Source organism: Camellia sinensis, chromosome 9 (assembly GCF_055761805.1).
Source record: "Camellia sinensis isolate YWXY chromosome 9, ASM5576180v1, whole genome shotgun sequence".
Taxonomy (NCBI): Eukaryota; Viridiplantae; Streptophyta; class Magnoliopsida; order Ericales; family Theaceae; genus Camellia; species Camellia sinensis.
The window spans coordinates 50,603,886-50,675,974 of NC_138969.1; the positions used below are offsets into that span (position 1 = coordinate 50,603,886).

General features: G+C 35.2%; 5 long non-coding RNA genes across 5 annotated transcripts; 3 read left to right on the forward strand and 2 right to left on the reverse strand.

The window, feature by feature from the left end:
• Positions 1-37,680: 37,680 nt before the first annotated feature.
• On the reverse strand, positions 37,681-39,632 carry LOC145799082 (uncharacterized). The gene is made up of 3 exons (XR_014341081.1): positions 39,183-39,632; positions 38,721-38,906; positions 37,681-38,164 (listed from the first exon to the last, which is right to left on the reverse strand). It is a non-coding gene; the product is annotated as an uncharacterized LOC145799082 (long non-coding RNA).
• An 817-nt stretch (positions 39,633-40,449) lies between these two features.
• Positions 40,450-43,194, reverse strand: LOC145799083 (uncharacterized). Its single transcript, XR_014341082.1, has 3 exons — positions 42,844-43,194; positions 41,936-41,974; positions 40,450-40,584 (listed from the first exon to the last, which is right to left on the reverse strand). It is a non-coding gene; the product is annotated as an uncharacterized LOC145799083 (long non-coding RNA).
• Positions 43,195-50,847: 7,653 nt separating this feature from the next.
• On the forward strand, positions 50,848-52,655 carry LOC114285406 (uncharacterized). Its single transcript, XR_003637237.2, has 4 exons — positions 50,848-51,226; positions 51,943-52,010; positions 52,109-52,255; positions 52,423-52,655. It is a non-coding gene; the product is annotated as an uncharacterized LOC114285406 (long non-coding RNA).
• Positions 52,656-57,273: 4,618 nt separating this feature from the next.
• Positions 57,274-59,431, forward strand: LOC114320577 (uncharacterized). The gene is made up of 4 exons (XR_014341083.1): positions 57,274-57,447; positions 57,529-58,024; positions 59,032-59,130; positions 59,274-59,431. It is a non-coding gene; the product is annotated as an uncharacterized LOC114320577 (long non-coding RNA).
• Positions 59,432-61,438: 2,007 nt separating this feature from the next.
• LOC114285399 (uncharacterized) lies at positions 61,439-62,143 on the forward strand. The gene is made up of 2 exons (XR_014341084.1): positions 61,439-61,606; positions 61,724-62,143. It is a non-coding gene; the product is annotated as an uncharacterized LOC114285399 (long non-coding RNA).
• Positions 62,144-72,089: the final 9,946 nt, after the last annotated feature.

Sequence of the window (72,089 nt, forward strand, 5' to 3'; positions counted from 1 at the left end):
ATAACCCTCGTCACTGTTTACCGAATAACCACTGATTACCGTTAAACTAAACTGATTATGACTGATAAGTGAACTGATTGAAATATTGAACTGACTGACTGAAATCTAGAACTGAATTGACTGAAGATATCTGTTTAATTGTAATTCTATCTGTTTGGTTATTTGATTATCTGTTCGTATTTTTATGGTTAAACTATTAATTGAAGGCCTTATCGGCGGCCGAACCGGAAATCGATTAGTGTTTTATGATCATCATAATTTATGTGATTTTATAGAATATTTATCTGAAAACTGATTAGGTATAATTAAATTAGATTAAATGGTACCAAATTACATGAATTGGACTTATTTACAATTAGACCAAAGTGGCCACTACTTTACACACTTTGAGCCTCATTACACATTGAATCAAAACATTTGCTCAGCTCATTCTCCTTGTTCTTGCCGACTAGAGAGGGAGAGATAAGAGAGAGAGAGAGTTAGTTTCACATCATTTGGCTTGGTTTTGCTTGGAAATTGAGGAGATTGGAAAGACTCTTGCATAATTGTGGTTCTAGATTTGCCTTTGAAGACTTAAGGTAGAAATTCATCTTCTCCTTGTTGTCCCTAAGTTGATTTTTGCATAATTTATGAGCCTCTAGTGATTTAAGTCTAGAATTGGTTCATTATTGTTGAATTGAAGCTTAATTGTTGCATGCATGGCACACTCTTGCATTTTTGAGCTTGTTCTTCATGAAATTGTACATGCATGCCCATATTTTTACAAGAGACCATGAACTTATCATGTTTTTGAAAGATTTGGCTCTCTCGAGCATGAAATTAAAGCTTTGAAGGTTTGAATTCATGCATGTTTGCATGTTCTCCATATTCATGAAATTGGTTTGAAATTGGGTTTGAATTAATCACCCTTGGGCTTTAATTTCTCAAATTGAGTTTTGAACCATGTTTAACTATGAGTTTATAAGAGTTTTCCAGAAAATGGGCCCAAGAGGATCGGTTTTGATGCATTTTAACTTGAGTTTGAGCTTGGAGGTACAATCTGGAATTTCCAGATTTTGCACTCCCGTTCGAGCGGGGAGAGTGACGCTCGAGCGTGGAATCTGAGCATCCAGTATCTCTGCACTATTTTACAGTCCGCTCGAGCGGAGAATTGGGCGCTCGAGCGGAGTCATGTGTCTCAAGCTCGAACGGGCGTCGAGCGTCCGTCGAGCGGAGATTTCACCCATTCAGTACTTTTACAGTACGCTCGAGCGGGGGATTTACCGAGCGGGGGATTTACCGCTCGAGCGTGTACCTTTGTTGCATGTCCGCTCGAGCAGGGAAACCTGAGCTCGAGCGAGACTTTGTTTTTCTGAAATCCTGAAACTGTTTTCTGATCACATCTTTGCATCCTCATCCCCATTCTAGGCATTCTTAGGCCTAGTTAAGACATCTTGTTGAGGATATAGATGTAGAACACACCGAGGCAAATTAGGGATTAAGTCATTATCCTTCCCAACTGTGTAGCTTAGCGTGTATTCAATCTGTTAACTGTGTAGGGTTGGCGACTGGGGACGCGCTCTAGCTTACTGTAGCCCAGAACTCTGTGAGTAACAACTGTGTAAAGATATGTTCAAAATGATTATTTTCTGAACAATTGAACTGTACTGCTTTTTGAACTGTTACCGTTAATTGAATGAATGTATGTCCTATATTCTGAACTGTATTGTGACATCCTTAGCAACTACTGTTTACTGTTACTGTTACAGAGATCTCTGTCGGTTCCCTCATTGGAACCACTACTGTTACTGACTGATGGCCATCATTTACTGCTTGGTCTTTTAAGACCTACTGTTTACTGTACTGTTATGCTAATGGATGTACCACATATGACTGTACTGGCTGAACGACTGAAATACTGATTTAATGAACTGTTTTCATTACTGCAAGGACATTCATTCTTAACCCCTTTACGCATTGTGTTATTCACTGGGTTTTAGCTCACTGCTCATATATATATGTAGGTGTACAGGCACTAGACCGCGGCTAGAAGCGTCGAGATAGACTCCAGTTTTGTCAAGCCAACCTATGTGCCTCACCGCGAGGTTCCGAACCTGCCATGCTTTGGTTTAGGGATCTTTTTATCTCCCCTTCTGTACTGTTTTGAGAACTGAATAGAACGTACTGTACTGTACTGTCAATAGGGATTGAGTCCCTATTCTGAATGATTGTAAATATTGTACATACTGTTTTGTTACTGACTGCTTATATATATATATAAAAAGTCTTTTTGCATACAGACTGTCACAGCTCATTGGGTACTGTTTACTTACTGTATTGGCTTCCGCCAGGTCCTGTACTCTGTTTTACTGTATTACTGTTAAGCAGGCCTTCGGTAATCTCGGATTACTGGCCGGTTACAGTGCTAAACCCATAGGGCCGGGTTTGCGTCGTGACAGAGACTTCCATTTTCAGCAATAAAATTTTCAGATTCAAACCCACTTATTCAAGTCTTTGTATCATCATCCTCGTTGTAATTCCATTTCACCTCATTTTTGTATCATTGGATTCATCTCGTGACCTAATTTTCATTTCATCCCTCATACGTCTTGTTCTATCTTTTTTTGCATGCCATCGGAGCTCTGAAAGTTGGTTAATTTTTTTTTTTTTCTTTTTTCTTCCTCTATCTTCATCACCATGGTTCTTTTTTCCTCTTTCTTTTCCATAATTATTCTTTCTCTTTTCCTTTTACTTCATGGCCCTTCCACTAAGCTCGTGGTGGCTACCGAACCTCCGACGGTGGCGGGTCCGTTATCGCCACCACCTCCCACCTTTCAGCTCATCCTCTAGCAGTCTCTTTCTCTCTCTCTCTCTCTCTCTCTCTCTCTCTCTCTTTCTGTCACGACCCATACCCGCCCCTATGGGTTTAGCACCGTAACCGGCCAGTAATCCGAGATTACCGAAAGTCTGCTTAACAGTGATACAGTAAAACAGAGTACAGGGGCCTGGCGAAAGCCAATACAGTAAATAAACAATGTCCAATGAGCTGTGACAATCTGTATGCCAAAAAGACTTTCATGCACAAATATACAGTCGGACAAAACAGTATGTACATATATACAATCACTCAATTCAGGGACCTAATCCCTATTAAACAGTACAGTACAGTAAACAAAACTGTTACAGAGACAGAAGGGGGAAAACTAAAACACCCCATAGCCTTAGCTCGACAGGCTCGGAACCTTGTAGTGAGGCACATAGGTTGGCTTGACAAAACTGGAGTTTACCCCGACGCTTCTAGCTACGGTCTGGTGCCTGTACACCTACATATATATATGAGCAGTGAGCTAAAGCCCATTGAATAACGTAATGCGTAAAGAGGTTAAGAATGAATGTCCTTTCAGTATTGAAAACAGTCAGTTGATTCAGTATATCAGTCATTCAGTCATATGTGGTACATCCATTAGCATAACAGTACAGTAAACAGTAGGTCTTAAAAGACCGAACAGTAAATGATGGCCATCAATCAGTAACAGTAGTGGTTCCAAAAAGGGAACCGACAGAGATCTCTGTAACAGTAACAGTAAACAGTAGTTGCTAAGGGTGCCACAATACAGTTCAAAATATAGAACATACATTCATTCAATTAACAGTATCAGTTCAGAAAGTAGTACAGTTCAATTGTTCAGAAGATAATCATTTTGAACATATCTTTACATAGTTATTACTCACAGAGTTCTGGGCTACAGTAAAGCTAGAGCGCGTCCCCAGTCGCCAACCCTACACAGTTTACAGATTGAACACACACTAAGCTACACAGTTGGGAAAGATAATAACTTAATCCCTAATTTGCCTCGGTGTGTTTTACATCTATATCCTCATTAAAATGTCTTAAACTAGGCCTAATAATGCCTAGGATGAGATGAGGATGCAAAGATGCACTTTAAAAGCATTTTCATAATTTTCAGGAAACAGGGGTCACGCTCGAGCGTATGTTAATCCGCTCGGGCGGACATGTAGACAAAGGTTTCCGCTCGAGCGTAGACTTACCCGCTCGAGCGTTCTGCAAAACAGTCAAAAGTGCTGGATAGGTGAAAATCACGCTCGATTGGGCACTCGACACCCGCTCGAGCATGAGACACAATGTTCCGCTCGAGCGTCAATTATTCCGCTCGAGCGGACTTCAAAACAGTGCAAAGTACTGGGAGCATGAATTACACGCTCGAGCCCCAGTCACCCCGCTCGAGCGTGAGTTCAAAATCTGGAATTCCCAGATTTGAACCTCAAGCTCAAATTCAAGTTTTAAAACATAAATTTCGATCCTCTTGGGCCAATTTTCCAGAAAACACCTCAAAACTCATAGTTTAACATGATTCAAAGCTCAATTTGTAAAATCAAAGCCCAAGGGAAGATTAATTAAACACAATTTCAAACCAATTTTCAAGAATATAAAAAACATGCAAACATGCATGAATTTAAACCATTTCAAAGCTCAATTTCATGCTCTAATGAGCCAATTGTTCCAAAAACAATATGAAATCATGGACTTAAACACAATATGAACATGCACATAACATTTTACCATGAAATTAACTCACAACTCACAATTCAAACATGCATGCATGAAATGAGCTCCAATTCAACATTATTGAACCAATTCAAGACTTACCTCTTTAATCTACCATGATCCATGCTAGAAAGGACTCAAATACACAATAAGGAGGATGAAATTCATACCTAAGTTCCTTAATTACAAGTCTAGAGGCTCAATATGCAAGAATCCTTCAATCTCTACAAGACTCTAAGCCAAAATGTGAAGAACTCAAGCTTTCTGTACCTCTCACTCTCTCAAGTCGGCAAGAACAAGAAAGATGGGCTGATGAAGTGTTGTAATGTTAACATTAGAGATCAACTAAGAGGCTCATGAAAGTCCACTAAGTGGCAAAATGACAATTAAGTCCAACTCCTGTAATTTAACTCATTTTAATCCAATTTAATCATACCAAATCACATTTTAGATAAATACACCATAAAATCATATAAATTCCAATGATCTCAAAACATCAATCAATTTCTGGTTTGGCCGCCGATAAGCCCTTCAAGTTGTAGTTTAAACACAAAAACATGAACAGATCAATTAACAATCAACAGATAGAAAATGCATTTAAACAGATACAGTCAATCAATCAGTTTCGGATTTCAGTCAGTCAGTTCAGTATTTCAATCAATTCAATTATCAGTCATAATCAGTCTTAGTTTAGCAGTAATCAGTGGTTAATCGGTAAACAGCGACGAGGGTTGTTACACTTTCTGAGAGAAAGAAAGAGAGAGAGAGAGAGAGAGAGATTGCTAGAGGATCTGAAGGTAGGAGATGGTAGCGATGATGGCACGGTGGCCACTATGAACTCGGTAGAAGAGCCATGGAGGAAGAGAAAAAGAGAGAATAATTGTGGAAAGGAATGAGGAAGGAAGAAGTATGGAGATGAAGATAGATGAAGAAAAAATAGAGGAAAAAACGAGAGAAAAATATTATTTTTTCCAACTTTCGAAACTCTGACAGCATGTAAAAAGAGGTAGAACAATATGTATAAGAGATGGAATGAAAATTAGGCCTTGTGATGGATCCAACGATAGAAAAATGAGAAACGGAATTACAACAAGAAAGATATAAAGACTTAAACATGTGGATTTGAATCTGAAAAATTTGCTGCTAAAAATCGAGTTTTCTGTTAGTTCATCAGATGAAAAGGGACGGAGGGAGTAAATTGTGACATTGAAGTAATATCAGAATTTTAATTGTTAACATTGAAATCTTGAGATTTAAATTGAAAAATATGCAAAATCCTAGGGTTTTTTTTTATAATTTGTACAAAAAAAAAAATTATACTTGCATATTCAAATTAATCTACACTCTTGACACGTTTCATCCTTGTGAAACAAGATCATCTCATCATTCAACAAAATTCAACCACTTATTTCCAAGTTTTAATAATATTGACAGTTATGTATCATATTCTATTATTAGCCTTGTGATACTATTATTAATTGATATATTGATTGACATTTTTTGATATTATTGATATATAACCATATCATCTATTTCAATACATATTTGATACCGTTGCTTAATGGCCGCTCCCCAAGGTTCCACGCGTTACAATCGCTTACCTAGCATGGCAACATCTAGTAGCCGTTATTTTATGGGAAAGTTCTGGACACCCAAAACAAACTAGCAGTGACGGAGCTAGGATTTCGATTTAGGAAGAGTAACATTAAGTTAAGATCATAGTGATGTATTACAATGCAAATAATTTTGAGGGTAAAATAACTAAAAATGAATATAGTTTTTGTAAATCAGAGATACAAAACATGCAGCGGAATAAAATGTTTAGATCATACCTGATTCGATCTAAAACCTCATGGATAAATCACGGGCTTCCAGAATCTAATCAATCAATCCCAGCAGTGGGGTGATATTACAATGGTGAATATCACCCACACAAACCACAGTGCAAAATGACTTGATCGTTGTTTCTTGGGAGAGAGTCAGTTTATGGGTTGAAAACAAAAACTACGTTGTTTCTTTCTTAGGTTACCCATAACCATATATCAGATATATATTATATTATATTATTTATCCATATCAGTTAAAACTGATAATATCTATATCCTGAGTGGTTATCCTAAATAGGTTTGAATTTAATTCAAAACCTATTTGGATAAGATCCAAATTATGTTCAAATGGTCATGCCACATGGGCGCCCATTACTAACATCTCCCACTCGCACATGAGTTGGCATGACATTGCCACATCTCTGTCTCAATCTCCCAAAAATAAATAATCTCATACTAGCCACTGCACCGTGCGACTGCTGAGAACACCTGCATGTGGGAGCTCTATACTAGAAACTCAAAATGAGCCAGCATAGAGACATCAACCCAAAAAGAACAGAAATAGTGTCTCATATACCCCAGACCCATCTAATTACACCGGTCCAAAAAACATCTCTAATCCCTCAAAAAAGAGCATGTTTGACCCTCTCAATTCTTGCAATATATTCACACTCAATTCGCCTCTCATACAGAGCGATGTGAGTTGCCGGCAGTGAATATACAACAGTGGTGTAATACTAGATGATCTTCCCTTTGCACTCATGCCATTTAGTTTAGGATTGACCCCTTTCCCAGTGATGTCCCTTAAGGCCGAATCATGCATGACCGCAGGCAACATACCAAAGTAGCAGAACATCAACCCCTCACCTTATGACATAGTCAAAAGTCACAAAAGGGTACATAAATGAAAGTCATATCAATAATGACACGTAAGACTCACATGGTGAGGAAGCAGGGATCCATTCTCTCACCTCATTACTCGGTCGCCAAGCACATATAGTATGAATACATGCTACGGTGGAGTAACTCTTCCATAAAGAGTGATGTCATACTCGATACACCGTACAGATATTAGTCTAGTCGCTTTCTAGCGCCTAACCCGAATTCTCTATTTGCTCGCCTTCTAGGCGCCAAATGAGATCTCGCATCTGGCTAATCATAACAGGCATAATATGGAAAGTGGGTACTAACATCCATGTTTGGTCCTTAACACGACCTCATCTTGGTTATAACCAAGGCGACATACATAGTGGATGATTTAAGCCTCTCTTGGCTCCAAAAAAAAAAAAATAAACCACCAGTCTCATCCTTGCTCGCTCCCAAGCGCCAAGGGCGATTGCTCGTGTGAGTGAGCCAATCTTGCCTGCTGACATCATCATCTGCTAATCATTATGACACAAACCATAATAGTGTCAACATCCCATCATCTCAAAATAAGTGATCGATTTAAAAAAAATTGACCACAGCTTGCGCAATTATAGATTCCAAACATAAGCCTTATCAGCACCTCTTGCGATAAGTATATACAACGGAATCCACCATGTGCGCCTCACATGAAATGATTTAAGATCACTACCTCTTGCGCAATAACCTCTCTAAAGATATTTCTTTTTGGTGACCAATTTGCGTTCATTCTTAATGCGCCCAACTAGCGCAGATGCGCCCAACTAGCGCATTGAATTTTACAATGAGCAAATTAATATGCTTCTAATAAAGCATTTTATCCACAGTCTAATGAGCAAGGTCAATGTCTAAACAACTCAGTTAACCATTTATCAAAGATAAAACTTATCATGCCGAATACGCCCACATAGCGTACTTTAGGCTCCCACAACAAAGAAAAAAACAAGGAATATAGGTCATCTGTTTCTCCCAAAGACAATCTGAGGATTCACTCAATAGCTAAGGCTATGGCTTTTACCGATAGGTAAGTCAATGGGTTTGCAATTTTGCATCTAGAATCGTTCTAGGATATTCCTTATGTAAGTCATCGAAGACAAACCGAGAATTTTCTTAAAACAATCCCTAAGGATCGTACATCCGAGCATATGAATTACATCACCCATGTCCATCATATCTAAAATGGAGGACTGCCCACCCTAGGTGGCGACAACCTTATAAATTCCTGGCTCATAATGACTAAGTAAGGAAAAACTTCTTTTGGACCATTGATCATGCCTCAGTGGTCTTCATCGATCATCGTTGCCCTATCATGGCTTGACGAAATCTAAGAACCACTGTTTGGATAACTGCTTTAGGCTGTAAAAGATTTATTGGAACTAGCAACCTTTTTGCGCTCCTAACTTTTCACCATAAAAGCAGAAGGTAAATCCCTACGGATCTACTTATCCAATTCTCTAATGAGAAATCGGGTCACAATGTCCACAAATCAATGTTCCGAACTTATGTCAATTATAGCCTAAGTCAAAATAACCTCACTCCCCAGGAGGAAGTCTTCTCATGGTCTACACTTTCCTCAATGGTGCGACCATTCGGTATCTAGCGAGCCTTATGCCTCAACAATGACTATCCAAATTACGCATAACTTTATAACAGTTTTGCGTCATAATGGAAAGTCAACCAATTATAAAAAATGGTTAATCCTCAAAGACTTTGTCTTAAACTGCGCAACATGGATCCACTTTTTAAAAACAGGGGACTAGAGCCTTTGGCATTATCCTAGGCTCTTTATCATCTTGCGGAGCAATCATGAATGTTTCCCTCTCAATCACCCAGTGATGACGTGGAAAATTTTCACATTTGCTACCACGCAACTAAGAATGTAGAGTATTCTGCTCTAATGGAGTAATCCATTAGTAGACACATCGCTCCCACTGTCCCTAGGATATTAGAAATTTCTTTCCATTCTCAACTAGGCTACATAGAGCGCTATGCTTGGAATTCTCCATCTTATAGAGTTCCAAAAACTCTATTCACGTCACCTTTACTAATAAAACTTTATGTGACTTAGTTACACTACCACAAAGCTGCTTACCTATATGCACATGACCCGGAGGGTTTGCGTGACCGCATACAATAATGCGCCACACGACCCTTTGTGTTTACAAGACAGCATACAATAATGCGCTATAGAACCCTAGGTCTTAACTTCACAATCTTCTGAGAAGTAGAATAAAGATAAGCTGCTTAATGGTTACAGATCGCCCATAGATGGCTCTCTGCTAACCCATTACTCAAAATGGAGTGTAAAATCTGATATGGAGGGCACTTAGTTAGGGATATAGGCAACAAACTAGTGCAATTCCCAATTGGGAAACATTTTGCGCCATTATCTACCTAACATTAACAATATTTAATTCCTTATCTCTACTACACCAGTGTGTTGTTGAGTACTAGGAATAATCAATTTCTAAGCATCCATCTCTCTTCACAGAGTTTTTCTGAAAAAATAACTCAAATAGATACTCGCCACCTTGGTCAAAACTAAAAGCACAAAAAACTCTTATCTAATTGATCTCGACCTCATATGTGCAATGTCAAAAATCATCTCAAAACTTTTGACTTATGGGAGATCAAATAGTCTTGACTCAGATGCGTATCGTAATCTATAAATGTGTCGAGATTGAGGCTTAGCTATCATACCCTCACACATATCTAGTCACAAAATATCATAGTGGACTAAATGCGCCAAAACAAATGACCTTCTGCGGCTTTCCTACTTACTTGTGCGCACCCATTGCGAACAAAGTTACACATTCGCATGAGAGCAGGATGTCATAAGTGAGTGGGCCCGAGAAGGCCTACTCAAACCATCGTGTCATCATCTCATTAATGTGATTAAGTATAATAAGCCACTGGTTCATGACCAATGTCATAAACTAATTCCAATCATCTTAATGTGTGAGTTCTCGAAGACAAGTTTTAAAGGTTTAAGCCCAACTAGGTAATGACTCACGACTAAGTCATATTCACTAGATCATAAAAAGGATGTCATGGAGATATCAACTACGCCTAAGTCGCAAATTTAACTAGTAAGTGCTAATCCCCTGCACCTTCAAGTCAATTTTATTCTCCATACACTTTAATATATCTAGTTGAAAGATGACGATACTCCTGTTGCCATCTCTATTTCTCGCTTCATAGTTACTTGCAATTAATTCTACTATCCATAAGAAGGAGAGAATAAGCTATCAACTATGATAGCTCCTGAAGTAACTTAAGCGCGAATTAGGCTAAAGAGTCTAATTCAACACAATGCTCTTACAAGCGATGCGTTAAATTCTTAGAGTCATAACAACCTTGTCAGCCTTAACCTTTTCATTACTATGCTGCAACGTTTGCGCTTAGTGGTAAATGTTATTCAAAACGTTAGCCTAGTAAAGGAATCACACAAAGAAGCATCTCATCCATGTTTCACACTCAAGTGTGGAAACAGTAAGTGTCCACACTTAGACAAGTTGGCAATGCTAATAGATTTTGCAGCCACTAAGCGCCAATCTTTTCACTCAGTGTTAATAGATTTTGCAGCTTCTAAGCGCTAATCTTTTAACTTCACGTGATATTTCAACGCACACTATTATAGTGCATGAAATTTCGCTCAATCCACTCCCAATAATTGGGTAGAGAGCAAAACACTGCTCGTACTGGCTACTCGTCTTACACTTAATGACTAATTTATTTAAGCTCGCATTTCTTGGATGACGTGACTCTTGAATGTTACTTCATCCAATGATGTAACATTATTTACAAGTCAAATTACAAAGTCAATCCGCGCAGCTCATTAGTCAAGATCATATACAGATCTATTGAGGGCTTACTAATTTCATAACTCCAAAACTCGCCAACCAAAACTATGTAGCGTGCCGCTAACTATAACGCACACATTAGTTTTTATTGTGCCAAACAAGGCAACAAAAACACGGCGACTTTGAGTCATGTTTCCTTACTTTGGCTCAATTAAGGTTTGACCTAAAGTCTCCAAGACTTTGTTCACATTTGAACATCTCTACTAAGTTTAGGTCAACCAAATTAACTTCCATAAGCTAAATCAATTTAGAGAGAAATTCGCATTGGGATTAATTTGATTAGCATAATATAATTTTGCCGCAAAAATCTAAATTAAATAGTGACAATATTACACAAGTCGCATGATCGAAAATCCGCTATGCTCGTAATCATCTCTTGCGCCACAGGTGACAATTATCCAAAATTTAATTTAATTTATGCGCAAAATATTAGTTTTCGGGAGTTAATCTACAAAGATTTCTCTCAACTGAATAACCTCCCACTGACTATGGCATATACAAAGCATGATAAATTCCATACAATAGCATCTTAATGTAAATCTACAAATAACTCATGCTATATTTATTTAATAATGGAATTCTAATAAATAAATAAATAAATAATCATGCTTTTGTAATTACAACATATTACAAATCCAAAAAAAAAAATATGTTGTATTCAATATTCAGATTATGCCATAATTAAAGTACATCATCCTGAAATTTTCTGAAATTTTAAATAACTAATAAACACACATAAAATTAGAAATAAAAAATCCAGAAACTGATAAACTGAAACAATATTACCAGTAGATAGTAAAACATTTCATAAGTCCACAATAAAAATTTCAACCCCAGAAAATTAATTATGCGATACTAGAATCATTTTAAAGCAAAAAAAATGCATTATTAACACAGGAAAAATATTAAATATTTTCGTAAAATTTTACAGAATATAGAAAAATTAATTCTGAGTCTAAGGGTACCAACCATGCTTAAAACAAAGCTATAAGGAATAAATTATGGCCAATTAACGCAATTCAGAATTAAAAACAAACAAACAGAGCCTTAGAGCCAAGCCAGGCGGGAAAAACGGCTCGGCTCGGCTCGGCGCCGCTCAGCGCAACTCGGCGCGAGTCGGCTCAACGAGCGGCTCAGCGCGGCTCGGAGCGCGGCTCAGCCCGCGGCTCGGTGCTCGGCTCCAGCACGCGGCGCGCGTGCGTGGCGCGGACGGCGCGCGTGCGTGGACAGCGCCGCCGACGCGCGCGTGATGGCGCGTGCAGGCGCGTCAGCAGAGTATTCGGTGCGTGGCGGCGCGTGGCTGCGCGTGGTGGCGCCGCTGGGAGGCGTCATACAGCGCGTGTATCACACGCGCCGCCTTCCCGGGTGTTTTCTGGTCCGATTTTTGTACTGCCGGACTCCTTTTTTCAAAATAAAACCGTTTATGGTCTTAAAAAAAACATTAATGAACATAAAAAAAATATTTATGCTCTTAATCTAATCAAAATAGATTTTTTTTTTCTTTTACAAACATTCATGTATATATTGTAAACATACACATGTAAAAATAAACACATGATTAAAGAAAACACGAAAATATCCATCAAAGGCTCTGATACCAATGTAAATCAGAGATACAAAACATGCAGCGGAATAAAATGTTTAGATCATACCTGATTCGATCTAAAACCTCATGGATAAATCACGTGCTTCCAGAATCTAATCAATCAATCCCAGCAGTGGGGTGATATTACAATGGTGAATATCACCCACACAAACCACAGTGCAAAATGACTTGATCGTTGTTTCTTGGGAGAGAGTCAGTTTATGGGTTGAAAACAAAAACTACGTTGTTTCTTTCTTAGGTTACCCATAACCATATATCAGATATATATCATATTATATTATTTATCCATATCAGTTAAAACTGATAATATCTATTTCCTGAGTGGTTATCCTAAATAGGTTTGAATTTAATTCAAAACCTATTTGGATAAGATCCAAATTATGTTCAAATGGTCATGCCACATGGGCGCCCATTACTAACAGTTTTATATTTAAAATTTTAAAGTTATGCTCAAGTTAGTTAATTTTTTTGCTTTATGTTTTTGATTTTTGATTGTTTATTTATTATTAATATGGTTTGCTATTTTAGTTTTGTGAACATGATGATCATTATAATTTAAAATGCGATCACGTGCTATTTGTGTGTATCAATTTCCGACCACACTGCCAACTTAGTACTCAATAGATTAAGCCCGAACGACCTGCAACAGAAAGAGAAGATTCTGGCGGTGGTTCGTCCACTTGGGAGTACTTCAACGATCAAGTCAGTACTCAATATCTCTAAAAAATAACCAATAGTGCTTAACTCACTAGACAGAATATCAAAAGCATACCTTAAACCTATGTGGGTGCCTCTCTTTTATAGCAAATTCAATCCTAGTCCCAATAGAAGCCTAGCTCTAATGGACTTAGGATTACTGTTAATCTTGGACTCCCAGTAGGATTAGGATAAACCCTCTAAGAGTCTTATCTTTACCCAAACTGAAGTCTTCTTCCATTTTAGGACTTTTGTCCCTTATCCGCTTATCTCAGATTCCGGTATTCTCGTAGATAACCTCGGCCTAGCTGAGATTACCTCGGCATCATGACCAGGACAAGTGGCACCTCGACTGGCACTTCGATGACACCTCGGCCACGTGTTGTCATTCAAAAATTGTGTCCCCACACTATTATTAAAAATGAGAATGACAAAATTACACCAAACTACACCCCCAAAAAAAAAAAAAAAAAAAAAAAAAAAAAAAAAAAAAGTGGAAGAGAAAGACATGAAAGAAAAGAGAGAAATAATATAGAATTTAAAAGAAAATATTTTAGCAAAATTAAATATTTAGAGTGACAAATTACAAGAATTTGTATTTTATTTTTGATTAATGAATCATGTTATAATGAAACTAATGAATTATAATCATAATGAAAATCAATACACCATATAACTAATATAAATAAATATTTTCAAAAATAAGAGAGCAAAATCATAAATAAATAATAAGGGAAATACGATTAATAACCAGATTGAGATATTTGATCCTCTAACCTCATAATGAAAAATGCAAGAATTTTGACTAATGGGTTAACATTATTGGTTTTGCAAAGATTTTGTCCAAAAAAAAAAAAAAAAAAACAATAACAACAAAAAATAAAAAAAGCAAAAGTAGAAAATGAAATATAAAAAATTGTGACATCATTTAAATTTTAAAAATTAATTACTTTTCAAATAAGAATAAAAATACAATTTTCAAAAATTGAGGGGACACATGACGCTCATCCCAATATGCCCCCGCCCCTGCAAGCCGAATCCGGATCCTCGGTAGCATTTTCCTATCGCCATTTCCTGTAGCCCCCCAAAACGACGTCGTTTTGGGGGGTTTTTTTTTTTTTTTTTCTTTTCTTTTTCTTCTTTCTCTTCCGTCAGCCATTCATGGCGTAGAAACCAGAGGGGGAGGAGAGGGGAGGGGAGGGGAAGAAGAGAGAGAGAGAAGCTTCTCGGGGTCACAGCCGGTAAAAACCAGAAGGGAGTGGAGGGGAGGGGAGGGGAAGAAGAGAGAGAGAGAGAGAGAGGAAAGGAGCTTCTCAGGGTCACGGCCAGCGAGGAGCTTCTCGGCGATGAGGAGGGTCACGGCCGGCGAGGCCGGCGAGGAGCTTCTCAGGGTCACGGCCAGCGAGGAGCTTCTCGGCGATGAGGAGGGTCACGGCCGGCGAGGCCGGCGAGGAGCTTCTCGCCATTTCTGTCACTCTCTCTCTCTGGTTTCAGTCTCTCTCTCTTCTCCCTTCCTCTCTCTCTTCTTCCCCTCGAGCTTCCATTTCTGTCCCTCTCTCTGTCTGCTTTCACTCTCTCTCTCTTCTCCCTTCCTCTCTCTCTTCTTCCCCTCCCCTCCCCTCCCCTCCCCTCCCCCTCTGGTTTGTACCCCCTCTGGTTTCTACCAAACACAGACGGAAGAGAAAGAAGAAAAAGAAAAGAAAAAAAAAAAAAAAAAACCCCCCAAAACGACGTCGTTTTGGGGGGCTACAGGAAATGGCGATAGGAAAATGCTACCGAGGATCCGGATTCCTGCAAGCCAGGATATTTCTTCTTCTCCTTTTCAATCATAATATTAGTTTATTTCCTTAAAAAAAAAAAAAAGAAAGAAAATATTAGTTTGTTGTAGTAGACGAAGCATTAATTTGGTAAGACCACGTGGTATGTAATAGAAAGAAAATAAAAGAATATATATGCATAGGATTGTATATATTAATAATGTAACATAGGGTTGGTTTGGGAGGTGGATTAGTTTTTTTTATTTTTTGATTTTTTTAGCTATTTTAGTTTGGACTAAAAAGTTTAGTTTGGAAAAGACTTTTTGACTTTTTAATTTTTTTGACTTTTTTTATTAAAAAAGAAGGTAATGATTATGAATTGAATGTGATAGTTTATCTTTTGTGACTAAAATAGTCTATTTTGTCTTTTATGACTAAAATAATAAAAAAAACCCCCAAATTCTTCTTCCCAAACGGTACCATAGCAAATGCCTTAGCATCCACAAATGATTAAACAATATATAGATATGCATGGGATTGCTTTTTATAGTAATTACACCACACATCATACACATAATTCGGATCTCGTATATGAAAATAGCTCTAAACTATGAGTGCAAGACTGATCACATAATATTCAACGTTTGTTGGAGCAATCCAACAGCTCACAACAAAAACTAATAATATATTTAGATTTAAAATATATATATATATATATATATATTGTATCGTATTGCCCTCAACAAAGCCCTCGATTTTGGACAAGTAATTGCCCTATCAAGTATAGCATGTGACGTGTACAAGCCCATAAAGGTCATGAATCACTATGAACAACCCAAACCCATCACTTGGAGTCCAATACATAACCCAGCTGGTGAGGTCCAGAACAGCTGGAATCCAACATGGCATAAAGAGCCAATGACATTCAGACACATGGCAGGTGAAGGACGAGCCACATCAACAGACAAAGATCTGCAAAGTTATTGCCACTGCACATCACCATTAATGCAGCCCATCACAACATTTATTACGACAACACCTCTCCGTCAGAACAGGACCCTCTTACCCTGAACAAGGTAAGCTACAACATAGACTTTCGGCGAGGATGGCAGGTCGGAAGGGACAACAAAATGGTTACCAAAGGATATAAGCAAACGTTGAAGACAAGAAGAAGGTTAAGCTTTCTATCTCTAATCTCTCTCTACACCCTACTTCTCCTTCTAACTTGCTCGTTGGAGGGTTCACTAGGGGACTACCCCGTTCCCCGTTGGACTTGTTTGCAAGTTATCTGGTGGACTTGATCATTTGGACGTGGGCCTGAGGAGCTTGGACTTGTCTGATCTATTCACTGGAACAAATTGTATCATCAGCATGTAAGCATTAATCCTTAATTTGGTACCTAACACTTTATGAGTAATTAGCTGCATAAATATATATATGAAGCTATGGAATTGGTTTGGCTAGTCTTTATTGTGCGACAAAAGTAGACTAGATCAGGCTGATCTTGTGGATCCATTTTAGAACACGTTAATGATTTAATTTGTTCATTTTAAATATTTTTTTTCTTTTTTATTGTTGTAAATTATCTATATTAAAAAAAAAGGCAAATTACAATTGTAGTTCTTATAATTTGTTTTTTTATGTCAATTTGATTTTTACATGTTGTATCAATTTAGTCCATTTGATAACACGTTTTAGAAATTGGACTGAACTTGAAAGGCAAAATATTTCATTCAGTCTCCCCAAACTATTTGAAAGGTGAAATTTAATTTGAAATAGTTCATTTCTTTTTTAATAGACTATTTTGTCTTTGATTTCTATCTCTTTTCTTAACAGATATTATTAATTAGATTAAATTGATACAATGTGAATAATCAAAGGTAAAAATGAAATAATTAAAACTATAATGGTTAAATTGATACAAGAGACAAATTATAGAGGGTGTCTCTATTTACACACCACATTTATTCTTAAACCGCACCACTACTCAATTCACACCTTTAATAATTTAAAAAAACATAATTTTTCTTAACACACACCACAACGTTCCATTTTTGTCCTTACTCCCCACCACTTAGTACACACCTCAAACTAAAAAAAAAAAAAAAAAAAAAAAAAAAAAAAAAAAACCAGAATACCTTAATCTTTCCAACTCTTTCTATGCGTCGTATCTCATCATTATCATCTTCATCACCTTGATCATGAAAAATGGAAGTTGTAATGGATCATTCAATGCCAAAGTGCCACAAACCTCTTGATAAACCCCAAATTGCAAAACAAACCCTAGGCCATAACGTTGCCAACAATCTCGAACAAGAAGAAAAAAGATAGGATCAGTGATTTGGCAGATTTGATTCTCTGCCAAATCCTCCAAAAACTCCTCACCAAATTCACCATCAGCACCGCCATTCTATCCTCCGGATGGAAATCCCTCATCTCCCAAATCCCTAATCTCAGCATCTCTTTCACCGGCCACAACTGCGAACACCATCTCGCACTGTCACCATTACTCCCAAAGAGCTCGTAACCTTCTTCCGAGACATGGCGATGATGCGTTTGATGGAGATCACCGCCGATTATGCTCTACAAAGCGAAGCTGATCCACGGTTTCTGCCACCTCTATGACGGCCAAGAAGTTGTGGTGATCGGAATGGAAGCGGCGATCACCAAGAAGGATTGCATCATCACCACCTCTTCGTTGGCCGGAGTTGGGAGCAACCGACGAAAGTGCAACACTGGTTAGGGTTGGTGTGTAATTAGAATTCTGTCCAAAATGGTAATTTAACTAATGAAGGTTGTGTATTCAACTAAGGTGTGTCTTTGGTCATTTTGGTCATTTTAGATAAGGTTATTATTGTAATAAAAAAATAACTAATTAATAGTGTGCCTTGAAACAAAATGGGGTGTGTAAATAGAGGCACCCAATTATAGAAGCTAAATTGATACAAGTGACAAATTACATGAACAATAAGTATAATTTACCATAAAACAAAGCACAAATCGAATTGATCTAATATTATAATCACATAATTTAATAATAAACATTTTAAAACAAATTGACAGTGTTTTCTAAAATCTTATGTCATCTATTTTTTTTTCATAGTTTGCTATATTTTGATAAATTATATGTGCCACGTGTGCTTGCATGACCTCGTGCATGGGAATATTAATATAAAGCGTATGGAATTAGGATATCTTTGTTTATAAATCAAGCATGCACTCCGCTCATTCTTTTTAAAGTAAACTATCAATAAGTCATAATAGTTGAATTTAATTTTCATCAAAATTTATTAAATAAGTTTTGATAAAATTGTCACTAATTTTTTTTTTGTGATAATTTTTTACACACGTCGTTAAAATTTGACAATTACTGACTTTTTTTTGTCATTTTTTTTATAAATTATTGCTAAAACTTACAATTAATGACATTTCTTATAACAAATTTTTCTCATAAGACCTATTGAATAATAAGTCCTTTTATTATGACCTATACGTAAGTATCCATTATTTCTAAGGTAAGTTCTAGAATAACAAATGTAAATAGAATAACACACTTTTTTCCTATAGAGTTTTGTTAACAAGTATTTTTTAGGTAAAAAAACATAAAAGTAATGAACAATACGAGATATTTTTACCAATTCTAAAATTATTTTTATTTTCAATTGTATAAATTTTTAACATTTAAACCTATTTGCAAAATAATTTCATCAAATATTGATACAAACAAATCTCCCTGAGCACTAATTAGTATTTGTCATTTGTTTTTAGGGTAAATTGTACTGACACCTCCTGATATTTGGTTCAATTACATTCCATCCCCTGACGTTCTGGAAATTACATTTGCACTCTTATGGTTAATAGTTTCATTTCACAAACTCCCTATATATATAAAAAACAACAACTCTTAGTAGAAAAACATAGAAAATTATATTAAAAAAAAAAGTAAAGCAAAGGAAAGGGGAGGGGGAGAAACAGAGGAAGTAAAGCAAAGTAAGAAAAGAGATAGTGCATGAGTTCAATGTCTTCTTTCCGTCTAAATAATTACAATGACAGGGAGTTAGTGTAATTTTTCAAACATTAAAGGGTGATATGTATTAAATCCAAATCTCATAGAGTGTAAGTGTAATTTATCCTTATTTTTATTATATATGAGTTTTGTGAACAAGTATATTAGGATATTTATTAATAAGTTTAAATAATTATACATATTTTTGTAGGTATTTTTATACAAAATATATAATTATTTCAAATATATAAACAAATGCTTAAAACATTTGTTAACACAAATCGAAAAAAGATACGTACAATAAATTTACTCCAAAAACAAAATGTGTGGTGTATATTCAATTCATGAAAGTGGTTCATAAATTTTATTTATTGAGTATTTTATTTTATTTTCTTGTGTACAGGTAAGTGTGGCATGCAAACAAGTAACGGAATGTTGGGAACAGTAAAAAATAAACAGTAGGTATTACAACAGAATCAAAGGCAAATCTGAGTAGATGAATAAAATAATATTTGAACTTAGAAATAGATACCCATGAATTAGAGGTTTCACATGAATTTACTCTCCCAATAAATTATAAAATATATAAATATATACTGTAAAATAGAGGGGGCCTAATTGATGAGAGTGATGTAAACCAAACAGCAAAGTGGACACCTGTCCGAGATTTGTCATCATCCAAGCTTTTGAAGTTAGTTTTCCATACATGCACTAATCAAAGCTTAAAAACATGAAACGCAGTCTCAATTTGAAACATTATTCTGTTCAGATATCTTAAAATCTAGTTATTTTGCTAAAAATAATTACCGTACAAGAAACAAAATTTTGGGTTGAAATTTGATAGATAAAATTTTACTTTCGTATTCAAGATTAACTTAAAAACGTATGAAATAAAAACTTAATGAGAACTATTACATGTATTCATTTTAATTCTTTTATTTATTTTTAACTTTTTAGCATTTGTAAATATTATCATAATTACATGTGTTTTTATAATTTTATTGTGTATGTCAGTGCATGTCAATGGGTCGAATATCAAATAGTCATACTATGAGATGTATTGAACTCTTCATAGATTACTCATTTTTGAGTTAAGACGACTTAGTTGGCTCAAATCGCAATTGAATTAAGTTTTTAGACATTAATTAGAGGTACAACATATGGACAAGTGCAAAGCTAAGTGGGAAATTTAACCCATTGTTACAAATAGTGTGCTATTTTTTGTAATCTAGTGGAAAATAATTATTAAAAAAGAAAAAATTCATCTAGAATGTGTAGTAGTGATGTGAATCAAAATAGTAGATGATTTGTTTTAGGGTTTGGTTATAGTGTGCAACTTACACCTTACACCTTATACCTTACACTTACACCTTACACTTACACCTTTTGTAAAAAATTAAACCTTACACTTACACCTTTTTTGAGGTTGCACACCATGTGCAACCCACTTACACCTTACACCTTACACTTACACCTTATACTTATACTTACACCTTACACTTACACTTTTTGTGTAAGTGGCACATGGTGTGCACTTGCACACTTAAGAAAACTCCTTTGTTTTAAAATAGAAGAATTTTAAGAGATCATATCATTTCATACAAAAACAATTTATATATATATATATATATATATATTGTTACTCACTCTAATTAATTTATCTCATAAGACTATATAAATTATAAATAACAATTATTAAGATTCGAAAGATTTTTTGGGTGAATAAGACTCGATAGATATTCTCACATGAAATTGAAATTTAAATGAGCCTGTTACAAATAATCTATGTTTCATTATTTATGTAAATATTTTATACATAACTAGTTTCTATGCTTTTGAAAAAGAAAATAATATATAAGTCTATTTTTTAGATCTATTTTATAAACTTAATGATGTATAAACTCAATGATTGATTAATAATTAGAGAAGATACAAGAGATAGTGTTACATTTAATATCATAATTGATTGCCCTAGGACTTGAAAATCGAGTCTAATTTTTTGTCTTTAATAAAAATGTTTATAAGTCTATTTTTTAGACTCATTTTATAGATCCATTGATGTATAAATAATTTGATCGATTGATAATTAGAGAAGATATATGAAAAAGTATTAATTTTAATATCCTAATTAATTTTCACATCACTAAACTTCAAAATTGAGTATAATTTTTAATCATGAGTAACAATGCTCATTAAACAATTATGCGTCATAAGCTGTTACGTGGCACAAAATTGATAGGATTACAAATTTCCTGAATTTTTTTATTTTTATTTTTTTGTTATTTGTAATATGGTCCCTCAATTGGATAGCTATTGTCCCTCAATGTATAATGTAAAGTTCCAGGTAATAATACCACATTAATTGGATTACTTGAGAAATAATCACTGTATTTGGTTTTAATTTTTTAAATTTAATTTTTTATTTTATATATATATATATATATATATATTATTTTTAGTGAATATTTTTTAAAATTTAAGTAATTTTTTAAAATTTTTTTAGATGCACCTGACTTAGATGTATCTAAAAAGTAAAATATTTATAAAATAATATTTTAAAAAATCAATAAATAAGAATATAAAAAATGTATTGAATTTTTGTATTTTTTTTGTATTTTTCATATTTAGTGATTTTTTTTAAAGATTTTTTTTCACAAATATTACACATTTTAAGTATATTTATGTTGTTAAAAAAATTGCTTAAATTATTAAAAAATTCAATAAAAACAAAAAAAATATGCAAGAATAAAAAAACTCAACTTTCTGAAAAATGAATTCTGAATTATGAAACCAAACAAGCTGAATAAAACTTTAGGGTATGGCTTCTGTCTAGTTTGGGATCGGATTGGACCGTGTTGTTGGGCCCGTGGAGGCCCACCATGGGTCCCGTTTTGATAATCTGAACTGTTCAATGTGTAGAAATCGTCGAGTACTATATGCCTGTAAAAAATCACGTTAATCGGATATCGATAGCTATATGATCAAATCAGTTTCGTATTAAAAAAATTGAGTGGTGAATAAATTAACGGTTGACAAAAAACTGTTTTGATCACATAGCTATCGATATCCGATTAACGTGATTTTTTACAGGCATATAGTACTCAACGATTTCTACACATTGAACGGTTTAGATTATCAAAATGAGACCCGTGGTGGGCCCTCATAGGCTTAACAGCACAATCTAATCCGATCTCGGACTGGACAGGAGCCCTACCCAAAACTTTAATATAATAATTGAATTTGACGATTGATTTTGATTCAAGCCAATAATGGGCATGTGATCCGCTCAAAGCGAATAAGTATTTCTGTTGCCAATCTTTCATTAATTTTATTTGGTGAGAATCATATTATTACAATTTGGAAGTTAAAGTGTGTTTGGTATGTTTTTTGAGATAAATTTTCAAAAAAAAATTTGGGGAGAAAGTTAAAATTTTTTTTTAGTTTGTTTGGTTATATATTTTAAAAATAGTTTTGGAGTTTGTGAGTTTGAGATGATTTGATATTTTGTTCTAGTTAAGTAAATGTGTGTGAGAGAAAAAATGATTGAAAATGAGAGAGGAGAAAGAAAAAGTAATTGATTGATGTGTAGGAAAGAGAAAATGATTTTGAAAATTTTTTTCAAAAATTTTCAACCAAACAAAATTTTAGAATTTTTTTTCAAAAATTGTGTTTTGAAAGTTAAACCAAACAAGGCCAAAGGTTAATGAGTGTTTAGCTATAAATTTTTTAGAATTTATGGACAAATAAGGTAAAGGGTAAAAATTTTAATTGATGTGAAATGACATGTGTTTGGAATAACTTGAGATTCAATAGAAACATAAAAAACGATGTCACGATTAATACCCATTGCTTTGTCATGTTGTACAATGAATTTTGGCCAAATTTCACTGTTTAGACTGCTAAACAACGTTTTTGCTATTTTTGAAAAGATTTGTTTTTCTAATTATTTGGAGAATCCGTTTGAGGCTAGGTTTTTTCTTTTTTAGAATATTTTAATTTTTATTGTAGTTTTTAGATTTGAGTTTAACTCAAATCTTTCTATTTTTGGTAAATTTTGTATTGTGTTAGAATTAGGCTTGATTAATAAGTTTTTTCTTTTTCCTAACTTAGGCCAAGTTTGGCATCCCAATATAATTCATCTTTTTATCTTTTTTTCATCACATCACCTCTCTACTTTTCTGCACATCTTTTCATAAAAAGACAAAAAGTACACTTATTTAGATCATCTCAAACAACCCCTTATTTCCTATTGTAATTAGGATTAGCTCTTCCATAAATAAGTGCGGTAAGCCTTTGAGCAAATCAATTTATTATTGAGAATTAATGGCCATGTTTGGTTTGTCTCTTGCGAGGCAATATTTGAAAAAAAAAATTCAAAAATTTGTTTGGTAAAAAATTTCAAAATCAATTTTTTTCTCTATTATACATCAATCAATTATTTTTTTTTTCTCTCATCTCTTTTCTCACATTTTACACATCAATTAATTATTTTTCTCTTACACCCATTTATTTAATTATAAAAAAAATTAAATTAAATCATCCAAAACTTTAAAATTATTTTCAAAACATGCAACCAAACAAATTTTTAAATTTTGTAAACTTTTTTCAGAAAATTATTTTTCAAAATTATTGAGTGTTTCAACGCTCTTCATAGCCTTCAAAGCCTCCGTTTGGAAAGTAGGTTGGCTTTTTGGCTTTTTAGTTTTTTTGGTTATTTTAATCTACTCTAAAAAACTTGATTTGGGAAGGAATTTTTGACTTTTTGACTTTTTTTGTGAGAAAATAGTGTAATAATTATGGATTGGATGTGATGTTTTGTTTGTTGTGACTAAAATAGTCTATTTTATCTTTTGTAACTATTTTAACCACAAACTAACTTGCCAAACAAGTTGCTCCGGCAAAGTCTGATCCAGATCCAAATTGCTCCGGCAAAGTCTGATTCAGATCCAAATTCCTCTTTACATCATTTTCAACTCAGCTTCGGCTGGAGGCGATTTCTGCCAGCAATTTCCAAATCCAGTCTGACGATCAGATCACTTGGATGGTTGGTAAGAGAAATAGTAAGGAAGAGAGAGAGAGAGAGAGAGAGAGAGAGAGAGAGAGAGAGAGAGAGATATGAGATCTGAAACAAAACTGTGTGAGATCTAAAATAAACAGACACTGCTGGAAATTAAGCTTTTAGTGGCGTTTAAAAAACGCCGCTATAGCTATCAAAAACGCCGCTAATTGTTTTTGTGACGTTTAGTACCAGACGCCGAAGATGCGGCCGTCGCTGTAACTTTATGACGCTTTAAAAGCGTCGCTATATCAGTATAGGCGGCGCTTTAAAAAACGCCGCTAAATGTGCTTCAGAATGATGCAATGACGTCACTCCACATTTAGCGACGTTTTAAAAACGCCGTGATAGATCATTTTTATTTTAAAAATATAACCGTTAGTATTCTACATTGGCGTTTAAAAACGCCGTTATAACTTCATTTTTTTAAAAAAAATTAATAATAAATTGTGCTAATTCTGTGAAATTTAACCCAAAAAAAATCCCTTTTATAAAGATGAAAAATATACAATATATTGACTAAATTTAGGCAAACATAATACTAGATCAATTCATGCTTCTCAATACGCAAAAATATTTCAATTCCAAGATGAAATAAAGTTAACCTAGTGGTAAGTTGAAAGTTATTACAAAACAAATCGGCACAAAAGATGCAATTCAAACTAATTATACATACAAGTACTATGAAAGCATCTACTAAGAAACAAAAATTCCCGGGTTCTATAAGGAAGATGATGGTCCTTTGTTCACATCTCAGCATGGTTGACACATCTTGTGCTGTCACCTACCAAGCATTCACCAAAATAGGTGTTAACAAGGACAAATTTACCACACAACCAGTAAGTACAGAGAATACAAATGTAGTTGCCTAAACAATCACAGTAGTTATCAACAAGAAGTTAATAATCTAAAATGAGATCAAGACACTAACCTTAACAAGAAGGCTGCGGAACCGTGACTTAACCTAACCCACCATGTGGTCTCTGTTACCTATGAAATACACATAAAAGAATTAGCCTTATTAAGTCTCTGTTACCTATGAAATACATAAACACACACACACACACACACACACACACACATGTATATGTAAAATTTAAAGTGCCCCTATCTAGCTATGATACAGGTTTCGGCATCAATTGAAACATGTCCAATAGCAGTCTAACAAAATCATGTAGCCATCTAAAAGCACTAAAATAAATCTGAAACTCTAAATGTTCAATTTTTCTTTGTTTTCTCCAAATTCTACTTCCCTTTTGTGAGGAGGTGGGTTCCTTTTGTTTTTGACTCCATTTTTATGGGAAAAAAAAAAAAGAGGAATCGACACTGAGATGATAAAATTACAAGCATTAAACACACCAATATCACTTCAACCACAAGTACAGGCAGATGGTTTGGACCAACAAAACAAGGAATATACTTGAGAAAATCTTAATGTAAATTGTAACGCCCTCAAAATTAACCCATTATATATCATTGACATGCATTATTTAAAGAAGACAATATATTAATCCATTCATCAGAGTATTACTAAATAAAGCATTACATGTAACATCGAATAAAATGCCCTACAGGCTTACATCTTTCCAAGCCAGCACTTGGATACAAAAATATGAGTTCTAACTCAATACAAGAAAAAAAACCCCAGGCTTGAATGTTTACATGTACTAATAATTAAAGACAATTAACTAAAGGTAGTCTTCTTCAATCAAGAAGCCAAACCCTCCCAAGCTAAGTCCTTGGAGGTAGTTTATCACCTGAACCTGAAAATGATGTTCCCATAAAGGGTGAGCCACAGCCCAGTAGAAATATACTAAACCACATATAAGCAATGAATAAAGCAATAGCATTCAACAGATGGTTAACCAAAATAACCAATTACTTCATTTTACAACCTCATGACACTATTGCCAAAGATACGTTTTACTTTTCAATTTTATCAACATGGCTCAGAACCTGGCCAAACTTACATCAGTGAATCACATATATCATATTCACATCCTTCCAATATCAACAAACAAATGAGACTCAAGCTCAAATCAAACACTTCATACTTCCAGATTGATACACATTTTAGTGCTGTATCAATAAAACACTTCTATATAAATAAGCACACATAAAAGTGATGCTAATGGAGTCCATCCCCTATCTCCTCCCAAACAAAATCCGGTTTAGAGGTCCATCCCCTATCTTCCCCTAAACCGTGGAGTACATCCCCTATCTCCTCCCACACACAAAACAATGTATGCAAATGCAATGCTCAATCAATACACGTATTTTCTGTATCAACGCCATAGTCAAAATTAATGACTTAACCAATGTGATTAGTTTCAGTTATTCCTAATCCGCATGCAATGTCTACAACAATCACGACTATCCTCCACCGATAGCCCAAAACAGTTATTTCTAAACTGAAAATAACTATGTAAACAATTCAATAGACAAATGATACCAATTACCCAATTACGCCATTTAATCAATGAATTCCCCAATTCCATGAATTTAACCCTCTTTTCCCAATTCCATGAATTACTTATACAAATTAATTCAATAATAAAACTAGGGTTTTTCCCAAAATTTACCAAAGTATCCCAACATATCAAAATACCAAAACTTAGGACAAAACCTATAAAATGGAGTAGGAAATCCCTACCTCGAAGAAAACAACACAAATGGTGAAGACAAAGATGAGTGCCCAAATACCAAAGTGCTCCAAATCGCCAAATGTTCAGATTAAATGAAAGCCCTCGACTCCCACTATCTTTTTAATGAAGGATCTAGGGTAGAAACACACCCTAAGTGGATCAAATCTAAGAAAGAAGGTGAGTAGGGAGAGAGAGAAGTCGGACCTAGGGTTTGGAATAAAAAAGAAGATGAAAAGGACTAATCAAAACCCGCTGCTGTAAATATATACTGGACAGGCTCGCTCGAGCGAAGCCTTTGTCGCTCGAGCGACCAGACACAGAAAAGATACGCTCGAGCCAAGGGAACCTTGCTCGAGCCAACAACCCAAAAGCTCGCTCGAGCGAAAGAAAGCTCGATCGAGCGAAGAACTCAAAACCTCAGGTCTGTAAACAGACTCACGCTCGAGCGAAGGAACCATCGCTCGAGCGAAGAACAAACTAACTCGCTCGAGCGAAGAAAATATCGCTCGAGCCAAGAATGCAGAGCTACAGGTCAAAACTGGACGCCATCTCTCGCTCGAGCGACCAACTCCTCGCTCGAGCGAAGAACCAAAATCCTGGACAGCAACACTTGGTTTCTAAACCCAACCAACCTGAAACAAACCTGCCCAACACATCCTATAATTCCAAATGAGAAAATAAAGGACAACAACAACAATTATTCAATGACAGAATCTACGGAACCTAAGTCCGGATACAATAATCAAATGGGAAAAGACCGGGGTCGTTATAACCTCCCCCCCTTCAAAGAATTTCGTCCCCGAAATTAAGCAAATTTTTTTTTTTTGAAAACAGGTTTTTCTCAATTCCCAAAAATATTATAGAACAATAATAAACAAGTTGACCCATTACTGGTCACTTCAACTCTTTATCAAGAGGCACCTCACAATATATATAAACAATACATATTTCAGCCTGCATCACTATTATGCATTATTCCTTTCAATATTAGCACTTTCCATATCATATTCAATTGCATGATATATACAACACATTTAACAATGCAATCAACATATGCAATGTTACACTAAACTTCTATAGTGAAGCAAGTTTCAAAATGCACCCATTTACCAAAACATACTCAATGTTTCACAATTTAAGACATATGTAAAGCTCTTAAGTTCAACAATATTACAAAATCTAAATACAAGATTACAAATTAATAAACATGTCCGGGTATTTGTCGCGGACTTCCAATTCACATTCCCAAGTGGCTTCCTCCACTCCGTGATGTTTCCACAAAACTTTTACCAAAGGGATAGTCTTGCCTCGCAAAACTTGATCCCGCCTATCCAAGACCCGAACCGGTCTCTCCTCATACGAGACATCCTTATCAACCACTAAATCGGTCCAATCCAACACATGTGATGGATCTGGCTCATACTTCCGAAGCATACTCACATGAAACACGTCATGTACTCCGGACAACTGCGGCGGCAAAGCTAAACGATAAGCAGCCTCGCCAATCCTCTCAAGGATCTCAAACGGACCAATGAACCGAGGGGACAACTTCCCACTCTTCCCAAACCTCATCAAACCCCGTCTAGGTGATATCTTCAGAAAGACATGATCACCCACCTCAAACACCAAAGGTCTCCTCCTACGATCGGCATACGATTTCTGACGACTCTGTGCTGTAACAAGCCTCTTACGGATAAGCTCAACTTTCTCCGTCGTTTCCCTCACCAACTCCGGACCCAACAGAGGTGCATCACCCACCTCAGCCCAACAAACAGGAGATCTACACGGTCGGCCATACAAGGCCTCAAATGGTGCCATACGATACTCGACTGGAAGCTGTTGTTGTAGGCAAACTCCACCAACGGCAAGTGCCTCTCCCACGACCCACTAAAGTCTAGAACACAACCCCGTAGCATATCCTCAAGGATCTGAATAGTACGCTCGGACTGCCCATCAGTTTGAGGATGGTAAGCCGTGCTAAAGGTCAACCTAGTGCCTAAGGCACTCTGCAAACTCTGCCACAACCTGACAGTAAAATGAGGATCTCTATCTGAGACGATCGTCACTGGAACCCCGTGTAACCTCACTATGTCCCGAATATACAAGTCGGCAAGATGATCTACCGAATCTCTCACGCGCATAGGAATAAAGTGCGCCGACTTAGTCAACCGGTCTACAACCACCCAAATAGCATCACTACCCCGCTGAGTCCTCGGAAGACCCACAACGAAGTCCATAGTGACGTGTTCCCACTTCCACTCAGCAATAGGCAAGGGTTGCAACAAACCCGCTGGCCTCTGATGTTCAGCCTTCACTTGCTGACAAGTAAGGCACTTAGATACGAAAGCTGCCACATCTCTCTTCATACCCCGCCACCAGAACTGACGACCCAAATCCCGGTACATCTTAGTGCCTCCCGGATGCACTGCAAGGCGTGAATGATGAAACTCTCGGAGTACCTCCTCTCGGCAAGACTCCGGCACAAACGGACGGTCTCGGTATCTCACACTCAGGTCGGAATACACCATCAAACCCTTCTCAACCTTCCCACCGGAAATCTTCTCACGGAGAGATTCTACCTCAAGGTCACCTCTCTGAGCCTCTAACACTCGAGTCACAAGTGTAGGCTGTGCAACAATAGAAAACAAGGCCGCAGCCTCAACGGACTCGCCCAAAAGTAAATCAAACTCCCCAAGTGCACTCAACATCTTCCATTCTCGGATGGTTATACTAGCTATGACACCAACAGGTTTTCTGCTAAGGGCATCGGCCACCACATTGGCCTTTCCCGGATGATAATGCAATTCAAAATCATAATCCTCTATGAACTCCATCCACCTCCTCTGCCTCAAGTTCAAGTCTTTCTGTGTAAACAAATATTTCAGACTCTTATGATCCGAGAATACCTCGAATCTCTCACCATAAAGATAATGCCTCCAAATCTTCAAGGCAAATATCACAGCTGCTAACTCTAAATCATGCGTAGGGTAATTCTGCTCGTGAATTTTCAACTGACGTGAACCATAGGCAACTACTTTCCCTTCTTGCATTAATACACAACCCAGACCCTCTCGTGAGGCGTCACAATAGACTGCATAACCCAACCCTCTCTCTGGAATAATCAATACTGGAGCGGTAGTCAGTCTAACTTTCAACTCCTGAAACGACTTTTCACAAGTCTCACTCCATACAAATTTGACTCCCTTCCGAGTCAGTCTAGTCAACGGTGATGCTAACCTGGAGAAATCTTTCACAAATCGTCGGTAATACCCAGCTAATCCCAGAAAACTGCGAATCTCAAATACACTCTTAGGCTGTGCCCAATCCTGCACTGCCTCTACCTTGGATGTATCAACAGACACTCCTTCACCGGATACCACATGGCCTAAGAATTTGACTTCTCTCAGCCAGAACTCACACTTCCCAAACTTGGCATACAGCCTATGGGCTCTAAGTAACTCAAGCACCACCCTCAAGTGTGCCTCGTGCTCCTCCTCAGAAGGCGAATAGATAAGGATGTCGTCCACAAAAACGACTACAAACCGATCCAAGAATTCCCGGAAGATCCGGTTCATCAAGTCCATAAAGACTGCCGGTGCATTGGTGAGCCCGAATGGCATCACCAAAAACTCATAATGGCCATACCGCGTACGGAATGCCGTCTTCGGAATATCCACTTCCCTGACCCTCAACTGGTGGTAACCCGATCTCAAGTCTATCTTAGAGAAACAACGGGAACCCTTCAACTGGTCAAACAGGTCATCGATACGAAGCATAGGGTACTTATTCTTAACCGTAGCCTAATTCAATTTCCGATAATCTATACAAAGTCTCAAAGCACCACCTTTCTTTTTAACAAAGAGGGCCGGTGCTCCCCACGGCGAAACACTAGGGCGTATAAAACCCTTGTCTAGTAACTCCTGGAGTTGGATCTTCAACTCAACTAACTCGGCTGGGGCAAAACGATAAGGTGCCATGGAAATCGGCGCCGTGTCGGGCACTAGGTCAATAGAAAACTCAATCTCCCGATGCGGTGGCAAACCTACAAGATCCTCGGGAAAGACATCCGAGTACTCACAAACCACCCTTGGCAACACGATCTGAGTCTCATTATCCTCACTAATCAAAAGGTTAGCAAGTAGCCCACTAAGCTCACTCCTTCCTCGCGGAACATACCCCGGTGGCAACACATCACCAACCCGGTCCCCCAGAAAATGAAAATACTCTCCGCTCACAGTACAACAAGTGACCCTCTGGCGGTAGCAATCAATAACTGCCCGGTATGATGATAACCAGTCCATACCCAAAATAACATCGAAACCCCTCATAGGCATAGCGACAAAGGAAAATGGGATTCTATGATAATCAACCTCTATATCACAACCCCTAACGCCTTGTTTCAAAATCAATTCACCCCCAAGAGGTGATACTACACATATAGGAGATGCTAACTGTGCTAACTCCAACTCCAAAACAGATGCAAATGCAGCAGACACAAAGGAATGAGATGCACCCGTATCAATCAAAACATTAGCAACCGAGTTGCAAAACAAGAAGGTACCTCTCACAACTGATGGAGCCGGTACAAGATCCTGCGCGGTAACAGCGTACACGCGCCCAGACGACCTCTGATCAACCTGCTCACCCCTAGGAGCATAAGATTGCTGCACTGACTGGGACGGTGAAGCCCCCTGATTAGCCCTCGAGGCCTGACCCGACTGAGTTGGCTGCTGACCCTGAATCGGCCTCAAACCAGATGCACCAGATGTGCCACCCAACTGCGGGCAATACCTCTTCATATGCCCTGGCTGACCACACTGATAACACGAGAGTGGCTGACCTCTACCCTGACTCTGGCTCTGAGATCGAGCCGAAGAAGATGCTGCTCTCTGAACTCCTCTCCTCTGAGGACAAACTGGAGACTTGTGGCCCAGCTGGCCACACTTGAAACAGGTAATGTCTCCCTGACTGCCTTTCCCCGAACTAGCACTCGGTACAGGAAAAGTCGATCTAGAAAAGCTACCCTGAGACTGCTGGGGATTAAAACCCTTCTGTCTCCTACCATCATTCTGACCATCCTGACTCCTCTTGGAGCCCTTCTGCCCTTCCTCCTCCTCCTGCATCATGATTTCCATGTGGGCTGCAGCATCAACCATACGCCCATAATCCCGAATCATAGTTCCCCCAACTCTCAGCTTGAGGCCACGCCTCAACTTCTTCTCAAACTCAATACAACGGCGTTCCTCAGACGCCACCAACTCAGGTGCAAACCTGGACAAACTAGTGAATGCAGCCTCAAATTCGGCCACTGAAGAACTCGCCTGCTTAAGCTGACAAAACTGGTCCCGCAGCTTCTCCCTGACTGTTGGAGATAAGAACTTCTCCTGGAAAGCATTAACAAAAGCCTCCCACGTACCTCCTATACGTCCCTTAATAAATTTCCACCACTGACCTGCATCCCCTTTCAACTGGAAGGATGCCAAGGTCACTTTCAACCCCTCGTCTTCGATGCCAAGCATCTCAAACGTCTTCGTTGTCTGTTCGAGCCATTCATCTGCCTTAAGCGGCTCTTTAGGATCACCCACAAATTCATCCGGATTAGACCGAAAGAACTCCCTCTTCAGAAAGGAAGGTCCTGCATCAGCAGCAACAACCTGAGCTTGATTCTCAGCTCTGAGAATGCCTACTGACTCCCTGAATGCTCCTGCTATCTCTCGAGCTAAAGCGCCCATAGCCTGCTGGCCTACTGGCTCGGCCACATTGGCCTGGCCAATTCCCTCTTGAACTGCCGGAATCTCCTCTGGCACAGGCACCTCCTGCCTACCCGGCCTACCACGCCTACCGCGTCCTCGTCCTCGTCCTGACATCCTAATAAAGGAAACAAAGACATTAGCACATTAATAAATGTACCGAAGCTAAACACTCGCGTCCTAATGCAATGGACAACAATAATTCATTCCACGTAAGCACATAATCACATAAGCACCTACGAATTTCATTCCCGGATAATGATAGTCCCAATGCGTTACTATAGTTCCGGTTGGAAGCAGCAGTGATCAAGTGCCTTTCCAACAAGACTACTAGAAACTCAAGGGTCCAATCAACATCCTAGAAACTACATTCCATACCCACATAATCACATAAACATGTTATCACATAAACATATAACATTACACTAAGTCTCTATCAAACGAGACGAACCCAATGTGATACTAATCACTTCCCACGTACCCAAAGTATTCAAACCCGGTACGCTCTGATACCAAGTTGTAACGCCCTCAAAATTAACCCATTATATATCATTGACATGCATTATTTAAAGAAGACAATATATTAATCCATTCATCAGAGTATTACTAAATAAAGCATTACATGTAACATCGAATAAAATGCCCTACAGGCTTACATCTTTCCAAGCTAACACTTGGATACAAAAATATGAGTTCTAACTCAATACAAGAAAAAAACCCCCAGGCTTGAATGTTTACATGTACTAATAATTAAAGACAATTAACTAAAGGTAGTCTTCTTCAATCCAGAAGCCAAACCCTCCCAAGCTAAGTCCTTGGAGGTAGTTTATCACCTGAACCTGAAAATGATGTTCCCATAAAGGGTGAGCCACAGCCCAGTAGAAATATACTAAACCACATATAAGCAATGAATAAAGCAATAGCATTCAACAGATGGTTAACCAAAATAATCAATTACTTCATTTTACAGCCTCATGACACTATTGCCAAAGATACGTTTTACTTTTCAATTTTATCAACATGGCTCAGAACCTGGCCAAACTTACATCAGTGAATCACATATATCATATTCACATCCTTCCAATATCAACAAACAAATGAGACTCAAGCTCAAATCAAACACTTCATACTTCCAGATTGATACACATTTTAGTGTTGTATCAATAAAACACTTCTATATAAATAAGCACACATAAAAGTGATGCTAATGGAGTCCATCCCCTATCTCCTCCCAAACAAAATCCGGTTTAGAGGTCCATCCCCTATCTTCCCCTAAACCGTGGAGTACATCCCCTATCTCCTCCCACACACAAAACAATGTATGCAAATGCAATGCTCAATCAATACACGTATTTTCTGTATCAACGCCATAGTCAAAATTAATGACTTAACCAATGTGATTAGTTTCAATTATTCCTAATCCGCATGCAATGTCTACAACAATCACGACTATCCTCCACCGATAGCCCAAAACAGTTATTTCTAAACTGAAAATAACTATGTAAACAATTCAATAGAAAAATGATACCAATTACCCAATTACACCATTTAATCAATGAATTCCCCAATTCCATGAATTTAACCCTCTTTTCTCAATTCCATGAATTACTTATACAAATTAATTCAATAATACAACTAGGGTTTTTCCCAAAATTTACCAAAGTATCCCAACATATCAAAATACCAAAACTTAGGACAAAACCTATAAAATGGAGTAGGAAATCCCTACCTCGAAGAAAACAACACAAATGGTGAAGACAAAGATGAGTGCCCAAATACCAAAGTGCTCCAAATCGCCAAATGTTCAGATTAAATGAAAGCCCTCGACTCCCACTATCTTTTTAATGAAGGATCTAGGGTAGAAACACACCCTAAGTGGATCAAATCTAAGAAAGAATGTGAGTAGGGAGAGAGAGAAGTCGGACCTAGGGTTTGGAATCAAAAAGAAGATGAAAAGGACTGATCAAAACCCGCTGCTGTAAATATATACTGGACAGGCTCGCTCGAGCGAAGCCTTTGTCGCTCGAGCGACCAGACACAGAAAAGATACGCTCGAGCCAAGGGAACCTTGCTCGAGCCAACAACCCAAAAGCTCGCTCGAGCGAAAGAAAGCTCGATCGAGCGAAGAACTCAAAACCTCAGGTCTGTAAACAGACTCACGCTCGAGCGAAGGAACCATCGCTCGAGCGAAGAACAAACTAATTCGCTCGAGCGAAGAAAATATCGCTCGAGCCAAGAATGCAGAGCTACAGGTCAAAACTGGACGCCATCTCTCGCTCGAGCGACCAACTCCTCGCTCGAGCGAAGAACCAAAATCCTGGACAACAACACTTGGTTTCTAAACCCAACCAACCTGAAACAAACCTACCCAACACATCCTATAATTCCAAATGAGAAAATAAAGGACAACAACAACAATTATTCAATGACAGAATCTACGGAACCTAAGTCCGGATACAATAATCAAATGGGAAAAGACCGGGGTCGCTATATAAATCCACATAACCCTTCCACTTTCCCAACTAATTTTTCCTTCTTTTTTTCTTCCAAGAGATGCTTGAACATGTAGAATTTTATGAGACATTAAAATTTGGTTGGAGAATGGTTTACAAGGTTTCAAATGCCTCTATAGATTAAAATCACCCAACAATAGTTTCTGAGCAAATAAAGCCTTATGCCTCTGCATGAATAAACATTGGGTACAAATGGAAAATCTACAGCATTGGTATAGAAGAGTAAGCATGCCCATCACTCGTTGTACATAAATAAATGTCTCAAAAACTTGAATGCCACTAGCAATTCATGAAGAAAAAAAATATGGAAGAATACTGTAGTAGGATGTGCAACAAGATTCAATGCTTACCCAATTTTCAGTATAAGGACAGGACAAGCAAGTGCAAGTTCTGTAATTAAAGCATTTTGTACAGTCACAATAGAAAATAAATACTCAAAGAATAATCAAACAATTTGAATCATGGCCAACTCTACCAAGCAACTGATGGGGAGCCATCTCCCCATCAGCTTGCCAAAAGCTTTTGATTTTTTTTTTTAATGGTAAATGTTTTACTTAATAATCAATTGACCCCAACAAATCAATGGTTGAATGATTGCTTGATAATATATATAGAAAATGATGTGTTTGACACTATTGACAATGAATTTATCATGCAAAAATTTCAAAAAATGGCACCTCATTGAATGTAATTGTAGAAGCTTACATATTTTTTTGATTTGTTAAGACACTAGTTTTTTATTAAAAGTTTATTTTACTTGAAGTTGAAGAAGTTTAAATTTTAATTAGTTTAATTTTTTTTCTCATAAAAATTGGGGAACTTAAGTTTTTGGAGTGAACCCCATCCTTATAAAAACCTGGAGTCGCCACTGATTTGAATCCAATAAGATTTTAAAGTAAATTGATGCTTAGATTACATACCCAGATTTTTCTAAATTATTAGTGTGTTTTTGTTAAACTTTAAGAGAGGCTAATATAATTTATTATAAAATTAAAGAATATATATATATATATATATATATGAAAAAAGACAACGCTTATGTGTCTAGAGAGCACAAGTGTCATAATTATGATAATAATGACATGATTTCAAGTAAAAAGATATATGTGGTATGACAAAAACAATAACAAAACTCCTCATACAGGTATATATGTGACGCTGAAAGTAGTATTTCACGTTATAGATACATACCGGCCTGGGGATGAGGAAACCAGAGAACAAGTTCCAAAAACTGAAGAAGAAGGACATGACAATAGCCGCAATTTGATGGTTAGGAGTCAAAGCCACAACCATCATTCCATACATGGAGAAGTAGGTAAAGCACATGAATATGAAGTAGTAGAAATAGAAGAACTTGACTGCTGTCCATTCAAAGCCAATCATCGAGTAAAGGAGAAAAGCATAGATAAAGGTCTGAATTACAACATAAATTGTTTCTATGGCCACCTGTAATAGAAAAAGTACCGTGTAAATATTGGATGTGGGAGACCATATATACACATTCTTCTTAGCGAAAAGAAGAGAGAGATGTGATGTAATGTCTTTTATCCTTTACCTGAGCAAATGCGTAAGGCAACTCTGAATACATCCCAGCTGCCCTTTCACGGTAAAATACTGTTCTCTCAACTGCTACAACAATTTGCACCGCATTAGCATTGGAGGCTCCAAGGAAAAGGACAACAGAATAGGTAGCTCCAAGCAGATTAAGCAAGTCTTGTTGTTGGTGTCTGCTGACCAAAAATTATACAATTGATCTTCATGTTAGTATTGACGTCAATTGATAATAATAATAATAATTACCACAAATGTGATAACTAGAGTGTAAATGCCAAAATTATAGACTTGCATTTTGCTTCCTTTGCCCAAGAAGATAACACCAAAAATAATACCGATGACAATTGTCATGAAGAATCTGATAGCATTGTACTGTGAGTTCCTCCAGTATGACCAGTGTTGTTTCCAGAAGCAAGCCAAGCATTGAGTTAGTAAGGATTGCGAGTATTTGGTAGGGAAGTAGAGGTCATTGGTACCTGGTGCTGGAGTGCTTAGTTCCTTGATAAGTTCCTGATTTCTCTTGGAAAAGAAAATCATGAGAAATATCAGCACGCACTCGGACAATGAGAGAGAGAGAGAGAGAGACAGTGATAAAGTGTAAAGGACTCAGTACTGTCTATAAACATACTGGTAGAGGCCAGAATTGGCATAAATTTCTGCAAAGTCAACATCAAGTTGTGCCTCAACTGAAGTAGAGCTGACGTCCAACATCCAAGTAGCTGGATTGTAACCCTCAGTAATCTTAGGAACCCCTGGAACAGCCTTCAGGAGAAGGTATTGATTCATCATATTTCGAACTTTCAAATTGATAATAGATGACTCTTTAGAAACTAGCTATGGAGGAAAATGAAAACTGACCTCAAAATATTCAACAAGCTTGTGAGAATGGCGACCGAGAGGTCCAGCATATATCACATTCCCTCCTCTCTTCATCAATAGAAGCTGCAAGGAAGAAAAATTCGTACAAATATATGAAGAATGCAAACTCCATATGGAGGCAAACTCTTAACATATTATGGAAAGAAGGACAAACTCTATCAAATTAAGATTGTGGTTACACCGTCTGATATCTGTTAAAGAAGCTAAATGTTAAACTTTGCAAAATGGTTCACAAACGGAGGAACAAAAGAAATTATCACTCCTCCTAGAAGGATTAAAAAAAAAGCTACATTTGCATGCCCTGGAGAAATGTGATACAGACATTGCTCACTATAAGAAACAGCTGGACTTGCACATAGTGCTCAGACATTAGCTTATGACAGAACATCTGGAACACCAAATTGCACTGAAGGGTACATAAACAAGAAAAGGCTATAGCGTTAGAGTAGGACAAACCTGAGCAGCCATAACTGGATGAACCATATTTTGAATTTGGCTTAAACATGACTCCAATGTGTTTCGTATTTTTTCACATCTCAACAAAATCTTATACCCTGTGATTGCCTGGAAAAATTAGTTAAACTAACTGTTAGACAAAGAATGATATGATTTACACCTACACTCTCCCAAAAAAAAGAGGATAAAAAGCATGATTACATTGAAGAAGGCAAACAAATAATGTATATAATGGGTTTTTTAGATAATAAATCACTTCACAAAATAAACAAGCTAGAACTACATTACAGAATCCCCAAGCATCTTCAAGTGGATGTAAAGTTTGATTCTCTTCTGGAGACTACTTTACATTGTAGAATCCCCAAGCATCCTCAAGTGGACGTAAAGCTAGAACTGCTTTACATTATGTAAAGTTCGATTCTGCTGTGACCCATTTTGTTTGGCTTTTGGAAGTATTTGAGGTTGAAGATTGAATGAAAATTTTCTTTCAGTTGATGAGGTGGTTAATGGAAACTCAATCCCACACATTAGATTGACAATATATGTATAAGCATGTTCAATCCCACACGATAGATTGACAATATTGGTATAAGCATGTTCAACAAAAATTAAAACAAAAAATCACAACAGTTTAATCAATTATGTAAATAGTAGTGAAAAATACCAAGTAGAGTTTACTAGACTCAGAGCAGTGCAGAATAAGTGAATTGGCTCTCTCCATGGCAAGGTGTAAAGCGCACAGAACCTTCATTCCCGATTGGCATCCTGGTCGAGAAGATTCAATGGACGAAAATATCTGCGAGATTTTGTCGATGCATTTCTTAAGCTCTAGGCACATTAAACGATGCACCTGTGGCCATCAAACATAGTCATAAAAATGTGTTGAAAGCAACAGCAACTTTGGATGAAGTGATTGGGTGCACCCTTAGCAGTTAATAAAGAATCACCAGCATATTAAAGAAATTTGGGAGGATATGCTTAGTTTATTTCATTCATAAATCTTGAAATACTTAATTTGGTGCAACTAAATTGCGTTAAATCTTGTTCTCAACGGACAAAATAATACTAGAGATGCTAAAATGATAATTACATATCCTAAAACTCAAAGACAAAAACTACTATTTACCTTAACGGTACAATATGGAAGTTCCATAAGGTCAGCACCTCATTCACATTTTTTAATATCTGTGGCCTGCACATTGAAAGTGATAATCATAATGTCTTCAATTAGTGTTCCTGAAAGAATAAAGTAATTAATGACTGAGCAATCAAAGTTGATAAAAGTCACATGAACCCAAACAAATAAATAAATAAATCAAATTCAATTTCTAGGTATGACTAGAAAGCTGTATGTGAAATTCAGGAATACATGCTAATTGCAGACATCCAAAAAAGGAGAAAGTCAATTGCTGTTGTGACTCTAAAAGAGTAAGCTATGAAGATATTAAAATAGTTCAAATAATGTGACTTTAAAAGAACATACTTTTCTGAGCCACCAAACATGAACTGAGAAAATAAACTATCAAAACTAGTGTTTCTCATGTAAACGTATAAAAACTGCAAATTGCGAAATTCATCCCGAAACTGAAAGCCATCTAGCAAATAAACACAAAAACATTTATGCACTTGTTTTCAACCTAAAGGGTCCCGAAAATAGTATGAGGTTCGATTATTAGGACCTTCTCAAGTGTCTAGTAAAGAAAATCAGCTCAACCAAAAGTCAATCATATCTGGATTCACCTATAACAATAATGCCATGGGCAAGTATATATCCCGTGATAAGTATTATGTCTATGAACACTTTTCTTCCACCAAATCAATCTTCATAACTAACCTCGTATCTATGCCGATGTCGTTCATCCACATACTCTGAATTATGGTACCTAGAAATAAACAGAGAATATTGTATTATGCATGCATGAAGGAAGATGAAAAAATCAAAGAAACTTGATTGGAAAATGTGGACATTCATATCTCGCAGAAAGGGATGTTGGGTTCACTTTTGGAAATTATTAAATGGAGCATTGATATCTCTTACAGTTTTGCAGTGATACAATCAGGAGTCTGAAACGGCGTTTCACGACACCCCAGTCTCATTGTGCTTCCCATATGTGTTCTTGAACCCTGTATAAAAATAGAAAGATGATGGTTATTAATTTGCTATAACCAGTGTTTCTTGCAAAGGAGTAGCTCAAAAAAATGCAATACAATGCAAGCACCTCTGGCATGAAAATTACAATAGGATTGGGTGTCTCGTTGTCAAATTCTGTACTATTTGCCTTTTCCCAACCCAAAACCTAAAACATGTGATGAAAATAAGGTTAGTACATGGTCTGTCATATGAAACATGTCAATCTATTGGAAGGAAAGTCACTTACAGATCTACCATACTCAATAACAGAAATCTGCATGGTCAAGCAAATCCCAAGATATGGAACTTTATTTTCTCTGGCATACTTTGCAGCTAGCATCATTCCTTTCACACCACGATCTCCAAATCCACCAGGAACTAAGACACATGCTGCATTCTGAAAATGTTTGGGTAACCAAATTTGTATGATTTGGTGAAAATGTTCTAACTAAAAAATTAATGGCAGTCCTACTCAATACTAGCTTAAGAACAATCAAGATGGTCATTGCTTAGGTTTGAACAAATAGTATGCTCAACACTCAACTATCAAAAAGATTAAAAATATAATAAAAATAAAAGGAAGTAAGAAAAACATGCATCTATAGATAACATGTATCCTGGTATAAAAAATAACATGGCGTGAACGGAAGAAACATGAAACAGTGAAACAATCACAAACCTATTTATACCAAATTCCAAACAAATCAGAAGACTGCTGGGAAAGAGGAAAATCAGAAGATTTGGCCATATAGCCAACAACGAATACAAAGAGGTTAGAAAATTCCCAATAATGTTCTTCTGTAATCATGAAAATAAATAATGTAAATAGAGACAAATTATGTGAGGTGTGTGTATATTCTTTGTTTCTTCTGAAAAGTACTCAACTCAGCAAATCAATATCCCAATTATTTGGGGTCAATTATTTCCTCCAATTGATTCTATTTGAAGTTATATCCTCAATTAAATTTAAGTTAATCATGTTATTTCTTAACACCACATCTCAGGTTCTCCTCGGTTTTCCTCTATTTTTTTTTTAATCACCCTCCACATGGATCAAATTACTCCTCAATTCACATGTTCAACTTAATAGGAATCGTGCAATCACACAACCATCTTGATACTTTTCCACTTTTTTGTACAACTGGTCACCTCATCCACATAGAACTAGTTTCCTATTTCAAAATCCATTTCTTCTTAATTATTCTATTCTTAAGGAGAGCTAAAATTTCTTGTCTTTAAAAAAAAATGTATTAGAAAAAAAAAATCAATGGGGATGCCACTCATGTAGAAAAAGAAGAAAAAACAAAACAAAACAAAACAAATCAGGAAAAGACACACACGAAAAAATAAAGGCATATATATCACCTCTGATATCAAAAGACTCTACAAAATTCACATATTGAGTAAGGCTCAAGGCAACAATTCCCATGACCCAACTACATGAATGCCACCTGTATATCATGTGCATCTTGAACCATATATGCAACCAGAGTCAACACACAATCAGTCAACAAAAAATTCAACCAATGATCTGGTCTAGAAGGTCTTTAAAAACTTGGTTTTTCATGTTATGTAAACTATGTTATAAATAATGTGATTCGCAAAACAAGAGAGTTCCCATTTGAATACAAACAAATTATTGAAGATGTGTGACCTATTGGGAAGAAAAATATAAGAACAAAAAGAAGATGCCACACACCAAAAAACTAAGGCAAAAAAGAAGAAGAGAGAGATTCCATAAAACTTACCTTCAATGCCTCTCATGCAGTAGCATGATCTTCTGGTGCCTGCACAAGGAACAATGAAATAACACATTGTCCTCAAAAACATTTGATAGAATATCCAACATATAACTAGTAAAGGCCCAATGCCAATTTTGCAGTTTCATCTCCAAGGTCTGAAGCTGCAATCCAGTCAACTGATGGCTTCAATGAACATGCAATACAAGCATGTAGATAGAGAAAAACGTGGGGTGCCATTAAAATAATTCATAGCCACATCATTACTTGAAAGGGAAAAATCGTAGATATTTGGTATATTTACATAGCAGATAGCTTTGAAAAGAAAGAGCATTCATGGTAAAAACAAACACTCATCATCCTATTGTCCTAACAGTTGATGAAATAGAGCTTCTTATTCCTAGAGAACAAGTTTATCAGAAATTTCTTGCCACAAGCCTAAGATCCTACAATCAATTTTAACAGCTTTTTCCTTGGGCTATATTTCGATCATTGACTTGTGGTGGGAAAAGTCAAGAAGAAACTGAAGTGAAATAAGACTTTTTTTTTTTTTTATTTTCCACTTGATAAATCCATGATCTGAACATAACACTAATTTGTGTTGGTGTGATCGTGCAGGTTTGTCACTTCTGAAATCCCAACTAGAGAATAACAGCCATACTGAACAAGCATAAAGGATATCAAAACCATTCAAAAGCAGCATAAAATGAAATATTTTCAGAAACAAAATATGAACCAACAAACAATTAGCACGTTCAGTGAGAAGAAACAACAGGGCATCAACATTCAAATATCAAAACCATTCATAGAATTCACAGGATTGATTTCAATAACCAAATCGACATTGCACCATCAGTTCAGCTTGAGAGAGAGACAGAGACAGAGACAGAGAGAGAGACAGAGACAGTGGAGCTCACCGATCTAAATCGCTGAGATGAACTTCGATTTCGATTTCGAGAGAGAACTTTGAAATGGCTCTGATGAATCACCAATCTGTTTCGTTGAGACCATGCTGAATCTCTGAATCACCGAGCTGAATCCCTGAGATTATTAGGGTTTAGACAGCAGTGAAGCTCACCGATCTGAATCGATTCACCGATCTGAATCTTTGAGATCATTAGGGTTTAGACAGCAGTAGAGCTCACCGATCTGAATCGATTTTGAGAGAGAACTTCGAAATGGCTCTGATGAATCACCGATGTAAGATCTTCGAAATGGCTGTGACTTCGATTTTGAAAGATCTTAGACAGCGCAAAGAGAGAGAGCTCGAGATTTTCATTTTCGCTTATCAGATCAAAATAGCTTATTATATTCAAAATAAAGGTTGAAAAGACGGAGATAAAGAGCGCGTGGGACAACACCATTTGAAGGCGTTCAGAAGCGTCTTCTATTCATGAAACGGCGCCGTTTTGATTAAACGAAAAGGTGACGTTTACAAAATGTCATTAAATATTTGAAACAGTGACGTTTTCAAAAACGCCATTAAAAAAACGCCTCCAAAACAGATATTTCTTGTAGTGAGAAATAAAATGCTTAAGAGAAGGCATAGGTAGTGGAGGGTATTTTGGTCATTTGGCGAGAGTTTGTACTTATGGACATTATTGTTTAGCCTGTAGACCTCTAGGCAAAAGAAATCTAATTTAGACTTTTGTCCCAAACGCTCTATATTTTAGATTTTTGACCCGAACGTTCTATATTTTAAGAGGGAGTATTTCTTTAATCAAATTCGTTATTGTTTTTTATATTTGGTTTTCATCCCTTATAACAATAATACTAAGTATTAAGAAAAGTCTTTTATGAAAATAATTATGAAAGATTTGTGACCTTTGGGTTACACTTCGAATAAAGCATCACATACTAATCAGGGTAATCTAAAGGTCACAAAACTTTCATGATCATTTTCATAAAAAATTGTTCATGATCCTTAACATTTCTCCCCTTACAATTCCCCTCGTTAGGAGCATCCTCATCTCTCCCCCTAAATCATCCCTTTACCTTTTTTAGGAGGTTACAACTCTTTTATATCACCCCCATCAATTCCCTTATACCATACACTAAACTAATATTTGCTACAGTGACTCCTTATTTGTAGAGAGTCACTGTAGCTCCCTTATATATATTGCTCTGTTTTGTTTTGTTTTGTTTAGGGATTGCAGTACACATTTACAATTTTTATTTTTTTTAAATTTATTATTAAAAATAATATTTTAATAGAATAAAAAAATTAGGAGTTTGTTAATAGAATATAGAAAGAATAATGAATTTGTTGATAAAGTAGATGAAAATATGATTTCTAAAATAAGAAATAAATTTTTTAATACTGTTTTAGGGTAAAATTTAGGTAACCTAGTAAGGATGCTCTCAAAGCCTAGTCATTAGTATGAGACTATGAGTTGTTTTGGGAATTGACTTTATAAGTAAATTTTAATTTTTAAAAAAAAAATTGTACAAAAAGTAGAAATAAGAATTAAGGCTGTGTTTGGAATAATTTTCAAAATATAATTCTATCCACACATTCTAACTTCATGTTTGGATACAGCTTTCAAATTGTATTTTCACAACAAAGAGAAAACTCTGTAGAAAACTGTCTCAGGCGCGATTTTCAATTTTTTTTTTCAAATTTGGCTTAAACGGTCGTCCCACTGGACGTCCGGCCGGTTGACCGGAACAGTGTAATTTTTTTTTTTTTACAATTGATATATGTTAATTTTTATATATTCGAAAAAAATATTTTCTGAATTTTTAAATTTTTTTTTATGTGTTTTAATAAAATTTTGAGTTATATGTTTAGTTATGAGTTGTAAGTTTTTGTATTAAATATCATATGTCACATAAAAAATTTCCCACTCAATTCAAATTTCTTTTCAAAACTCTTTTTAAAATTCTTTCACCAAATAAATTTTTCACATTTAAATTATAATTTTAAAATTTATAAATTTAAAATATAATTTATACTCTCAAATTATAGTTAAAATTTTTTACCAAACGTAACTTAATTTTTTAATAGTGATTTTTCAATCCATTGGAGCATTTGGAGTACTATTTTTAATGAGACTAAGGTGTGTCCTGAGTCCATCTGTAGGTCGGTCGTAGCTGAGGCACATGGATTTCATCAGTTGATTGGGAAGGGCTCGCCGATTGTCTTGCTCGTAGGGCGGTGGGTGGGGAGGGCATCTGCTTTGCACATGGATTGGACTCTTCATTAATGGTTTGATTGATTATCTTTGCTATCAAAAAAGCTGTTACCATTTAAAAAAAAAAAATAATAATAATAATAATAATAATAATAATAATTAAATTATGACTTTTCAAAATTGACTTACATATAGTGACTTGGCAATTTGTAATTGCAATACTTGTGGGTAACATGGGAGATATTAGATAAAAAGACGTGTCGAAGATATGAGAGGCAATGTGGTTTAAAATAAATTAAAAATTAAAAAGGAATTTTTAACGATCTTTTTAAAATAACCCTCAATCTTTGGATATCATCATCTCATCTTATCTCATCCAATCTATTTATCTATCTATATATAAAGAAAATGTGGTATAAGACCTCTAAGAGTTTCAAATTTCCAATCTAAAGTTTATAATTTTATAATTTTTAAAATTTAAAAAAATCTTCTATTGATTAGTTTTTATTCAAGCAAAAAAAAAAAATAAAAAAAAATAAATAATAACAATAATAAAATAAAAATTAATATATTTTGATTTATGACTTTCAAATGGAAAGTATCAAATCTAAACAAAAAAAAAAAAAGAAAAGAAATTATACTAATCTATTTCAAAATTCAAACTCGAGGGTCACTAAATACAAAAAAACAATCTATTAATTTAAATTTAAAATTTGCACAATATATATTTAAAATTATAATGATCTATCACATAATTTATAAGTTTTAAATACAAATTTAAAATTATCATAATTAGCTCATGATTTTTGTATATATTATAATTGCAAAATGTTGCCATCATTAAAGTCTTTTTGTGATTATTTTAGCCCAAATGTGGTAGGCCAAACGAGCACCACAGTGACTCTCAAATTTGAATTTTGAAATGGATTAGTATAATGTCTATTTTTTTTTAAAAAAAATTTGATATTCTTTTCATTTGAAAGTCATAAATTAAGGGATATTAATTTTTATTTTATTATTTTTTTGCTTGAATAAAAGCTAGCCAATAATTTTTTTTTTGATTTTTAAAAATCAAAAAATTATAAAATTTAGATTAAAAACTTGAAACTCTTAGAAGTCTTATGGGTTAGAAACCCATCAATATTCATTCCTTGATTTATGCATCTTTTATTAAATTATAAAAGATGCATAAATTAAGGAATGAATATTGATCTTATTCTAGTAACATAATTTAAGAAATAATCTAAATTTAAAATTTTATTCTAAGAATATAAAATTAATTTATAGACCAATCATATTGTGACACATATTAATAAAATTAAACAAAATAAAAAATGTTTTGCAATTATAATGATAATTTTAAATTTGTATTTAAAACTTATAAATCATGTGATAGATCATTATAATTTTAAATTTATATTATGCCAATTTTAAATTTAAATTAATAGATTGCTTTTCATATTTAGGGTCTGTTTGAGATGTGGGTTAACTTTTTGGTTATTTTAGTCTGAGGCTAAAAAGCCTCATTTAGGATAGACTTTTTGATTTTTTTGACTTTTGTGAAAGAAAAAATGAAATGATTATAGTTTGGATATACCATTTTATCTTATTGACTTTTTAGCTCATAATTTTTGTATTAAGGAGCAATAACAGTGACATTGAGATTATTTATATATTTTACAGAAGAATGTTTTTAAAAAGAGAAATTATGAGAGTTTTAAAATCTCATAAAATCTATATACTAATATAATTGCAAATGGTTGTCATCTCATTAAAGGTAAAAATTGCAATTCTTTATTTTATTTTGTTTAATTTTTGTTAATGTGTCACAATATGATTGGTCTATAAGTTAATTTTATATTATTAAAATAAAATTTTAAATTTAGATTCTTCCTTAAATGATGTTACCAGAATAAAATCAATATTCATTCCTTAATTTATGCATTTTTTATTAAATTATATAATAAAATTTTAAATTTAAATTGTTTTTAAAATTATGTCACTACAATTAGAATGAGATCAATATTCACATGTGTCATAATATTATTGGTCTAAACATTATATGTTATTAAATACACGTATTCAAATTATTAATCACTATTAAAAGTTTATATTTTTATTTTTGTCATTTTTGGTTTTAAATTTTATACTCTTTTATATATATATATATATATATATATCTTTCTAAACTACAAGGACTTAAACAATAATTTTTTTTATTACAAATATTGTTTTTTCACAATAGACAAAAACATTAAGAAAATGAATGACTTTTTTAACAATTGCCAAATATAATGGATTCTATTATTATTATTTTTTTTTCAATCTCAATTGTCAATTAAACAAATTAAAATTAAAAAAATAATTTTTTTTGGCTTAAATAGTTAAGAAGTGACTTTTTCAAATAAAAATAAACATTTTTTTTCCTTATTAAAAGTAATAGTTGGTGAAACTTATTTTTTTTATATAATAAAAAAAAAAGAAAATGGGAGTTACATGTGATAATTTATTATTCTAGTAATGCTACAGGCCTACACTTTCACACACAATGATGTAGTAAGAGAGTTGGTCCCCATGTCATTGAGTGTATAGCAAATCAAGAGTTGACGGGGGATTCTATTTACACCCAAAAAATCATTAAATACTCCCAATTTCTAAGTATACCCTGTTTAATTATTTAAAATCTTGTTTTACGCTCATTACATCCTATTATTTTTCCCAAGTTACCCTTAAGGTAAACCCAAATAATAAATAATAAACAAACTAAAAAAATTAAATTATTTCAAAAACTTTTCAATGTAGGAACAACAAAGGTAGACTCTATAATCAGAGACACCATCGACAAGCTTCTCCTCCTTCACTTCGGTCGATCTTTCAGTCCCCTCTATCGCCAGCTCAATGACATTGTACGTTTAGGGTTTTCTTTTCTCTCTTCTCTGTTGTTTGATTTTCTTTCTGGGATATATAATGACTTAAATGTTGATGGAAGACCTAATTTGAATCGCAAATGCACACGATGAAAAAAAAGTCTCAATTTTGTTTGTATCTCAAAATTCTCATCTAATCATGAAGCAATACAGTTTGATTCTATAAATCAAAACTTAAATAAATAAATAAATAAATTGCTTTCAACATTGTTAAAATGACTTATCGCTTGTATACTTTGCTTATCATATTGCCTTGCCTCTGATTTTTTGTGTCTCTTTCTTATCTTATTGTTTTGCTATTCTAATTTGTTGATTACTGTGTGACAATTCTCTTGCTGTTTTGCTATTTCAACTTGTTGATTACTATGTGTTTGAAAAAATGCTTGAATGAGAAACGCTCTACTACCTTGCTTGGCTTACCTCTTTTATTGAATTTTTTTTCTATATCTTTTTACAAATACTATACTTTTTAAGTGTATATGCATATTAAAAAAAGTAAAAAAAAATTACTTAAAATATTAAAAAAATTCACTACACAAAAAATGGAAAACAAAAAATTTAATTTTCAGAAAAACAGTTTAAACTAGATTGATGGTGCAATGAGTTTTCTTTTTAAATATGAGTTTTCTTTGATTTTCTACTATTCTGAATTTGTTGTTTCACTATTACAAGTCTGAAACTCTTCAATTTTTCGCCTTGTCTAGCTCACAAAGAATAGTTATGTCTGCCATGCTATAATACTAAGGACAACTCTGAGAAATCTAGATATCCCATAAATATTGATTTGTGATTATGTATCAATTATGTATCAGTTTTAAGTTGTAAATAACAATCTCAATTAAACAATCAAGATAAATCGACAAAACAATTTTACGTGGAAAAATCACAATTGGAGCGCCTTCAATTATGATAAAAAACCATGGGCAAAAGCCACAAAACAATCCACTAAGAAGACATAAAAGAATTACACAAGTGTACTCTCAATTACCCACCTAATCCACGCCCGAATTGAACCGACCCCTATGTGCCTCTTCCAGCCCCGTCTTCACCTCAGAATTTTCTTGTACAACGTTGAATCCACAACGCTGATGTCGAATCCACAACGATGAGCCACTCTAGAATCCACCACGGCTTCAGGCCCAAATTTCAGTGAATCCATCGAAGAATTACTCTTTTTTTTTTTTTTTTTTGAATAAAACAAACTAAACAAACCCTTTGATATAATCCACTCAATTCATGATTAATCTCTCACAGATATCAAAGGAAACAAGTAAAAGAACTCTAGATGAAAAGCCCAATACCCAAGAAGAAGATCTGGAAGCCGTAACCCTAAAATCTGATTGAATCGCATATTTATAGAAAACAGATCCGCGATCTCTACTCGAGTGCAAGAATGGCCGCTCGAGCGGACCTCGCTCGAGCGCAAAAAAGTTCGCTCGAGTGTAAAATCCCAACTTCCAGTACTTTGCAGACAGGTCAAACTTCTGGAACCAAACATTTTCCGCTCGAGCGCACAAACGGCCGCTCGAGCAGACAAGCAACTTCGAATTCATTTTTGCATTTTTCTTCAGAGGCACTGTCCCCTCGACCCCGCTGCTGTCTGGGACCCATCAAGGAGCGTTGCCCCCTGGATCCCCACGAGCTAACCAGGTAGCTCAATCCCTGACATAGTCAGCGAAGTGGCAAACAAGATAGGATAAGATCATAAACTCCTCTGCATAGGTACAATTCGGGTTGGATTCGCATTTAAAACTCATAACCTCACCGAAATAAAAAGATCGAATAAAATTACAATTGAAAGATGTTTTGTCAAACGGGATTACTAAGAATAAAAATCTAACAAACTCAAATTAGGAAAATTTGTAACTTGAAGTTATAAAAACTTGGGAATAAAATTGGACTGTACTACTTTCTGTTCACATTGTTTTGCTTTAATGTAAAAGAAAATCCAAAGTTTGTGTGCTTTGTGATCTTTGAAAGGTGGATTTTGTCACATTTGTCACTTGCATGACATTTATGTGAACCTTGTTCTTCTTTATTATCCATATAGTTTTCCCTTCTTTTTTCCTCTGCTTTCATTCTTGGAAGTTGTTTTGCACTACTTTGTGAAAAAGGTTGCCAAAAGCAATGAAAGCAATGAAATAAGAAATAAGAAATAAGAAAGCAATGAAATAAGAAATAAGAAATAAGAAAGCAATGAAAAAGAAAACTGTATTTACCATTTAATGGTTATGTTTTTGCTCATTGAACATTTGTCATTTGTTTATCCTATGTTGCTTTTGTAGAGGATTGGTTCTCAAGAAAGAGAGAAATGTGTGAAAAAGATTTCTTGCTCGCCTACTATCAGCTACACGCTACTACAACATATAAGAGTTTTAGAGACCAAATGTTTTGGATTTTAAAAGTGAAAATTTTGTTACAAAAGACATTTAGGGACCAATTTCTATCATCATAAGGATAGTTGCTAAAAGATCATCCAAAAAAGTAAAAAACAAGGCTTTTAGGAACACAATTGTGAAAATGTTAGACTTTTAGGGACAAAATAATTTGGTCTCAAAATAGTTTATTTTTGAGACGAAAAATTTGGTCCCAAAATGATAATAATTCGTCATTAATGTCCAATTTCTGTTGCTAAAAATAAAATAATGACACTTTTCACGACAAAAATATTTAGCCCCTAAAAAATAATTGTCACTAAATTTTAGCCTATAAAACTTTGATTTTTTGTACTGCGCGAGAAGAGAGGCAAATGCCAATCTCAAGATCTACCAACAATCTGATTTGTGAAGGATATGAAGCTTACAAAAATCTGGGTCCCAGCAGGACCTAAATCCTCTCAGGGCCAGTCGCATGTGCAAATGGAACTCTACTTCTGTTTTAGATCACAGAAGTAAGTTTACAGCCAAATGGATAAGTTAGTCTATTTTTTATTCAAATCTAACATGACCTGAAAGAAGCTCAGTATAGTTAATTTCACATTGAAAATTTAAAATTTTAAGGTATTCTAACCTTTCTACGTCCTTACAAAACTATAATGGGCGAATTAATCTTGTGTCATTGTACATGGGTGTGCCTTCACATGGTTTTTTCTTCATATTGAACTAGTCAGATAAGTGAAGAACTGGAACACATAATTGGAATTATGGAAACTTCAGTGAACAGGTGTAGAATGATCTTGGATTCTGTTTAAAGAGATATCATGCGAGTAAACAAGGGAACGGAGGAAGTATTAATGGGGAGTAAGTATCTCAAATCTCAATTGCCAAATACATTGGTATATAGGAGTTAGGACAGTTACTTGGTTCGGTAATTATTGTTAGATATACACTTATCTGTAATCACTTGTTTGTTGGCCGTGACCAGGTACATGAAGTCTCTAAAAAACATTTGAGTATTACTTTTGTGTTTTCAAAGTGACCCAAGCCTTTTTTATTCAAGTATTAAGAACTGAAAATAGCGTAATTCCACCAATTCAGTTGAAAATAATATATCATTGCTTGGCAAGGAATTTGATGTAGATGGTTTGTTTTACTTAAATTTAGGTGTATATATTTTTTATGATGAACTAATAGATATCCTTGGTTTGGCTTGCCAAGAGAATATTAATCAATTGTCTAAAACTCACATTTGACAAATTATGAATTGTGTAAAGAAGCGCGCACACACACAGTTGATAAATTACATTTTACAAATGACTTCTTGATACAACTCGAAAATTATGCCCAATTAGTTGATATCACCTCTTTTTCAATTTGGTATTTGCTAGATTACATTTTACAAGTTCAAAGGCAATTTTCTATTTGCTAGATTACATTGTTCTCTTTTGTTGAGGGTAAATTTGAAACAATGTATATAATATAGCCTTTGACTTAATGATAGTATAACCTTCAAGCTGTTTGCCTTCGAGTTAATGATAGTATACCTTTCTAACCGTTTGCCTTTGAGTTGATGATAGTACACCCTTCAAACTGTTTGCCTCTACAAAGATCAAGTGATGCCTAGCTTTCTTTTTAGTCCCTTAGAGTGAGTACCATCGCTTTTGTAATTTATTTTTTATTACTGGTTTAATTATTGTTGCCTCTATCCTTTCAAGTGGCTAAAAGGATTCTTCTTCATTTTAGCCCTAAAGTGCATCCGAAGGTTTATGGGAAAACAACTCTGATTCCAAAGATAGAATCGGGAAGGTGGACCTCTGTCAAACAGAACAAGCTTCTTTTAAAAATGGGGGCCCTAGTAAGGAGCACAAACAGAAGTCTCTCATTGAACCGGTAAATCTCAATTCATTTTTCTTTCATTTTGCTCACTTCTTTCTTTCTTTTTTTATTTTTTATTTTTGTACATGACTTAGTTGATTATCATTGTGAAAACTCTATGGATACTTCAAACAGTATATATCTTGTTTTCTATGTTTAAATTGAGGTGGTTGATGATGCAGGAAAGAGAATGGGAAATTCCTATTGAAAGGAACTCTGATCCCAATCAGCAGGCAGGAAATTCAGCCCCAAAGGCAGCTTCGGATTCCAGCATCATTATGTTTTGTAGATCTTGAAACCAAACACTCTAGGAACATAACTAACATCATTTGTTGGCATGTCAACATTGTATTGTAATAATACTTTAAAACATGGCCTTTGGATATTTTAATTCTTATATTTTATATTAATACCTTAATATATGTTGTTCCTTTATATATTATTTTTCTGCTAATCAAGTAGACGTTACATTGGCATGAAATGAAAATTTTCAACAATCAAATAGCAGAACGGTGTCCAGCGATGGAAAAAAGAAAAAGAAAAACATAGCATTTGAAATAAACTAGGTTGCTTAACATTTATGTTTCAACCATTGATTTTAATGTGCTTTCTAAGTTTTCAATATTGTATTTTATTGTTTGTGGATTGTTGCCTTCATTGTTTTTGTTAATGACAACAACTTTTTGAGGATTGTGGGAGCATTTTGTTGGAAATTTCTGTGAAAGTAGGGATTATTGTTGAAGTGTTTTTTAGGTTATGTTTGGAGTATGAATTTAAGTCAGAATTTGAAAAATAAAAGTGAAAAAGTTTGTGAAATGTATATTAGGGGTGAAAGAATAATCACTAAAACTGAACTGACTGCACTAAACTGAACAGCCTGTTTATGGTCTGTTTGTTTCTCGGTAATTCGGTCGATCGGCGTGATTTTTCAAAATTTTCAATTTTCGGTTTCGGTTAAGTTTAGGTGAATTTTACACCGAGCCTCACCAAATTAGACTCCCATTTTTGCCATCCACGTTTTTTAATCCTAGCAGCCCACTCTTTTGGCCTTCCCATTTTTGCCATCCACGTTTTTTAAACCTTTGACAATGTATTTTTCTATTAGTTAAAATTTGTTCTTGTTATTATTATCATTTTATTAGTTACTGTTTCTTTTTTTTTTTCTTTTTTTTTTTGATAAATCAAATATTACTTGTTATTATGTTTAGATGGATGATTTAATTTCCCATACACAAGGCCCCAATGAAAACACTACAACACAAGAACATGAGAATGAAAGTACAAAAAATCAGCCTAACAGTGTCAAGGGTAAAAGAGAAAGATCTTTGGTTTGGGATCATTTCACAAAATTGAAGTGTGAATCTGGTAAAAAAACTAGTGCCTCTTGTAACTATTGTCGTACAACTTATGCATGCGATCCAAAAATTAATGGGATAACATCAATGTGAGCTCATATAGAATCAAAGTGTAAGAAGTATCTCCTAAGGCAAGCTGAAAAGCAAACTACATTAGGTTTTAAACCAAAAAATGAAACTGGTGATGGGAAACAGTTGGTAATCTTGTGACTGTAAGCTTTAGTGTTGATGCATGTAGAAAGGCCCCAGCAAAGATGATAATAATAGATGAATTACCATTTAAATTTGTGGAGGGTGAAGGATTTAGGTAATTTATGCGTGTGGTGCAACCCAAGTGGTTAAAAATCTCATCTAGGATTACCATTGCCAAAGAATGTATGTCAATATTTGTGAGTGAGAAGAAGGCTTTGAAGAATGCACTTAGAGGTCAACGACTATGTCTTACCACAGACACTTGGACATCCGTGCAAAACTTGAATTATATGTGTCTCACTGCACATTTGATTGATTGTGATTGGAAACTTCATAAAAAACTTCTGAACTTTTGTATAGTTCCAAATCACAAAGGTGACACACTTGGTAAGGTGATTGAGGATTGTTTGGTAGCATGGGGAATTGATAAGTTTCTCACAATCACGGTTGATAATGCAAGCTCAAATAATGGTCCCATTAATTTTTTGAAGCGAAAGACGAAGAGAAGAAATAATACCATATTAGAGCACGACTTTTTACATGTGAGGTGTTGTGCTCACATATTGAATGTAATTGTTTGTGAGGAATTGAAAGAAATTGATGATTCCATAACAAGAATTCGGCGTGATAAAATTTGTGAGATCCTCTCCATCTAGAATGGCCAAGTTCAAATTATGTGTTGAAAAAGAGGGCATTGAGTTTAACGGTAAACCTTGTTTGGATGTGGCTACCCAGTGGAACTCTACGTATTTCATGTTAGAAAGGGCTATACAATTTCAAAAGGTTTTCGAGCAGTTAGATGATGATGACACCCACCTCCGCTCGAATCTTAGAGAGGATGAGGTTGGTGAGGTTAGTGAGATTAGTGAGGTTGATGAGATTGATGAGGTTGATGAGGGAGAAGTTAGTGACATTAGTGAAGAGGATGAAGTTGCATTAAGTAATAATACACTACAAGAAAAAGGGGCATATAACACGGAAGTATTTGCGACGGCACTATTCCCGTCGCAAAAAGTGAGTTTTTGCGACGGCACCAGTTGCCGTCGCCAATAAATCGGGTTTAAGCGACGGCACTACTTCCCGTCACAAAAAAGCAAGTTTTTGCGACCGCATGAACCACCGTCGCAAAAAAAAAAAAAAAAGCGCAATCTGAGTGCTCAGCTTTATTTTTCCCTCCGCGCTCGTTTTTCCCTCTCCCCCTCCCCTCTCCCCCCAAAAAAAACCCTATCAAAAATCCACCCTTACCATCTGCAGTGGCCACCAGCGGCTGTTCCTCCACCTTCTCCTACTCCCACGGCTGCTCCTCCTCTTCACCACCATTCCATGCCCATGGAAAACCCTAATCGCCTCTCCAACGACGAGGTACATTTTCAATTTCATCTCATCAATTCGATCGATTCATTTTCAAATCATTAGTAGATCCATTAGATTCATCACTGTGTTTGGTTTCTAGGTTCGAATGATCAAAAATCCACCCCTACCATCCGCAGTGGCCGCCGGTGACTGTTCCTCCACCTCCTCCTACTCCCACGGCTGCTCCTCCTCTTCACCACCATTCCATGCCCATGGAAAACCCTAATCACCTCTCCAACGGCGAGGTACATTTTCAATTTCATCTCATCAATTCGATCGATTCATTTTCAAATCATTAGAAGATCCATTAGATGGTTTTTAGGTTCGAACGATCTTCATATCGGGCCTTCCCGAGGATGTGAAGGAGAGAGAACTCCAGAACCTTCTCAGATGGTTACCTCGTTACGAGGCTTCGTAGGTTAACTGCAAAGGTGAACATCCTATGGGTTTCGCTCTCTTCACTACTCCTCCTTTTGCCATTGCTGCCAAAGATGCCCTTCAGGTTCTCATCTTCACAATCTTTACCTATATTATTTGTTTTGATTAATCGATCTCTGTTGTACTAAATTATTATTGGGTTTGGTTTTGTGGTTCAGGAGATGGTGTTTGATGAGGAATCAAAGTCTGTTTTGCACACAGAGATGGCAAAGAAAAATCTATTTGTCAAAAGGGGTGAGTTTTCTATTTTTAATCGAAGCTTTCTTTACTTCAAAAGTCATGTCAGAAAATAGGGTTAAATATTGTAGACTTGTAGTGTTATTTTTTGTTTGTTTTCTTGTTTCAAAATAATTTGAAGCCTCGTAACTAGACCAGAGCTATTCGAACCCCCATAAGCCTAGCTAATTAGTTGTTCCTGCTAATGAGCTTTGCACTTTAGTATCTCTGTAATGAGTAAACCAATTTGGAAGCAAGTTTGTCTGCTTACTGTGTTTCTTAGCTAACTTTTACTTGAAGTAACTCAAACCTGATGAATTTAACAGATATTATCAGTGTGACTTCCAAATTGCATGTTGTACACTTCTATATAAGGAAAAAGATGTCTCTGTGGGCCAAATCACTCATACAGTACTTTGACAAAGTTGCTTGATTACTTTTTAAAATCTGAAATGACAGTTGGGTGAAGATATTAACTAGTTCAAGAAAATTCAAACTCATCATAATTAAGTTTCTCTTCATTCTTCAGAATTTGGTTCATTACTCCATAGTTGTAAGATCTGTTTATAACAGACTGTTGGTAAGAGACTATCACGTATTGTCTGGGGTGTGTCTGTAAAAAATTTAACATTCTTTGTTCTTTCATTGTTTTCAAGTAACAGTAGCTACAACTTTGCTGAATAGTCTGGGATTCTGAATTCTTATTTGTATTTCAGGTTGACCCCCGATTTGTTTGGAACAGAAATATTTTAGAGGAGCTCATTGAGAATAAGGTTAATATTTCTTATGTTCAAAAGATGTTATCATTGCTTTGTACTCACCTGTCTTTCCTTAGGAAACAAATATTGCATTAAGTTTTCAATAAAAAACAAAGCAAGTACTTCTAAGTGATTAATCAACGTTGCCTATTTGGACATCTGAAATATGATCACTAAAATAAATTCTTTGTCTAATATGTTTTATTTTTCCTATGCAGCTTGATGGATTTATCATCCCTCTGTTACAAGGGAATATCCTGAAGCTTTCCAATGCTTATTTTGTGTGTGTGTGTGTGTGCGCGCATGTGGTTTATGCATGAGCACATGCGTGCATGTTAAAGGTAACTATGGATGCAATAGTAGTTTCTTATTTATGGTGTTTTCACTTAACCAAGGCATAAGCTATCAGACTGGACAACTCAAGCTGTAAACTTCACCAGCCACAATTACTTTAATTTCAAGGAGGTGTACACGACGCCTAGGTAGTGCAATAAAGACATCACTGGGTTTTGTTCCTATTAATATGGCAATGGCAAAACATTGTAGTAACTGGTTGTTATATTGAATGGAGGGACCCGAATGTGGAGAAGAGGGGCTAACCTTGAAGGTTCTATGTCTTTATTTTTACAGGTATTATTTCCACAGGAAATGTGCCTTCAGATACTGATTGTTCCGGTTAATATCTTTTCAACCCAATATCTTAAGTGGACCAATTCACTGGCTAACTTGCTTTTTTCTTCTCTGGACCCTAAAGTAAATTTCTGGCAAGTGAACCAATGAGTAACAGCTACTTCTTAATTTGCTTCAGATTCGAGGTTCAATTCCACTCCTTTGGGAGCAAATTGTTGATTTGAGCTATAAACCACGACTTAATATTATTGATCATGAGCAAACAGTATGTATTTTCTTCTAGATACAGCTCTTTATGTTTAAGTTGTGTAATGATGAGCATCTAACTGTGTTTTTCTTCCTTTAGTCAAAGGTTGTGGAGCGCCATTTTCATGATATTATAGAAAGATACGGAGAGACTGTAGTAGTTGACCTAATCGATAAGGTAAGACTTTCCAGCACCACACTAGGACATTAACCTGGGGCGTAGTTTCAATATGATTTCCTTACTGGAAGTGGAGAAATCCAGGTAACAAATATGAATGTTGTTCTTTGAAGTCTATTTTTTTATGTAAAAGAAACTCTATGATGGTTCAAATAGGAAATTATCACTATGGTAGCAAATTTTTTTTTACATTCTTTGAGTCAGTTTCCATGACATTGTCTGGGTCAGCTGGTCCACTTTATGGAATTCCAAACTGATAATTTATGGACATAAGTTTACATATAATTTTATGCAATTATTGTTTTGTATTCTCCAATTGCAAATATTCATCTTTATGTTATCTTGTGTTGTAGCATGGCGATGAGGGTCAACTGAGTATGGCATATGCTACTGAAATGGAAAAGCTGCCAAATGTGAGGTGATTTTCTTTTCATGTTCATTGCAATTTGTGAACTTTTTTTAGATTTCTATGAGTATGGAAATCTTTAATTTTGAACAGATAATATCCACAGTGATAGATGTTTGCTTAGACATCCACTGATCGGTTTGGTTTGGTTTGGTTTGCAGCATTATTTTTTGAATTTTTTTGAAAAAAACTAAAATCTAATTTAGTGAAAAAATAATAAGAAAAAACACTCATCATTTTTATATAGTCTTACAATTTTTTAGGAAGAAAATAATTTTTTAAAATTCAAAAATATCATTATGGTGTTTATTTTTGTCAAACTAATTTCTATTTTTCAGAAAAATTTTAGAAAAACAGATGTCTGGATCTAATGTTATAAAATGTTGAAAAGATTGTATTTTTAGTAGAAAGAGATGTATAAATGCAAAAGAGATGTGTCATTGTCTCTTTCTGCTTGAGTTCCAATTTTGGTGTTGAGAAGAGGTTCTACGATATGGGCCTGTACTTGCGCTTCAGATTATGCCATGTTTCGGATGCATTGATTGGAATATATTTTATATTGTCAGTACATTAGAAACCATCTAGGTCAACATGTGACTTGGATGACTGAAACACATCATAAATAGAATATTTGTTTGCCTTTTCGGTTTCTGAAAATCTTATTAACAAGATACCTGAGAGATAAACTAAAGAAAGATTACAGGAAAAAAAAAACAGTGAAAAAGATTGGAGGAGATGAAAGCAGGTGACAGCTTCAGTTGCCATTTGTACATGATCAACTTTTTGTTTCTTCTTCAACCACCATTATCACGTGCAATTAGGAAGGATAAGATTTTCTGGCCTTGCTGAAATTTGAGAGATAGATTGAATCATAGCAGCTTTTCATTTTTTATGGAAAATCTATGCATATTACATATCATTTTCACATGCTCTATTTCTAAATGAAAACATCATCTTTTAGACTTTCATTCCCTACTTAATATAGGGGAAGTTTTAATTTATACTTCTTATTGATTCAGATATATTTCATTTGATTTCCATCACTATTGTGGCAACTCAAACCTCGACAATATACAAGTTCTCTATGACCAAGTCTCTGAGGATCTTCAAAAGGAAGGGTAATCAACAGAACCAGAGTATAATTTTCATAATTTAGAACATTTTTTGAATAAAATGTCACAATCCAGGTATATGGGTTTTCCATAATTCTGTTTTTAATCATTATTATTCCAGCTGAGCAGATACTTTCTCATGGACGCAGAAGGAAAGATACAATCAGAGCAGAAAGGAATTATTAGATCTAACTGCATTGATGGTTCATTTTTTTTTTCTTGGGTTTTTGTTACAGATGCACAAATGGAGACAGTGTCTGATGATGCTTATGGTTCAATTATTGGTTTTTGTTTGGATTGTTTTTGAGAAAACAATGGAAAGTATATGGAGGGTTTGTGAGGGGAGAGAGGGTCCACAACTTGAGCGCTTCCCGTCTCCTCTAAAATTGGGAGGAAATGGAGGGGAAGCGAAGTGCTGGTTTTTAAATATAATTTTAATACCAATTATACCCTCATTTTAAGAAAACATAAGTATATAAGGGTCCGTTTGGATAGATATGGATTTCAAATCAAGGGATTTGAGGTTAAATGAATAGATAAAAAAGATGTATATTTTAGAAGGATCCTTATATTTAGAAAGATAATTCTTGGCATGATTTCAAATAACTAGTTTATATAATTATTTCAAATCTATTATGATAAAACTATTTAACTCAATCTTGAAATACATAAATAAACTAGCATTTCTAAATTTGAGTTATTGTCCTTGAATGATCAAGGTCAAATCCCTTGCTTTTTGAAATCCATGTCTATCCAAACAGCCCCTACTTTTTAAACATTACCTATTTGGCTTTTGTACCTACCTTCCCTTTATAATTATTGTCTAACCAAACAAAAGGGCGGAAAGGTCACCCTACCTACCCCTTGGTTAATTATTATCTAACCAAACAAGAAGAGGGGTATCTCCCCTCCCTTCTCTTTCCATCACTAATTTATACTTCCCTTCACTCCCCTTTCTGTGTATCTAAATGTAATGCAAGTGTATATGATGTACAGTTGATTGATCTCTTTTGTACTTTTATCGGGTTGCATTTTTTTTAGGATTGCTGATGCTAAAGAAAATTTAGGTGAAAGCGAAATTAGAGAAGCCCATTTAGCCAAGTCATTGTTTTTCATACGAATTGGCGACAAGGTATATAACTGTTATGTCTTTCAATTCTTTAATCATCTGCTTGTTTTTTACGCATTTCTGTAAACTTCTTTTATTCCTAACTTGTCGTGATGTAAACCCAGGAGAAGGCTTTGGAACAACTCAAGTTAACAGAAAGCAAGACAGTAGCTGTTGGGCAGAAAATGGACCTGGTTTTCCATACGCTACAGATTGGCTTTTTCTATATGGATTTCGATCTTATTTCCAAGAGCATTGATAAAGCAAAGAAATAAGAGGTGGTGGCCTGAGGAGGGAGGTGACTAGGAAAGGAAGAATCGTCTAAAGGTGTATGAAGGCTTATACTACATGTCTACTCGAAACTTTAAGAAAGCCACCAGTTTGTTTCTTGATTCGATCTCAACTTTCACAACTTATGAACTTTTCCCATATGACAACTTCATATTTTACACAGTCCTTACCAGCATCATATCGTTGGATAGAGTTTCCTTGAAATAGAAGGTACGCACAGTTGCACATTAGGGTTTTGGCATGGAATTGTTTTCCCCTTGATAATTTTTTAGAGAGATGCTTGGCTGGCAGTATTTTGGTTTTCTTTTCTTTTTTTTGATTGTCTTTACTTTCCTTTCCTTTTTTTGTTTTTCCTAGTGATAAAGAAAGAAAAAAAGGGAGGGGGAGGGATTGTTTATGTGGCATGTTACAATGCCTGTGTTGCTACATGTTGCAGGTAGTTGATGCTCCTGAGATCTTCACAGTTATTGGGAAAATCCCGCATCTATTGGGGTTTTTGAACTCTTTATATGATTGTCAGTACAAGTAATTTTTTTCAGCATTTGGTAAGTACTTATCTTGTATATCTCCTATTTTACCCTTGCAGTATTATATATTACATAGATAGGTAAACAAAATGTTGGACGTATTCATATTTTGCCTTTGATTATAGAGCTTCAAATCTGTTTACACTGCCCATAGAATGAACTGGAAATTGAATGGCTGAAGTAGTCTAATCATGATAGATTTGAGTATGTGGGATCTATATATAAAGGAGGATCACAAGCCCTTTCTCATGTTGACACAAGTACATACAATGCATGTATAAATGCCCCACTACTGTGAAGCTGATCAATTGCTGAAACTATTGTTCCAATCTGAATATGTTATCTTATAGTTTATTCCAATCTGAAATTTTATCCAATTGATTTTCAGCTGGCCTGATGGAGCAAATAAAATTGGACCGTTATTTGCATTCCCACTTCCGGTATACATGAGGGAGGTTAGGACCGTGGTTTATTCCTAATTCTTGGAATCCTATAAGAGTGTCAAAATTGAGGCAATGGCAAAAGCATTTGGAGTAACAGTGGAGTTCATTGATTTGTAAGTGATCTCATTTTCCTAGATACACTCACTAATGCTTTTGATCTTTTCTGTAAGATTGTTATTGATTTTTATTGTGAACCATTGGTGTTTAATTGAGTTCCTCGTTTGCACCAGGGAACTGTCATGTTTTATTGCAGCAGGGAAGCTTCACTACAAGATTGATAAAGTTGCCGGTGTTTTGGAAACTAACCGTCCAGATGCAAAGAATGCTCTTTATCAAGCAACTATCAAGCAAGGGGACTTCCTACTAAACCGAATTCAGAAGCTTTCTCGTGTGATTGATCTTTGAAAGCATTTCTTGCGTTTTGGAAAATGATGCCCCAAAATGGGTCTAGGGACTTCATGCTTGTTGCTTTATCATGCTACACTGTATTCTTAGTGATCTTTGAATTTACTGAAAATTTTAAAGGAATAGGAATATCTTCTCCTGTTTAGGTTTCTTTCATTTTATTTATTTTTAAGCGGGAGATTGGAAAGCAGGCTGAAACAGGATAATTTTTTTAATTGATCTAAGGATAAATTCATATTTGTTGTTTGGGCAAGGCAAAGAAGATGGTTCATTGGATAAGGAAGCACAAGCAGAGACAGTGTCTGATGATTTTTTTAAAAATATTTTTATTAATTTTGTTACAGGTTTTACTTTTTGCGACGGCATTACACTGTCGCAAAAAATAGAAATTTTATTATTTAAAATAGAAATTTTATTATTTTTAAATACTTTTTGCGACGGCATTACACTGTCGCAAAAAATATAAATTTTCATATTTTTAATACTTTTTGTGACGGCACCACACCGTCGCAAAAAATAGTGTTTTTGCCATTGCCAAAAAAAGACTATTAGCGACGGTATTTTTTGCAGTCTCAAATAATATTTTTAGCGATGGCAAAATAGTGCCGTCGCAAAAAAGTTAAGAAATTTCAAACGTTATTAGTGACTGCATAGTGCCGTCGCAAAAAGGCAAAAATGCCGTCGCAAAACATTAGCGACGGCACTGTGCCGTCGCAAAAACTCTTTTGCGACCCCCTATTGCCATCGCAAAAGGTCATTTTGCCGTCGCAAAAAGTATTAGCGACGGCATTAGGAGTATTAGCGACGGTATTTTACCGTCGCAAAAAGTCAATTTTTTTTGTAGTGATAGGAAAGGAAAAGTGAGAAGAAAGACAACCGGGACGCCTACAGAAAATGATTGGAAGAAGGTAAGATTGTATGTCAAGTTCTTAAAATTGTTTTACAATGCCACATTATGTTTTTCAAGTTTTTTATATGTTACTTACAATGCATTTTTTTTTATTGAGATTATGTTGATAAAAAATGCAATCATTGAATTGTGTGAGAATGAATATGTAAGCTTGCATTTAATGACACGTGGCATGAGTTCCAAGTTTAATAAGTATTGGAGTAAATTTGACAAGGTTAATTTGCTATTGTTTGTTGCGATTGTTATTGATCGCCGTTACAAACTCAATTATATTCAATGGTGCTTGGAAGAAATTTATGAAGCTAAGCATGTTGATGATTTGATGATGAAACTAAAGAATGAGTTGATACGATTATATGATTGGTATGCTTTGAATGTTCAAAGTGGTAGTGTGCATACACAAACTATAGAGAAGTCATCAAGGGCGATGGATTTGGATAAAGAATATGACATGGATGTTCGAGCAAAAATGAAATCCAAGTATAAGATGCATTTGGAGAAACAAAGTAACATGGTTAACAAATCTGAGTTGGATAAGTTTTTGCTGGATGATTGTGAATAAGATAATGATGATTTTGATATCTTGGGTTGGTGGAAGGCTAATTCCACTAAGTATCGCATCCTCTCTCTCATAGCTCGGGATGCTCTAGTTATCTCTGTGTCACTACAACAAGTTGGGTCTTAAATGACGTTTTTTTTTTTGCCTTCAAAAAGCTAATTTCATCACTATAGATATTTGTGAGGAAATATTTACCTCACTAGTTTTGTCATTGAATGATTGTCACTAAAAATCACTGTGAGGAAAAATAATTTCATCACCAAAAAAATTACTTTAGTGACAAATTTTTTTGTCACCAATAGGACAACATTTTATCACCAAAAATTGTCATTTTCGTCACCAACTAGTTACTCAATACCGTATATGTCACAACCCAAACCCACCCTTATAGGTTTAGCATCGTAACCGGCTAGTAATCCTCGGATTACCAAAGGCCTCTGAACATGATAAACAAATTACAAGGGCTAGTGGAAGCAAATAATAAAATATAGTGTCCATAGCACTTTGTAGACATACATGGGACAAACATTTTAAACTTCAATTACATAAATGTGATGTCATATAAACAAGTCTTACGTCACTTCACTATAGATAACCAAAATGGGACTTAGCCCAACATACAAATGAAACAAAAGAAAACTTAAATGAAATTTTGAATCACAAAATATCGACCACAAGTAGGTTTCGGAACCTCCACGGGAGGCACTATGGTTGGCTAGACAAAACTTATCTCCAGGCAACAGTTAGACCTGGTCATGTGTTAGATCACCTATATATATAAATAATATAGTGAGCTGGAGCCCAGTGAATAACAACAAAGTAAAGGTTTTATAAATGATGTTCAAACAATCTCAGCTATCAGAATTCATATCAGAAACATATTAAAATTCATATACTTATCAGGAATCATAAGCAATTATATGTGGTGCATTCATTAGCCATCATATCATCTTGGTCTTGGGACCCATATGCATAGTCGGTACTGACAACCCCAAAGGTCCATATCTTGTGCACAAGTAGCCACGGTATTGTTTCCCCCGGGTAAGGGCCATATGATTATGAGCCGCGGTATTGTTTTCCTCGGGCGAGGGCTATATAAACTAAGGATGCCACATATACATTTCATAAAAACGGACATTCATTCATGATTCATAAAATAGCATTTCATAGAACAAATCATATCTTATCCTTCGTAAAACACTTATAATCAACGATCTATGGCGCGTGACCTACACAAACACATAATGGATACACATTGAAACACATGCTCGGAAAACACTTAACTCATTTCTTTTCTATCTTGGTGTGTTTCTGATTCTTATCCTCATTATTGTGTCTTAATTAGGGCTTAGGAATGCCTAAGATGCAATGAGGATGCCAAAATGTAACTTAAAACACTTAGTCCAATTTTCAAAAACAGGGCAGTCCGCTCAAGCGCAACTTCTGTCACTCGAGCGGTCTGCAAAAGTACTGATTGCATGATTTTTTCTGCTTGATGGACGCTCGACCGTTTCTCGAGCGCAAGACTAGATAAACAGGGTCTTCGCTCGAGTGCAACTTTCTATGCTTGAGTGGTCTGTAGAAGTCTGTAAAACTTCTGGAAGCTCTCATTTTACGCTCGAGCGCAACTTTTGTCGCTCGAGCAGAGGGTCAAAAACAAGGGTGGTCACTCGAACGCAGGTTTTGCAGCTCGAACCAACCCCTAAACTCTGCAAAAGTACTGAGAGCTCGCATTCTCCGCTCGAGTGCAGACTCTACCGCTCTAGCGGAGGGTGAAAATTCTGGAATTTCTAAATTGTTGATACAAGTTAAAAATCCATTTTCAAAGCATCAAAATAGATCCTTTTGGGCCAAAACGTAGTAAAAATTTGAGAAACTCATAGCACATGATGAACTACAAACCATTTCGCAAAATCAAGCCCAAAAGCTTTGCCAATTGTACAAGCTCAAGTTTGAAACTTTGAAAACATAACATGCATGTATTTTCTTGAGTTCAAACTTTCCAAATCTTGGTAAAATGAGATGTTTAGTACAAAAACATGTTGAATTCTTCAAACAAAACCAAAACATGAACATGCATGTAAGAATTCCTTGGAAACAACTTCAAAATGATGTGTTATATGCATGCATGTATGTCATTGGCTCATTCCTTCCATGATTGTCATGATTCTAACTTGTTCTCTTCACTTTCATGAAATTACCTATATATAACACATGAATTCACCTCTTATGTACTTTATTTCCAAGAATTAAAGGAGGAGTTCATACCTAAGGTGTGAATTCAAAGGATTCAAGCTTAAATATCCAAGTCTTCTACCACTCTCCTTTCAATTCCCTATTCTCCAAGCTTTTGATCTCAATTCTTACCCACTCTCCATTTTTCACGTTTGTTTGTGTCCAAGAGTGAAGAAAATGAAGTCTAGAAAGCATATACAAGCCTTATACAGGCTAATTAAGGGACTTAATTAAAGTTAATCAACTGGCATTATTTTATTCTAATTAATTCGTTCCAAATCAAATTTCAATTAAACTTACCATAATTTTCTAAATATTCTAAATAACACATATACTGAGTCAATTTCGCGATCAGTTGCCGATAAGGCCTTTAATTCGCATAAAGAAACAGAAACACAGACAGATCTTTCTACGACAGACAGATATAAATGCAAATAACATATAACACATGCAATTAACATAGAATTTTCATCTTAATTACGTATTAGTAGTCTTAATTAAGGATCATGGGCTAATCACAGATCAGGGTTGTTATAGTATATATATAACTTTAGTTGACGAATAAATTTGTCACACATGTTGATCATTGATGAGGAAATAGTTTCGTCACAATAAGATGCAAAGTTGATGAAATTTTTCGTCTCCAAAAGTTAGACATGAGTGACAAAATATATTTAATGGAAAAAATATATATACGTGACGAAATTTTTAGTCACCAAATAACAAAATTAATGAAAACTTTCATATATAAGCAATGATAAATTTTGTCACAAAAAATATTTATTAATGACGAATAATCACTTTGTCATAATAACAAGTACGGATGACGAAAAAATTCATTACTAAACTTGTTCCATATTTTATATTTCAATTTAAATTATTATTTCACAAATATGTCTACTCATATACCAATAGCTTTCTTAATGTACTAAGAAATTCACTAGCTAATATACACCACTCCACACAAAAAATTCGCTAAACAATTTATATTATAAATCAAAATATTACCATCAAAACCATTATAGCAAATCCCAAAATGAACAAACGTGGTGTCTACAAGAAAAAAAAAAAAATCAATACTCGATCTTGATTTACAACTAGAACTAAGTATCAATTCAAAAAAAAAAAATAAATAATAATAAAAAATAAATAAATACAAAAAATTCAACAATTGATCTTGATTTGCAAGTTTTGCAAGTATGCTTCCAAACGTCATCGAAAACCAATCTGCAAAGAAAATAAACAAGGAAAACATTATCAAGGATGTATATGAAGGATAGCTAGGATAAGGTCTTACTAGACATCCAGAAATAGAAGGTTTATTACAATTGAAAGCTTGCAAGTCTCTGACTTATGCAAGACAAATATGTGATGTCTTTTGGTAACTTGCTAATATTTAGGGGATCTTGTTTGTATTTTGTAACGCCCTCAAATTTAACCCATTATATATCATTGACATGCATTATTTAAAGAAGACATTTTATTAATTCATTCATCAGAGTATTACTAAATAATCGAATAAAATGCCCTACAGGCTTACATCTTTCCAAGCCAACACTTGGATACAAAAATACGAGTTCTAACTCAATACAAGAAAAGCCCTAGGCTTGAGTGTTTACATGTACTAACAAATAAAAGCAAACAACAGAAAAAAAATAGTCTTCAGAATCCAAGTCCTTCCAAGCTAAGTCCTTGGAGGTAGCTTATTCCCTGAACCTGAAAATGATGTTCCCATAAAGGGTGAGCCACAGCCCAGTAGAAATATACTAAACCACATATAAGTAATGAATAAAGCAATAGCATTCAACAGATGGTTAACCAGGATAATCAATTACTTCATTTTACAGTCTCGTGACACTATTGTCTAAGATACGTTTTACTTCCCAGTTTTATCAACATGGCTCAGAACCTGGCCAAACTTACAACAGTGAATTACATATATCGTATTCACATCCTTCCAATATCAACAAACAAATGAGACTCAAGCTCAAATAAATCAAAACACTTCATACTTCCAGATTGATACACATTTTAGTGCTGTATCAATAAAACACTTCTATATAAATAAGCACACATAAAAGTGATGCTAATGGAGTCCATCCCCTATCTCCTCCCAAACAAAATCCGGTTTAGAGGTCCATCCCCTATCTTCCCCTAAACCGTGGAGTACATCCCCTATCTCCTCCCACACACAAAACAATGTATGCAAATGCAATGCTCAATCAATACACGTATTTTCTATCAATGCAACAGTCAAAATTTATGACTTAACCAATGTGATTAGTTTCAGTTATTCCTAATCCACATGCAATGTCTACAACAATCACGACTATCCTCCACCGATAGCCCAAAACAGTTATTTCTAAACTGAAAATAACTATGTAAACAATTCAATAGACAAATGATATCAATTACCCAATTATGCCATTTAATCAATGAATTCCCCAATTCCATGAATTTAACCCTCTTTTCCCAATTCCATGAATTACTTATACAAATTAATTCAATAATACAACTAGGATTTTTCCCAAAATTTACCAAAGTATCCCCAACATATCAAAATACCAAAACTTAGAACAAAACCTATAAAATGGAGTAGGAAATCCCTACCTCAGAGAAAACAACCCAAATGGTGAAGACAGAGATGAGTGCCCAAAGACCAAAATGCTCCAAATTGCCAAATGTTCAGATTAAATGAAAGCTCTCGACTCCCTCTATCTTTTTAATAAAGCAACTAGGGTTGAAACACTCTCTAAACAGATCAAACCTAAGAGAGAAGGTGAGTAGGGAAAGAGAGAGGTCGAACCTAGGGTTTGGAATCAAAAGAATATGAAAAAGACTGATCAAATCCCGCTGCTGTGTATTTAAACTGGACAGGCTCGCTCGAGCGAAGACTTGGTCGCTCGAGCGACCAGACACAGAGAATCTACGCTCGAGCCAAGGAAGCCTTGCTCGAGCCAACAACCCAAAAGCTCGCTCGAGCGAAAGAAAGCTCGATCGAGCGAAGAACTCAAACCCTCAGGTCTGAAACCAGACTCACGCTCGAGCGAAGGAACTATTGCTCGAGCGAAGAACAAACTAACTCGCTCGAGCGAAGAGAAGCTCGCTCGAGCCAAGAATGCAAAGCTACAGGTCCAACCCAGACGCAAACTCTCGCTCGAGCTACCAAACCCCGGCTCGAGCGAAGAACCAAAACAACATCTCGCTCGAGCGACAAACTCCTCGCTCGAGCGAATAACCAAAATTCTGGACAGCAACACTTGGTTTCTAAACCCAACCAACCTGAACAAACCTGCCCAACACATCCTACAATTCCAAATGAGAAAATAAGGAACAACAACAACAACAATTATACAATGACAGAATCTACGGAACAGTCCGGATACAATAATCAAATGGGAAAAGACCGGGGTCGCTATATATTTAGTTTTTGGGATGAGGTCACGCTATTTGTATTTCTCTTTGTAAAGGAAATCTGAATTACTTGAGAATTTAGCTTCAAAACTAATAGTGTATGTATGTTAGAATTTGCAATGTAATTTGTATTCTATAGAATAAGAAATGAATTTGAAATGATGTTTGGAATTGTATAGAGTATGTGAAATATCATAGGAGATATAATGCAAATGTATGCTGTGAAAAAACAAAGAATGGGGAAAAATGTTACCAGCTGAAAATTGCAAGCAATGATCAATGTTTATATTTTTATGATGCCTCCCGGGATACCCTACCCAAGTGTGAAACCAATAATTAGCTAGCCAAACTCCCACCATTTGGACGTATTGTCATCAACTTAAATAACCAAAATTTCTAGAAGGATCCCATTGGAAGGTCTATCCCTTGTAGGTATACTAAGTGATTTATATTAATGTGAAATAGGACCAGACCATAGTAGGCATGCTAAGTGATTTCTATTAATATCATCCATCTTCAACGTACACAAAAAAAAAAAAAAAACAATGTTCAATGTGGCAATACTACAATTTTGATGCTAAAAATCTTGGATCAGATGATGTTATAGGCTCACATAAAAAATTAGTCCAATTGACTAATTTCACTATTAGCTTGTTATTGTTGAGTCCAATTGGATCTATAGCATTTGACATGACTACAACTATAAGTGGATATGAGAGGTTGGTAACTTTCTTAAACTGCTATTCTTTAACAGCTATATACTAACCAACATGAGAAAAATGAAAAGTTAAAATAAGATAGACTTACCAAAAAGGTGATCTATGAGTTCAATGGATTCCTCATCCTCTAAATTGTTTATTGAAACCTTGTTTTGTAAGAAACTCCATGATGCTTGATGTCATCTTCAAATGCCCCTCACTCGTCTCATTCATCTTCTCTATCACACTATTTTGTGCTTAAATTTCCTCCTTTTATGCTTGAAACTCATGTTTTTGTGCTATAAGAGATGACTGCGCCAATCATTTTGGTGGCATTGGTAAGCCATGAAAAACATAATACAAAAGCATAAACAACAAATACATAACAATGGATATGTAAAGATATGTATATGGATATATAAAGATCGTATTAACAAAGCATCATTAATGAATTTATAGTTACTAGACATAATAACAAAAATTAGACATCATACATATAGTACCTCATCATCAAGACTTTTAAAGGACTCATCATCATTATCGTCCCTATGATCTAACGGTATGTACTCATCGTAATCTACCTCAACCCTAATGTTCTTTCCCTTCTAATTGACTCGATTAGGCTGAGTAGAACCCATCAAAGAAGCTGCTATATGCTTCACTTGTAGAGCATTGATTTTCTTATTATTCTTCTTGACTGTTTTATTTCTTTCCTTTTCGTAGTCTGTTAGCTTCTGTCTCGCTAGAAAACCTGATTTGATCCATTGTTTCTGCCCTTTGGCCATTTTGGTAACTAAAAAGCATAAATTGATATAAAACATAAAATATAAAGCATAATATTTACTTGAAGAGACAAAGAAAAATATAACATAAGCATGTAATGCATAAAAAACATATGTCCATATAGAAAACACAAAACAAAAACTACATAACATAATCCATATCAGGATCCATATCATCATCAAGTATCCCAAGTTCTTCATCTTCTTCGTCATCTTTACCTTCTCGTGTTGTTTCATTTGAAAAATATTTCAGAGTGTTATCAATGTGTTGTTTATTTGAGTCATGACTCTTATCTATGATTGCCAATATATTATAAATATACTAGTAACAAAGAGGGGGATTAGGAGCTTTTATATAATCAAGATTTAATATAATACATATTTTTTGCCAACAAAGCCCATTACCTTAAGAATATAAGAAAATATTTCCACCATTGAAAATCATAGAGAAACTCAATATTTCATAATTCTACATAATTTTTTTTTATTCTCCCAAGATTATTTATTATTAAGGGATCTACATAATTGTTTTCCTGATTTCACTTTAAGTTTACGAGATCCTCACATATTAAAAGCTTTAACATTAAATATACAAGTCTCTGGTGAATTTACCAAAATGTTATGTGTTGTACATTCTATAGCTTTAATTTATCATCTTTATTACAAATGTATTAAAATCAATCTTAATCTTCATGTTTCAGTTAAAAGTCCAAAAGATAAAACCTTACTCATCCAAGGCAGTACTAATGAAACCAACATCGAAGTCCCTTAAACCATTTGCTGGGATGAAATCACTTTTCCTGATAATTGGGTTACAGTCAATGAAAATTATATCCATCCACACCAATCTGATAGTAATGATGTTCGACAAATCCAACAACATGATGATGGCTCTGTTCACATACATTTTAATTGCCCAAGTTATAGTCAATTCTTCAGGCATAGACCTCTAGTATCCCTACTGATGATGATGAAATTTTTAGTACTCCTTTATTTACTCACAAAGATCGAAAACTTCTTATTGGTCAATCCCCACACACTGCTAATAGTAAATTAAAAGGAATAGATAATTCCTTTACATCTCAAATTAGTAAACCTGTTTATTCAACACACACACATCTTCGTGAAGAAGATACCACATCTCAGGATTCACCCACTCAAATAGACTTTGAAGTTATTCCTCCTGTTAATCCACAATTATTAACTCTTAGTAAACCTTTAACTCCAGATCTTAATAAACTTCATTCTGAATTTAAATCTAAAGATAATAAATTAAAACGATAAATTTATAGCAGCACTTATAGTGAACAACAACAATCCAAAATAATTAAGACATGGTGTAAATTTATGAATGAAATCAGTACTGAAGTCAATTTCTTTGATTATCCTGAAAATTATTATCAAAAATTAAATATCATTACAAAAACTAAATGAAAAACTTCCCCTAATACTACTGTTTCTTTCAGTCATCCTCTTTTAGAAACCATTCTCATTGAACATAAAGGATCGCTTGTACATGCTTCTCCTTTTAAACTTCTTGGTGATGAAACTTAAATTAAAAAAGTGATTGAACGAAATAATTATACAAATCAA